The sequence below is a fragment of the Caretta caretta genome, chromosome 20 (assembly GCF_965140235.1).
Source record: "Caretta caretta isolate rCarCar2 chromosome 20, rCarCar1.hap1, whole genome shotgun sequence".
In the NCBI taxonomy this organism is placed as follows: Eukaryota; Metazoa; Chordata; order Testudines; family Cheloniidae; genus Caretta; species Caretta caretta.
This window is the reverse complement of record NC_134225.1, coordinates 1,363,631-1,429,493: the sequence shown is the minus strand read 5'-3', so window position 1 is coordinate 1,429,493 and position 65,863 is coordinate 1,363,631. Positions and strand designations below refer to the sequence as shown.

At 60.1% G+C, this 65,863-nt stretch overlaps 3 protein-coding genes across 8 annotated transcripts; 2 read left to right on the top strand and 1 right to left on the bottom strand.

Annotated features, from left to right (window-relative positions):
- The first annotated feature begins 5,796 nt into the window (after positions 1-5,796).
- On the top strand, positions 5,797-30,382 carry ADCY6 (adenylate cyclase 6). Of its 3 annotated transcripts, none has more exons than XM_048831521.2 (23): positions 5,797-5,934; positions 9,366-9,514; positions 9,942-10,797; positions 15,737-15,886; positions 16,912-17,033; positions 17,346-17,457; positions 17,827-17,954; positions 18,442-18,600; positions 19,811-19,952; positions 20,231-20,359; positions 21,702-21,727; positions 22,023-22,170; positions 22,451-22,548; positions 22,737-22,824; positions 23,945-24,061; positions 24,403-24,561; positions 25,252-25,427; positions 26,593-26,628; positions 27,075-27,204; positions 27,764-28,027; positions 28,379-28,583; positions 28,869-28,993; positions 29,950-30,382. In XM_048831521.2, exons 3-23 carry the CDS (start codon positions 9,943-9,945, stop codon positions 30,076-30,078), a joined length of 3,498 nt encoding a protein of 1,165 aa, XP_048687478.1. In that variant the 5' UTR covers positions 5,797-5,934; positions 9,366-9,514; position 9,942; the 3' UTR covers positions 30,079-30,382. The 3 variants fall into 3 exon arrangements, with proteins under 3 accessions (XP_048687478.1, XP_048687479.1, XP_048687477.1); XM_048831522.2 differs by lacking the exon at positions 5,797-5,934 and adding an exon at positions 7,098-7,367 and having other exon boundaries at positions 18,496-18,600; XM_048831520.2 differs by lacking the exon at positions 5,797-5,934 and adding an exon at positions 7,099-7,367.
- Positions 30,383-34,873: 4,491 nt separating this feature from the next.
- Positions 34,874-38,489, bottom strand: SPMIP11 (sperm microtubule inner protein 11). The gene is made up of 4 exons (XM_048831611.2): positions 38,315-38,489; positions 37,477-37,611; positions 36,810-36,954; positions 34,874-35,030 (listed from the first exon to the last, which is right to left on the bottom strand). Exons 1-4 carry the CDS (start codon positions 38,397-38,399, stop codon positions 34,982-34,984), a joined length of 414 nt encoding a protein of 137 aa, XP_048687568.1. The 5' UTR covers positions 38,400-38,489; the 3' UTR covers positions 34,874-34,981.
- Positions 38,490-42,803: 4,314 nt separating this feature from the next.
- Positions 42,804-59,814, top strand: CCNT1 (cyclin T1). 4 transcript variants are annotated; one of them, XM_048831538.2, is made up of 9 exons: positions 42,813-43,013; positions 43,425-43,506; positions 44,180-44,308; positions 45,225-45,285; positions 46,797-46,859; positions 47,349-47,394; positions 50,869-51,032; positions 51,386-51,456; positions 53,710-59,814. In XM_048831538.2, exons 1-9 carry the CDS (start codon positions 42,832-42,834, stop codon positions 55,102-55,104), a joined length of 2,193 nt encoding a protein of 730 aa, XP_048687495.2. In that variant the 5' UTR covers positions 42,813-42,831; the 3' UTR covers positions 55,105-59,814. The 4 variants fall into 4 exon arrangements, 3 of the variants coding, with proteins under 3 accessions (XP_048687495.2, XP_074977925.1, XP_074977926.1); XR_007354011.2 differs by lacking the exon at positions 50,869-51,032 and having other exon boundaries at positions 42,804-43,013; positions 53,710-53,849; XM_075121824.1 differs by lacking the exons at positions 42,813-43,013; positions 43,425-43,506; positions 45,225-45,285 and having other exon boundaries at positions 44,290-44,308.
- The last annotated feature ends 6,049 nt before the right edge of the window (positions 59,815-65,863 follow it).

The following is a 65,863-nucleotide window of genomic DNA, read 5'->3' as shown; positions in this document are numbered from 1 at the left end:
GGAGCAGGGAGCTTAGACCCCAGCCCTGGGGTTCCCTGCGTTCCTCCACCCAGCCCCACACTGAAACTAACCCCACCCAGCAGGCTCCCTCCTGCAGCCTCTGTTCACATTCCTGGGCAGAGGTGTCACCTCCCCCTTCCCCTCCTGGTGACAGGCTCTCAGGTCTCCCATCCCCAAGGCACATTCCCAGGTCAACACTCCCCCCTCCCTGCTGCGTCACATGTCACAAGCACCCCGTGAACGGAGGGGTGTGAGGACCATGCCTGTAGGGCCCACAGCTCTCTGTGCCCCAAGCTGCCTGCCTGGAGGTTGCCTCCGCCCGGGCTTTAGGAGGCTGCTGGCTGCAGTGCCAGGCTGCTGTGGGGCAGGTCCATCCCTCTGGTGCAGCGAGGGCCCTAGGGCAAGAGGTGCAGGGTGCCAGCTGCCCCACCCAGCATGGCAGGGCCCCCCTGCCCACTCTATGTCCCTGGAGTGTGGGGATCACCCCGGAGGGCCTCCTGGGACCTGAGCTGCAATAACGCCCCGTCCCCAGGGCTCTGAGTGCTCCTTGCCCCCTTCCTCTCCACCTGCTCCCCCAGCCCACTTCCCCCATCAGTGCCCCAGCCTCCTGCCCCGGTCAGCACCCACAAGGTCTCCATTACAGAATTCCCTCCTCTCGCCCCAGTCTCCACCCCTGCCCTGGGCTCTCCCCAGGAACCCCCTGGCCGGATTCCCACCTGCCTCTTGAGGAAGCTGGCAGTGGGGTCCGAGGTGGTGCTGCCTGCCAAGTGCTTGAAGTGGCTCTCGTGTTTCTGGGGGTCTGTGGGGAGACGGGATGACAGACCTGGGGGGGCCGCAGAGGTCTGGAGCCCAGCGGTCTCCCGGAGCAGGAGGCAGGCCCCGTGGGCTGGGACGGTGTCAGGCTGCTCCAGCTCTGGGGCCTTGGCCGGTTCCTGGGTTTTCCCTCCAGCAGGCAGGGCTGGAAACCCACTGGGAGCTGAAGGGGAGCTGAGATTCTCTGAGCACCTGGGGCTTGGGCCAGGCGGGAACAGGGCGCTGTGTGCTGGGGAACAGGCTGGCCCAGGCTAGCATGGGGAAGGAATGGTACATGGCTTGGAGGGAGGGGGGTACTCAGGGCCCTGGGGGGTGGGGCAGGCCTGGGGGGGTCACTCCCTGGTGGTGGAGGTGTCCCTGAGGCTGGGCTTGGCCATTGAGGGGCCCCCCCAAACGGCAGGGCAAGGAGCAGCAGCACTGGCCACCCTGCTGCCCCCCCAGCCTTGGCCCTGCGGCCCCTCTGCTGAGTGGGCAGGGGGCAGCCAGTGCTTCCAGCAGCCCCTGCCCCCTCGGCTCTGCCCACGGGGCATGCTGAGCACCAGCTGCCGACCTGATAGGGGGAGCGCCCGTGCGAGGCAGCTGGGCAGGACATGTCCCGTTCCCGACCCCACCCCAAGACAGCCAGGGCCCCCCAGCAGGGGAAGGCCCCATGTCCCATTCCCACAGCCCCCAAGACACTGGCAGGCTCCATCCCCGGTTCCCCCACCTCGGCCCTCCCTCTCCTGGGGCGGTGGGCAGCCGGTGGGTGCAGGTGGGTGCTCGCTCACCGTCACATGCCAGGCTGGGCCCAGCTAAGGACCGAGCAGTTGGCTGGGGCATGCCCTGGGGGGGAATGGAGACTCAGGGTGGGGAGTGGGACCCTCTGCGCGCCCCCCACCTTGGCCCACAGCCTGCAGCCCGGGCTGCAGAGTTAAATGCCCAAGCGGGGGGCAGGGGGCTCTGCTCACCTGAAAGGCTGGTGGGGAAGCGGCTGCTGCAAGCTCGCCCGGGCTTGACATCTCTGGTGGCACCGGGCAGCGGGGCGGCCAGGGGGCAGGGGAAGGGGAGGGCAGCGCTCCAGGGTCACCGACTCGGTCACTGGCTCTGCCTCCCTCTCAGCATCACATCCCGTCTGTCGCTGCCAGCTCCCCTTCTTCCCGCGCCCATCACCGTGGTGTCAGAGCTTTGCCCTCCCCCCAGCCAGCCCAGGGACCCCTGAGCGTCGCCCTGGCAGGCCGAGCGGGGGGACTCCTGGATGGAGGGACCCTGAGCTGGGCCCTGGCTGGCAGATGGTAGCTCCTGGCCTCTGCTGGGCTCCCAGAACCACATGGGCCCAGCCAGGAGAAGGTGCCTTTTTGCAGAGCATCTTCCAGCGGGGCCTGTTTCCAGTTAGGTGTGGGGCGAGAGCTGGGTGGGGAGTGGGCCAGGGGCCGGGGACCAGCCAAGGAGCTGGCCAGACTGAGCCTTTCCGGGGACACATCCATTTGTTCGTTCATTCTTCACCCCCTGCCTCCTGCCTGTGCAGAGAGCCCCTGCGTCCCTGCCCAGGCTGGTCTCCCGGCTGTGGCCAGGGCTGCGGGACACTGAGCCATCTGGGAGGTGAAGCTCCTGAAGGCAGAGCATGTACAGCAGTGCCGGAACAGGAGCCAGCTCCCATGTGTGTGGGGCAGGCATGGGGCAGGGGGGGCTGGGGCAGGGGGATGGGGTGGGAGGGTCTCTTTGGATGAGCAATTGAGCAAAGCAAAGGGTCACATGATGCCAGGGCATTGGTGGAGAAAAGCTGCCCGGAGGGACTGAGGACAGGAAGGGGGTGCGTGTGTGTCCACTGGCGTGTGCGGCATGTGTGTGCATGGCCATGTTGTGTGGTCGTGTGTCACACACACAGGAGTGTCCCTGTGTGAGTGTGCAAAGTAGGGCTTTGCTTTTGTGCAGACTTGGGCAGGCGTGTGTGCGGTGGGGAGCGTGTTCATGGGGGGGGGGTGTTTGCATGTGCACCGTGGGGCTTAGTCACCGGCACAGACCTGCAGAGCCCATGTGTTCTCTGTGACACCTGCCCCCGCTGGGCTCTGAGCAGCCCCTGCTCCCACGGGGAGCCCCTCAGGCCTGGCAGGGCCTTTCCCCACCTGCTGTTACCACCACCCTGAGACCGGATCCAGGGCTGGTCTCGGGGGGTCCGCTGCGCTGCAGCTGCCTGCAGGCCAAGACTGGGCTGGGTCGCTCCTGGCGCCCGGCGTCCAGCTTCTCCCAGGACCCTCCCTTGTGGCGGTCGCTGTTCTAGGAACGCCGTAGGGATGCTCAGCGCCCGCTGCCGGCTGTCGCCTTCTCGGGGCTCCCCATCATCCTAGGTGTCCTCGTGCTTGTACCTCAAAGGGGCACCCCTACCCCAGCCGGTCCCGGCCTTGCGCCCCGGTGGGGCTGGTAGCAGCTGGGAGACACCACCAGAGGGCGCAGGAAGCTTTGAAATCAGCGGTCAGACCCTGCTGCCGTGGGGCCCGTGCAATGCCGCCCCTCTGCCTGGCATGCACCCCCCCAAGCCGCCATGCCGCCAGGGCCCCCGGCACAGCCAGGCCATGGAGTGGGTCTGCCCAGCACTGCAGCTCGGGGCCGCTCCTTAGAGCCAAATGGGAGCAGAGCCCTCTGCCGCTGGTCCCAGCTGCCCTCCCAGGGTGGGGCCCAGCTCTGGGGAAGTCTGGGGTCTGGCCACCCCTCCAGGCTTGGAAACGCACAAGTCACGCGTGCACGTGGTCACACACAGTCATGCCTGTGTGCAAACACACACACACGCATGCACACCCCCGCCGTCCCCCCCTTGGAGGCGGAGAAGGACCCTGGGGCAGCAGTTCCAGCTGTTGGATTTGGGAGGGGCAGCTGCTGCCACAGGCTGCTGGTGTCCCAAAGCCCATGCACAGTGGAGTCAGGCGCGTGAGCCCCATTTCGCAGCTGGGGAAACTGAGGCACATAGAGGGTGTTAAGTGACTTGTCTCAGGTTGAACAGCAAGGCAGGGAATAGAACCCAGGCATCCGGGCTCCCGGTTGTCTGCTTTGATCACTAGACCCCACTTCCCTCCCTGAAGGAGCCTTGGAGGAGATGCTGAAGACCCTGTCTCCCGTCCAGCACCCGCTGGGTTCCCCCAGGGCCCCCTCTGGTGCTGGCCCCTCCCCCCATCACATCCTGGAACATTGTCTTTTTTTGCCTGTGAACTTTCACCCCCCATTCCACGGGTTGCCATGGCAACTTTGTTTACAGCATAATTTGGATCAATCAAATCGGAGGCAGAGCCGGTGACAGGCCTGTTGCTAGGCGATGGGAAGCCCAATGGAAGTTGGGTGCTGATAACCTCAGTGTTATTCTTGGTGCCCAGGGGGCTGGGCGTGGCGGGGGGGGCATATGGGGGTGGGCACCTGGGGAGGCTCAGACTGGGGCTGACCCACTGAGAAACACCCCGCTCTGAAGGGCCTGGATTCACAGCTGGCAGCAAGGCCCAGCTAGTCCATCCCTGGCCCCTCCCCCAGGGGGCGCTGCGGGGAGCAGGGCAGGAGTGCTGGTGGGGGGGAGGGGAGCTCCCGGCCTCTCTGTGCCTTAGTTTCCCTGTCTGTAACGGGAGGGCTTCCAGCTCGCGCTGTGTGATTCTGATCCAGATCTGGATCCGGCAGAGCGCAGGGCCGTTTGGCCGCCCTGAGCTGGGTGGATTTCAGAGCAACCCGGGCATAGTGCAGCTTTGCCTCTGAACCTTTCCCAACCGCGTCTAAAGTAAATAGGGCCAGATTCAGGAAATCTGGAGTCACCCAGTGACTGCAGCGGGCTCAGGGCGGGATTCTGAGCTCAGTTGCCCTGGAGTAAATCCGGAGTCACCTCCCTGACATGGATCCCAGTGCAGGGCCTGCCCTGGGGGTCGGGGCTGGATGCTGCAGGTGGCTGTAACTGGCTCATCAGGCTGAGGGATCTGATACGAGGGGAGGATTTGCCATTGGTCCTGGCTAGTGCTTTTGTGTTTTGTTTTGTTTTGTTTTGTTTTGTTGGTGACGTCTTCGCACTTTGCTCCTCTCTGGTGCTGGACCCAGCCGCTCCATATCACTCCTGTGTCCCTTCCTGGCTCCGGGCACCATGGCGTCTGGCAACCGAAACTGCAGGGACATAGTAACACCTGGATGGCAGGACTCCTGCATTCTTGCCTCAGCTCTGCTGCTGATTCACCGCATGACCTTGGGCAAGTCACGGCACCTTCCCCTGCCTCAGTTTACCCCTTGACAATGGGAATGGTTGTATCCACCTCCTTGTGCAGGGGGGAAGCTTAGTTAATAAGTGTTGGGTGCTTGGAGATGTGTTAGCTTATCACTACTCTGGAACCTGGCAATGAAAATATCATTGTAATAATTAATCCCAGAGAGCTTTACAAAGGTAAGGAGCTGAGCTGTGTGCAGGAATTGCCTCGCCTACTGCTGAAATGCAGCCTCTTCTAGGGTGGGCCACAGCAGCTGTTTAACCGCTCACAGCAACAGCTTCCGACAGGGAGTGGGAAAGAATTCCAGGTGCACCTGGAACAAAGGGCACTGTGTCTGCCCAGGACAGCGGGCCCAGTATGTCTCCTCTTGGAAAAGGTGCCACAGGATTGTTAATGGTGGCAATGCACACACAGAGATCCAGGTCTGGCAGGGTAGGGGGTCTAGTGGCTTAGAACATAGGCCATGGAGCCCGGACTCCTGGGTTCTATTCCCTGTTGTCTTGTGGGGAAGCCCGTTGGTTTTTCATTTTCCTGTTGGGGTCCTGAAAGGGTTAATGTCACCCACGTGGTTCCCCTGCCCTGATCCCATGCACCAGAATCTGATGCAATGGAAATTTAGGAAGGAAGGAAGGAAGGAAGGAAGGGAAAGAAATACATAAATAAATAAATAACGGCGTCCAAAGGGCCCAGCTCCGGGAATCGCTCCCGTAGCAGCCTGGCAGCTCGAAGAAGTGCATGTAAGAAGATTTTCACAGCCTTATCTGTGGAAATGCCAATCTGCACGGAGCAGGGAGTGCAGGGCGGGGGATAGCGAGGCACCGGGATGGGCTGAGCCCTAGAAATTGGTGCCAACCCCCAGAGCGACACGGCACGGCAAGGCGGAGACCTCCCGGCACCCAGGAGCTGCCGGAATTCGTCGGTAATTAATCATTAAGCCTGTCTCCCGCGAGGATCTGGGCTGGATTCAGGCTCTAGGGCCAGGCTGCTGCATGCAGGCCTCATTAATGCCGGGGCAGATCCGGAGCAGTGCAGGGGAGCAGAACCAGGCCGGTTTCCCTCTGACCTGCACGACTAGGACCGAGTTAATAAATAACAGCTCCACACTGGGGAGCCAGGACTGGGAGCAGGGCGCTGCCCCAGAACTAGGGCACCCTCCCCGAGGCGTTCCCCAAAGACTGGCTTCATGCCTGGGGAACAAGGTGGGCCCTTGCTCCATGGATATTACAGGGGTGCATTCACCTGGGGATGGGGGCTGTTATAGGGTTCCCCTGTTTGGGGCAGGGGGCCCATCAGTGGGTTAGATCCTGACACTGTATATTACAGGGGTCTTCTGGGTTGTGGGCATGGGGGTTATTGGGGTTCTCCCATTAATAGATATAACAGAGGTCTCTGGGTTGGGGGCATGGGGGTTATGTATCTAATGCAGCACCCTAAGGACCCCGCAGGGCAGTGGGTGCGTTGGGCTCCAGTACACACCAGGTGCTGGCCCCTGTACAAACTGGGAGAGCTGATCTTTCCCTTGGCATCTCAGCTCCGCAGGGTGTTTGTGGGCTCTGTGTGCGTGTACACGTGTTGCTGGCTTGGTGCGTGTGTGTATATATATGTGTGTGTTGCTGGCTCTGTGTGTTGCTGTGTGTACACGTGTGTGTGTTGCTGGCTGGCTGTGTGTTGCGGTGTGTACACGTGTGTGTGTTGCTGGCTGTGTGTGTGTACAAGTGTGTGTAGACGTGAGTGTGTTGCTGGCTGTGTGTGTTGCTGTGTGTGTTGCTGGCTGGTTGTGTGTTGCTGTGTGTACACGTGTGTGTGTTGCTGGCTGTGTGTGTGTACAAGTGTGTGTAGACGTGAGTGCTGTGGGCGTGTTGCTGGCTGGCTGTGTGTTGCGGTGTGAACCCGTGTTGGGTTGCTGGCTGTGTGTTGCTGTGTGTACACGTGTGTGTGTTGCTGTGTGTGTGTTGCTGGCTGGTTGTGTGTTGCTCTGTGCACACGCGTGTGTGTTGCAGCCTCCGTGTGTGTGTGTGCGCGCGCCTCCCCCCAGGGAAATATTCCGCGGCCCCCGCATCCCATCGCGGCGGGGGCGGGGGGAGGCAAAAGGGCCCCTGCGCCTTTAAGGCCGCCTGGCTGGCGAGCCCCGCGCGGAGCGCACCGAGCGCCGGGAGCGGGGCGAGCGGCTGGATCCGGGCTGCAGGGCGTTTACCCCGGACAGCGACGGGAGGGCCCGGCCGGCCCAGCCCAGCCCACAGCGCCATGGAGCGCGGCCCGGCCAGCGAGTAGCCGGGGCCGGGATCAGCCCGCGGGGCCGGGGCGCTGCCTGGCTCCCCGCGGCAGCGGCATCGGCCGGGCGCAGGACGCGCGGTGAGCGGCGGGGTTCGCGGGGCGCTGCAGCCTGGGGCGGGGGCTCCGGGCCGGGCTGGGCGAGGGGCTGCCCGGGGCGGGGGCCCGCAGGGCAGGGGCGCAGGCCGCGCTGTCTGGAGAGGGGGGCGCTGGCGGGGCCCTGGCCGCAGGAGCCGGGCGAGCCCGGCGCGGGGAGGGGGCCCGGCGCGGGGAGGGGCGGTGCAGCCCGGCGGGGACACCTGCAGAGCGGGGTGGGCAGGAGCGGCTCTCCCAGGGCCGCGGGGGCCAGGGGTGTCTGCGCCCCCGGGGAAGCTCGCAGGAGCCCCGCCGCCGGGCCCCGGGGTTAATCTCGGGGGGCAGACGGGGCCGCTCTCCCCAGGACTGGCCACGGGGCCTGCGGAGTGGAGCCCGGCTGGGCCAGCCCGTTTGCGTGTCGGGGTTGGGGTGACGGGGGGGGGGGGTCATAGCTGCCTGTGTAAAACAAATAGCGGGTCTGTCCCCATAATCTCCGGACACCCTAGCGCTCCCGCCCCCCCACCCCCCAGCAGCGCTGGTTTAAGTTTTGCCCTTCATCTCTGGGCCACGCTCCGGTGCCATCAGTGGTCCTGAGCCAAGCAGGTGCAGCTGGGGTCCCTACTTGGCCGGGTGACCCCTGGGGAGCCCGGTGGCCCTGCAGGCGCCTCAGACCCCCATGCTGCAAGGCCCTGCGCCAAGAAAGGTGGGGGCTGAGGCGTAGAACCGGGATCCTGACCTGCCTGGGAGGGGCCACCGGAGGACCCCGTGCCTGGGAGTCGGGGTTCTAACCCCGGTGTCCTGGCCAGGTTCCGCTTTCCTAAAATCCCCCTGTGGGTTGTCGCTCCCTTCCTGTCCTGAGGTGTTGTATGGCTGTTAATCAGCTGCCACCTCTCATCCCAGAGGTGGCTGCATCTTGGTGCTGGGTGAAGGACCTCTGCAAGATGCTCTGAGGTCTCTGGCCGGAAGGGGGTGTCGGGGGCTGGGAGCTGTTCCCTGGGGAGGGTTGTGCCTTGTCCCCGCAGGAACGGGGAGTGATGTCATGGCGCTGATGCTGGCTCCCGGGATGTAGATAAGGGCCTTGTAGGAGGAGACGGAATAACTCTCTGAAGAGGCTGGAGCTAAATGGGCGCGCGGGCTTGGCCGCCATTCAAGACAAATAGAGTTTGAAAGCAGAAGATTATTCGAGTTTTGCTGCATATTGAATTACCCAGGCTGGGCTGGGGGAGGGGCCTTGGGGCCGCAATAAAGGGCTCTGGTGGGTGGCCCTGTCACATGCAGGGCAAGTCCCTAACAGCCCTGGGGATCGTGAGCCCGAGAAGTCCAGGGCTGGGATACCAGGGGGCTGCGGGTCGGGACTGAGGGGCACCGGTGGAGCTGGGAGTGGGGAGCCCGGGGCTGGGGTGCATGGTCAGTTTAAAACACTGGGGCAGCTCTGACATGATCAGACTCGGAGCAGGATCCTCTGCGGGGCTGGAGCCAGGCTCGTGGCCTCCTGTGGTCGCCAGGTCCCCTCACGCCACCTGTTCTCTCCCCCAGGGTGGAGTGCTGGAGTGGGAGGCAACTCTTGCTCCGTTTGAAGGGTTCCAGGGAGTTACCCACAGGGACCCCTTGCCCCAAGCTGAGATGCAGCCGCCCCTGGGCTGGGGCACAGGGGCTGTTTAACAGCCACACAGGAGTTCAGAGTGGAGTGTGAACAGAGATCCTGCGTGTGACTGAGGCTGCTGCAGGGCTGTGTGTGTGTGTGTGTGTGTGTGTGTGTTGCATCCCCTTGACTGCCTTGGGACCCCCCGGTGCTGAGCTGTGGGGATCTCTGCGCTGTGTCCCAGCCCTGGGCTGGGTGTCTGGCCAGGAGCTGGACAGTGGGGGATAGGAGGCCTGGGCAATGGTGGGGCCGTGTCTGTCTGTCTCTGCTGGTGGCTCCAGGGGGTGAGGTTGGCACAGAGGGAGGGGCTGGGGTGGCCCCTTTGTCGGTGGCTGGGATACTGAGCTTACCTCTGCTTTCAGGTGCCTGTCCCAGCCTGCCCCGTGCCCAGCTGGACGTGAGGTGGAGCCAGGTTGCTGGGCTGGGGCACTGCCCTCCTGCCGACTTGTTGGGTTAAATGCCGGCTCGTCCCATGCCAGCTCGGTGCTCCTGGCACAGAGCAGCCACCCAGGTGAGTTTTCCTGGGAGATTAAATTTGGGGAATCCTGCCCCCAGACTGTGGGTTGGAATTTGGGAGTGGGGGGAAGCAGGGCATGTACAGACCCCCTCTGTGCCAGCCCAGGGTCTTCCTGTGGGTCTCACTGCACCCCCCACAGGCAGCTTGTCTTCCTTGTGGATCCTTGGGCTGGAGTCTCCTAGCAACACCCTCCCCCTGAAGCCTCCTGCTTGTTCCCCCCCCCAACCCCTGGGTGCCCACCTGCCATATGCTCAGTGCTGGCATCTCCTGTGCCCCCTCAGTACCGATGCCCCCCACCCCTGCCTCCTGACCCTTCATCATCCCTGGGCACCGGTACCCCCCGGGTGTCCCTTTGGCACTGATGTCCCCCCCATGCCCGTCCCCCCAGGCGCTAATGCCCCCCTCTCCTTGGCGCCCACAGCATGTCGTGGTTTAGCGGCATTCTGGTGCCCAAGGTGGACGAGCGGAAGACGGCATGGGGGGAGCGCAACGGGAAGGGGCAGCGTCCGCGCTCTTCGCTCTGCAGCCCGCGCTACATGAGCTGCCTGCAGGACCCCGAGCTGGAGCGGGGCGCCCACCCGCGGGCTGGCCTGGGCCTGACCTGCTCCTGGCAGGAGGACCACTACAGCAAGAAGGGCCTGGCGGGGGGCGCCGGCGACCTGGGGCTGAAGTCGGTGGACCTGGGCTTTGAGGACGGCGAGGCCAAGGGGCCGAAGGCGGCGGAGGCGGGGGCCAGGCCGGGGGAGCGGCTGTCGGCGGGCGAGTGCTGGCAGCGCCTCCTGCAGGTTTTCCGCTCCAAGCGCTTCCAGTCGGCCAAGCTGGAGCGTCTCTACCAGCGGTACTTCTTCCAGATGAACCAGAGCAGCCTGACGGTGCTGATGGGGGTGCTGGTGCTGGTGTGCGGCGTGATGCTGCTCTTCCACTGCGCCCCCGGCGCCCCCCGGGTGCCCTACGCCGCCGCGCTGGCCGTGGCCACCGCCCTCTTCCTGGCCCTCATGGTGCTGTGCAGCCGTAGCGCCTTCCCCCAGGACTCCATGTGGGTGGTGAGCTACCTGGTGCTGGCCGCGCTGGGCGGGGTGCAGGCCCTGGGCACCCTCATGGCCGCGCCCCGCAGCGCCTCCGAGGGCGTCTGGTGGAGCGTCTTCTTCATCTACATCACCTACACCCTGCTGCCCGTCCGCATGCGGGCCGCCGTGGGGGCGGGCGCCCTGCTCTCCGCCCTGCACCTGCTCATCACCTGGCACCTCAACGCCAGCGACCCCTTCCTCTGGAAGCAGGTATGGGGGCGGGGCCTGGCTTTGCGGGCTGCGGGGGTGTTGCTCTGCTGGGGAGATGGGGCTCGAGGAGGGAATATTTGGGCTTGGGGGGGCAACTGCCCCCCACGTGTGGGCTGAGGGTGTGCCCAGCAGTGGTGGCTCCCTCCCGGCAGTGGGTTTGTGTGTGTGGTGGGGGGAGCGTCCCGACACCCGTGGGCCTGAGCCAGTCCTGCTACCGGGTCACCTGGATGCAGGACAATGGGGAGCTGGGTGTGGAGGGGGATGTTTGTCTCGGGGGGAATGATTAACCCAGAAGGACCCTGCTTCCCACTTTCATCTCTGTGCCTGGGCTCTGGGGGGGGGGGGGGGGCGGCGGCGGCGGCGGGGCCCAGCGCTGGCTTCTCTCCCCAGTGGGGCTGGTGTGAGTCCAGCCCCACTCCCGTCTGACTGGGGGCCCAGTGCCCTTCCCCCCATCCCCCAACCCATCCCGGGCAGGCTTGCCAGAGATGCCAAGGAGTGAATGGGCCACAGGGGCTGCTCCCCCGTCTCCCCACAAGGCCCCTGTGGGGCTGGGCTGAGGCTTGTGGGGGTCAAGGGGAGCGGGTGGGGAGGGCGAGGGGAACCGTGGGAGTCAGGGCCTGGTGCTAGCAGCCAGCGGCAAATCCGAGGGGTGTGTGTGTGTGTGGGGGGGTGAGTTCTGCAGTGCCCCCACCCTTAGGGGTGGGCCCCTGCTGTCTTGGGGGGGATGCTGCTCCCACACTCCCATTAGGCAGGTGGTTTCCATGGCAATACACGTGGTGGGGGGGACAGCTTCTGATTAGAACCATATGTTTCTGCAGAGTGATGCAGCCCCCCCCACCAGGGGTGTGGGGGTGAGGGGAGGGACCGTGTGGGGGGGCAAGTAAATATGGGGCCTGGAGGGGGCCAGTGGCCAGAGCTGAGGACAAGCAGCCTCTGGGCCCTTGGACCCCCAGGGCCCTGTTCCATTGCCCCATTAGCACCCCCTTGGGAAGGATGGGACCCTCAGTGTGACCTGCATGCCCCCCCACCCCAGGGCTCCTGGAATGGGGTTGTCCCCCTCCCCCCATGCTCCACTTAGACCCCAGAGCTCAGGAGTGGGGGGCCCCTGTCTGTCCTCTGTGCGGGGGAACTGGGGTTCAGGGAGGGGTGGGCTGGGGGGCTGTATGTCTTCCCATGGCTGCCCTGTCCCCAACCATAGGAGAGTTTAATCAGTCTAATCACTGATGAACGTGCCCCTTCCCCTCGGTTGTTTTCCCCAGGGAAGTTTCTCCCCCCGGCAAACCTCCCCAGGGGTGCTGGGGACAGGGAATCTGTCTGGGGGTTCGGTGTGGTCACTGAGGTTGCCGTGCCCAGCTGAGTGGGTGGATTGTCCTCGCTCTGCTGCTCACATCATGTGGTGGGGAGTTTCACAGGCCGTAGCATTTGTGAAAATCTTTTACGTGTAAATTTTAATTCTATATTCTAGTTTAATTTCATGCAGGCAAACACTGCCTCCTGCCCCATTTCACCCCCTCCCCAATTTAAGCGCTAACTCCTGTCCCCCTTTGCCACCTCTGAGCACCGCCTCCTGCTGCCCCCTTCCCCTGGGGCGGGATGTGCATAGGACCATCCCTTGTCTCCTCTCCAGGGGTGGGGGGAGGGACACAAAGCCTTCTATTGTGGGCCGGGGGTTTTCTCGGGAGGGCTAGGGGTGCACACTGGACAAAGCCCTCTATTGTGGGGGCTGGGAGGAGACTGTCTGTGGGAGGATGGGAGTGGGGCATGAGGCCCCGAGGGCAGAGGGGACAGGATGGTGGGGTGAGGGTGAGTTTCAATCCCGAGGGGGGGGGGGTGACCCTGGCCCCACCCGGAGCCAAAGGCCTCCCCTGCCCCCCAGGAGGGACCACAGAGCCCAGAACACAACTAACGGGGGGACAATGCATGATCAACATGGGCGGGGGGGGGAGGAACAGCCCCAGCCAGTGCCCCCTGCTCCGCGAAGGAGGGTCAAGGGTGGTAGACGCTGCCTGGGGGAACTCTGCTCGAGTGTCCCCCTCTGGCCTGGTGGTGGCTGGCCGGGGGCAGGCTGACGAGGGTCCCGTGGCTGTGGATGGGGTGTGGATAGACGAGGAGACGTGGGGAGCCTGGGGTGCGCTCTGGGATGCCTGGCGGCAGGGTCTCCCTCTCGCTGAGTGCCTGGCCTATGGGAGAGATGCTGGCTGGGGGCCCTGGGGTGGGACACCAGGGAGGGGTGGGTGGGGTGGGGTGGAGCATGCCTGTGTGCACCTCTGAAGGTGGCTGGGAGCCAGGCAGCTCTTGGGGCAGGGTCCCCATCACAAGCTCTAGAGGGCTGGGCCAGAGGGGCACAGGACCCACCTGTGGTACGTGAGAGAGGCTGGGGAGGGGGCTGTGGACCCCTGTCCTGGACCCGCTGCGGGCATGGGACTCGAAGCCCCTTTTGTCTGGGCATTGGGGTGGGGGTTGCTTTCACCGGATGCCAGGGTCCTGTTGCACCATCCGCCCAGACAGTTCAACCTTTCTTCATTTTCGGATCCCTAAAGGATTTTGAATGGAGGTACGGACCCTTGGGAAATCGTAGTTACGGTCTGTGGCCCCTCAGTCTCCCCAGGAGGGGCAGGTGCCGCTGACCCCGCCGGCAGGGAAGTAGAGCTCGGAGCACAGGGGGGCCTGGGGACAGTCAGGGCGTTGTGGTGCCCTGGAGCTGCTCCCCCCCCCCCCCCCCGGCCAGGTCCTCTTGTTGGCTGTACTTAGAGGATCCCACGGCCTCCTGGACTCTGTGCGGTCGCAGAGGGGAGTGAAGGAGCCACTCTCACATCTTCTCCCTGGGGGCTTTCCCCGTCCCCCTTTCTACCAGTCTAGGTCTGAACCAGCCACTCCTACGATGCGGCCAGGGCTGGGGTGGGATGTAGGAGCTGCAGCTGGGGTGTGTGAGAGAGGAAGGAGGGCCCTGAATTGGCTGAGGGGCGGGGGTGGCTTTAACATGCCCCCTTTGTGCAGGGCACTGTGGTAAATAGGAACTCCCCTTGGAAGGAATTATGGGCAGTGGGTGGGTAAGGGGTCCTGGGGGCAGTGTGCCAGCAGGGTGAGCATGCGAGGGACACAGAGCACTGGGGAGGGGTAAGTGTGCACGGCTCTCGGAGGGGGTCACACTGCAAGGGGTGCAGCGTTGGGGAGGTCCGGGGGGATGGTTTTCCTCACCTGTCCCCCGCCTGTGGGGGGTGGCACCGCGGAGCCCCCAGGAACAACCAGTCTCTGAAAATGCACCTGACAGGGCCGGTCCTGTAGTGTGTTGCGGGGAGTTGGGGCAGGGTGCCCAGGGGAGCCAACATCCCAGGGCCACGGGTGTGGGGCGGGAGGTGCTTTCACTGGCTGGCTCTTGGGAGTCCCCCTGGGGGGGGGCAGTTATTTTCGTCTGCTCTGCAGGGAGCTGCGTTCCCAGGCCCTGTTGACCGGCTGCCCGGTAGCCCTGGGGGCTGGGCTCCCCCCTCGCTCTGGGAACCTGGCACACTTTCCACGCTGCAAAGTGAACCAGTGATTTGAGTGCCTGGTGGAGGGCAGGGCCGTGCCCTGTGCAGCCACCGCGGGGGGTAGTTTGAGTGCCTGGCAGCGGGTTCTGTGGATGCGTGTCGGGGTGGGGGGCCCCGCGGGATACAAATTCCAATGTAGCAGGCAATGCCTCAATCCTTTTACTCCAGTAAAAATCCCATTTGGGGCTGGGTCAGTGCCTCTCCACAACCCCCCCCTCCCGCTCCAGGATTGGGGCCCAAACCCCAGAGTCTAGAACGGTTCATGGGGAGGGGGGTGAAAGTTACATTTCCCGGCCCCCCCCCCCCCATTGTCCTGCATGGAGCCAATCAACGGGTTCGAAAGCAAAGTGCAGCTGGTAGGGACTCGGCACTGGGGGCGGGTGGGGGGGGGAGCTGGAGTCCTGCCTCTCTGAGTCGGGGCTGTCTGGGTGTGAGGTGGGGGGTGGTCTAGACCCATCAGGCCCTGGGCTGAGGGTGGCCCCTCCCCCCGGTCCGTGGCCGGGCTGGGGCTGGCTCACAAGTTGCTGTGTTCATCTGGACGGGATGCGATTGTGCTGACCCCGCACCGCCCGGCTATAAATAGACCTGGCTGGGGGCCCTGGGGGGGAGGGGTCTGGGAGAACCATGGCAAATGTGTAGCTCCTGCTAAATCCATCTCCTCTCCCCCGTCCCCACCCCCCGCAGCTTCCTCCCGCTTCCGAAGCAGCCAGCAAGCCCTCGCTGAGAGCTCCCTGCCCCCAATGCCCCGTCCCTGCTGGGAAGAGTGGGGGGCTCGGGCCAGGCGACAGGACGGGGGTATCTGCAGGGCAGAGAAGGGCGGGGGATGGGGGTCCTGTAAATCCCACCACTGTCCCCAGCCCCATGGGTCCTGGGGATGTGGCCGGCCAGCACCCAGCAGCCCCGTGGGGATTGTGGGGTACAGTCAGCCAACCCCCAGCTCTGCCTCCCACAGTGAGTGGAGCTCTGCTGGATTGGGCTGTGCCCCGCCTTGGAGCGGGAGCAGAGAGATGTGGCGAGTTGGAGGGGCGAGCGCCTGTCACAGGTGGTGGGAAAGGGCAGCAGAGACCGGGCTTCTAGTACAGGGCACTGCTGCGAGGAAGCTTGCAGCGAAGGGAAGGTGGGAGGCACTCGCCCTGGTGCTCAGAGTATGCGGTTGTAAGGGAGCCCCTGCCCCCCTCTCGCCTTGTTAAGGGGGGCTGAGCCCCACTGCTCCAGCCCCAGATCTCTGGCGGTCACCCCTGAACCTGCCCCCTCTCCCTGCCAGCCTGCAGCCCCCCCCCGAGGTGATGGGTGGGTTGGGGGCGCTGTGTCCTGTTGGGGGGGGGGGCATGTGTTTGCAGGGAGGTGGGGTGGGGAGGGGAGGGGGGGCTTTCTGGGCTGGGGGGTCGGGACTGACCCCCTCTCGACCCCAGCTCAGCGCCAACATCCTGATCTTCCTCTGCACCAACATCATCGGGATCTGCACCCACTACCCGGCCGAGGTGTCTCAGCGCCAGGCCTTCCAGGAGACCCGCGGCTACATCCAGGCCCGGCTGCACCTGCAGCGGGAGAACCGGCAGCAGGTGGGTGGAGCGGGGGGTCAGGGCAGCAGCCCCGCACTGTGCTGGGGGGGTCGTTGACCGGCGCCGATGGGGGTTCGGCTGGGAGTCGAGGCTTATAAATGGGTCACGAGGTCTGGGGTGCTCTCGCGGGGGTGCCGTACGGCAGGCACGGGCGGGCGTTGTCCCGCTCGGCGCGGCGCTGGGCCCAGTCGCTGCGGGGGGTCAGTGCGAGGCAGGCCGGAGGACAGCAGCAGGAACGAGCCGAGGGTTCGAACCCCCGGCCTGGGAGGAACGGTTCACGCTGGGCCCTGGGAGTCTGGGGCGAGGGAGAGCCGGGGGGACCTGCGAACTCTGCAGATCCGTTGGGCTGACGGGCATCGATTGTTCTCTGCGGCCACTGAAGGGGTCTGTGGTTTGGGGGTGGGGTGACAGTGACGGGGGTGTGATTTAGGAGGTTTGGGGGTGCCAGTGATGGATGTGGTTTCGGGGGGCACAGAGGGTCTAGTTTGGGAGTGTTAGTGATTGGGGTGTGGTTTGGGGGGCACAGAGGTGTGGTTTGGGGGGTGTCAGTGATGGGGCTGGTTTGGGGGTGCAGCCCCTGGTTTGGAGGGCACAGAGGTTTGGTTCGGGGGTCTTGGTGATAGGGCTGGTTTAGGGGCATGGAGGGGTCTGGTTTGGGGTTGACAGGGCTGGTTTGGGGGGCATGAAGGGATCAGGTTTGAGGGGCACAGAGGTCTGATTTGGGGGTGGGGTTTGGGGGGCATGGGGGGCGTGGGGTTTGGGGGTGTCGGTGTGGTTTGGGGGGCGTGGGGTTTGGGGGTGTCGGTGTGGTTTGGGGGGCGTGGGGTTTGGGGGTGTCGGTGTGGTTTGGGGGACGGTGGGGAGCGTGGGGTTTGGGGGGCACGGGGTGTCGGTGTGGTTTGGGGGTGGCGGGCGTGGGGTTTGGGGGGCACGGGGGGCGTGGGGTTTGGGGGTGGCGGGTGTGTGGTTTGGGGGACGGCGGGGGGTTTGGGGGTGGCGGTGACGGGGGTGTGCTTTGGGTGCAGGAGCGCCTCCTGCTGTCGGTGCTGCCCCAGCACGTTGCCATGGAGATGAAGGAGGACATCAACACCAAGAAGGAGGACATGATGTTCCACAAGATCTACATCCAGAAGCACGACAACGTCAGGTGTGGGGGGACCCCCCCAGGCACGGGGGGGGGGGCCATGTCGGGGGGGGGGCTCCTCGGCACCTACGAGAATTGCTCTGGGTAACGGGGGCCTGGCCTGGGCGTGGGGCAGGGTTGGGGGGACCTGTGGGGCGCTGGGGGTGGGAGTGTGGGGCAGGCAGAGCTCTGCCTTGGGGATGCTTGGCTGAGGCAGTGGGTATTGGGGGGCACAGGGAAGGGGAGGTGCAGGCGCTTGGGACCCAGCCAGCTGAGGCCCGGGGGAGCGTCTGACCCGCTGGGGCCCTGTCTCTGCTCACTCTCCCTCCCCTGCAGCATCCTGTTTGCAGACATCGAGGGCTTCACCAGCCTGGCCTCCCAGTGCACGGCCCAGGAGCTGGTCATGACGCTCAACGAGCTGTTTGCACGCTTTGACAAGCTGGCCTCGGTGAGCGCTGGCATGTCTGGCCCGGCCCGGCCGTGCCCAGGCGTCGTGGGGTGCTTCGTGTTCTGGGGGGCGGCAAGCCTGGTGGCCCAGGAGGGGGTGGGGCCCTGTCTGGGGGCGGGTGGGGTCAGCAGAGAGCAGGGCAGAGGGCTGGCTGGGCGCAAGGTGGGGGGCCGACTGGGCGTGGCTGGTCGGGGACAGGCAGGAGCAGGGCGGGGGGCTGACTGGGTGTGATCGGCTGGGGGCAGGGTTGGGGGGCAGGCAGGGGTAGGGCTGGCAGGGTGGTGGGCGGGGTCTGCCCGTGGGCTGGCATCACTGGGCAGACCCCATGAGGTCCCCTCCCTTCTGAGCCCCCCTCTGTCCCTCTCCCAGGAGAACCACTGTCTGCGGATCAAGATCCTCGGTGACTGCTACTACTGTGTGTCGGGGCTGCCGGAGGCCCGGGGGGACCACGCTCACTGCTGCGTGGAGATGGGGGTCGACATGATAGAAGCCATCTCGTGAGTTGGGGGGGAGCCTCGGGCCCATCCGGAACAGCCGAGCGGCGTGCCGCTCGCATCGTCACGCCGATGTGCTTGTGCACCGCACGAGCCCCCAGCCTCCCACGTGGTACGCACAGGCACCTGCGGTGCACGCTGGCTGTTGGTGCCGGGCACGCTTGCCGTACGTGCAACACGCACCATGCCCCCGCTCCCTCCGTTGCCGCACACGCGCGACACCCAAGCCGTCTGCCCCGGGTGCTCGCTCTCCGCTCACGCGAGCGCTCCCCCTTGTGCGGCCGGCCCCGCCCCGCCCCGCCCCGCTGCTCACCAGGGGGCTGATGACTCACGTCACCTGCCCCGGGCACGTCTGTCTCTCGCCGGCCTGGCACGGGCCTGACTGGCCGTCGTTCTCTCCGGCCGCGCCTGCTCCCTCGGGCTCCGGGGCCCCCCTCCGGCGCCGCAGGGGTTGGGCGGGGCAGGTCTGACGCTGCCTCTGCCCCCCCAGGCTGGTGCGCGAGGTGACGGGGGTGAACGTGAACATGCGGGTGGGCATTCACAGCGGGCGCGTGCACTGCGGGGTGCTGGGGCTACGCAAGTGGCAGTTCGACGTCTGGTCCAACGACGTGACTTTGGCCAACCACATGGAAGCCGGAGGCAAAGCCGGGTGAGTGGGGGATGGGGGCGGGTCAGGCTGGGGCAGCCCCTAGACGGGAGCCGCCCCCCCCCGCTCTCGGGGAACAGCCTGCTCAGCGGGGGGCACTCTCCCCGCAGTCAGTGGTGGCCCCTCTGTGGCGCCAGGGGGTGCTGTGCTGCAGGGGGCAGGCGGGGGGCTCAGTGTGGTGCCCGGGGCTCAGTGGGATGCTGGGGGCAGGCGGGGGGCTCAGTGGGGCGCCAGGGGGTGCTGTGCTGCAGGGGGCAGGCGGGGGGCTCTGGGGGGCGCCCGGGGCTCAGTGGGATGCTGGGGGCAGGCGGGGGGCTCTGGGGGGCGCCCGGGGCTCAGTGGGATGCTGGGGGCAGGCGGGGGGCTCTGGGGGGTGCCTGGGGCTCAGTGGGATGCTGGGGGCAGGCGGGGGGCTCTGGGGGGTGCCTGGGGCTCAGTGGGATGCTGGGGGCAGGCGGGGGGCTCTGGGGGGCGCCCGGGGCTCAGTGGGATGCTGGAGGCAGGCGGGGGGCTCTGGGGGGTGCCTGGGGCTCAGTGGGATGCGGGGGGCAGGCGGGGGGCTCAGTGGGGCGCCCGGGGCTCAGTGGGATGCTGGGGGCAGGCGGGGGACTCAGTGGGATGTGGGGGGCAGGCGGGGGGCTCTGGGGGGTGCCCGGGGCTCAGTGGGATGCGGGGGGCAGGCGGGGGGCTCTGGGGGGCGCCTGGGGCTCAGTGGGATGCGGGGGGCAGGCGGTGGGCTCTGGGGGGCGCCTGGGGCTCAGTGGGATGCGGGGGGCAGGCGGTGGGCTCTGGGGGGCGCCTGGGGCTCAGTGGGATGCGGGGGGCAGGCGGTGGGCTCTGGGGGGCGCCTGGGGCTCAGTGGGATGCGGGGGGCAGGCGGTGGGCTCTGGGGGGCGCCTGGGGCTCAGTGGGATGCGGGGGGCAGGCGGGGGGCTCTGGGGGGCGCCTGGGGCTCAGTGGGATGCGGGGGGCAGGCGGGGGGCTCTGGGGGGCGCCTGGGGCTCAGTGCGGCACTAGGAGGCTGCACTGCAGGGGTCTCGGTAGGGGGCACTCTCCTCGCAGGGTTTAGCAGCTGCTCTGTCCTGCCTCCGCGGGTGGGGTCTCTGTCCCAGGGACTCACACCAGGGGTGCGGCAGGTTAGATGGGGAACCTGGGGGGGGTGGGACAACACACGACTCTCGGGCTCAGTGTCCTGCCCCCCCCGCCGCCCCAGGCGCATCCACATTACATGGGCAACGCTGCAGTATCTGAATGGGGACTACGAGGTGGAGCCCGGCCATGGGGGCGAGCGTAATGCCTACCTCAAGGAACACAACATCGAGACCTTCCTCATCGTGGGCTGCAGCCAGAAGCGCGTGAGTCCAGGAGCTGGGCTCAGGGTGGGGGCGATGCATCCCCGGCTCCTGGGGCAACCAGCACAGGGGGCCGCCTCCCTGGGGTGTGAGCATTCGGGGCAAGCAGCTGGGGCTGGGGGGGTGGATACTTGGGGCAGGGCAGGAGGGGTGGGGCTGACTCTCTAGTGGGTGCTGGGTGGGTGGGCACTCAGGGCGGGTGCTTGGGGCGGGGAGGGTGCTGGGTGGGGGAGGTGCCCCGGCTGTGACCCCTCACCCTGCGCCCTCCTCTCCCCGAGCAGAAGGAGGAGAAGGCCATCCTGGCCAAGCTGCAGCGGGCGCGGGCCAACTCCACGGAGGGGCTGGTGCCGCGCTGGGTGCCCGACCGCAACTTCTCCCGCACCAAGGACTCCAAGGCCTTCCGGCAGATGGTGAGTGGGGCGGGGGGTGCTGGGGGTTCTTCCTCTGCTCAGGGGCGAAGGAAGGAAGGAAGAGAGTCTCTGTAGCTGGAGTCTGGGCCTGGCCTGTTGTGTGTGTGTGTGTGGGGGGGGGGGGGGGGGGGCACATGCTGGCCAAGGGGGGTTCTTGTTGCTCTGCATGTCGGGGGTTCCCCTCACCAAGGCGGGGAGCATGTGGGAGTGGGACGGTGGCAGGGACAGGGTGTGGGGCCCCCTCCAGGGCTCACTCAGTCCTGTCTGGAGGGGGGAGCTCCCCCCACTCCTATCAGCCAGTGTGCCCCCCCTCACTCCTGCGGTTTGAATCGGGTTTCCCCAGCTCTCTTCCTGCCCCCCCCGGGGGCTGAGCGGGGCCGGGGGGGCAGTTCATCCTCATGGCGCATGTGTGGCTGGTTGCTATGGAATGGCTTGTTCGCATGGTTGCTATGCTGCAGCTTGTTGTCATGACGCCGGGCGCCCGGGCACAGCTGGGCTCTGGTGTGGCCCCGGGCGCCAGGGCCCAGTCTGCGGCGGTTCCCCAGCCGGTTGCTCTGGTTCGGTGCGTCGGCGGGGTGCCGGTCGCTATGGCGCAGTCCATCATCGGTTGCCATGGCGTGGCTCACTGTCCGCCTGGAGCGGGTTGCCATGGCGCAGCTGGACGTGGTTGCACCGCTGGTTACCATGGCGCGGTTGCCTGGCTGGGCAGTGAGGCGGGGCAGGCCATCAGGCCACGTGAGCCCGTCCCCGGGCCAAGCCATGGGGCCAGTGTCCGGAGGTGGGTAAATGGGGCCTGGGAGCCACCCGGGGACACTCCTGCTGGTCCAGCCAGGCTGTGGAGGGGGGAGGGGCAGAGCCCCTAGATTCTTCCTGCCTCACGTACCCCCTCCCCCCCTCCTCACGGGGGCTGCCCAGCTCCCTATCCATGGCAGGCAGCCTGGCCTTGTGGCTGGAGACCCGGACTCCTGGGTCCTGTCCCTGGTGCTCTGCCCCTGCTCTGCTGCGTGACCTCAGGCAAGTCCTCAGTGCCTCGGTTTCCCCTCCCACCCCCTGCCTGTACACAGCACAATGCCGAGGGGGCGGGGCACTCTGCTGAGTGGCAGCGAGAGCTGGGGAGCAAGGGTGGGGATCAGTAAGAAGGATTGGGGTGGGGCTAGTGCCTGGGGGGCTGTAGCTGGGGCCTAGGCGGGGAATTTCCCAGCCCTGCCTGTCTGGGAGCAGGAGCTCCTCACTCCCTGCCAGTGTCGTGGGGGGCAGGGACCTTGGGGGCTGCTGTGCTGCCCCCAGGAGGGGAGGAGTGATGCCCTGAATCTCCCCTAACACCCTCTCTCCCTGTCTGCAGGGCATTGAGGACACCGGCAAAGACAAGTAAGTGGACACCCCCCCTGGAGGGGTCCCCTCACTGCAGGGCCCAGGAACCGCCGGCCCGGAGTCTGGGTTGGGGCAAGTGTGCCTGGTGCAGACGGCCCCGGGCTGGGGCACGGTCCTGGCTCCATGCCAGGGGGGAAGGTGCCCCAAAGGGGGGGGAGGTCACAGCCCTGCAAAGTGCAGCAAAAGAAGGGGTGGGCTCAGGGGAGGAGGGGAGTGGGCAGCGGGAGGGCTCCTGGCATGAAGGCGGGCAGGGAGGCCAAAATGATCACACACCTCTCCCGTGACCCTGCAGCCGCAGCGCACAGGAGGCCCTGAACCCCGAGGACGAGGTGGACGAGTTCCTGGGCCGGGCCATCGACGCCCGCAGCATCGACCAGCTGCGCAAGGATCATGTCAAGAAATTCCTGCTGACCTTCCAGACGCCGGAGCTGGAGAAGAAGGTACCGGGGCCCGCTGTCCCTCCTCGCATCCTGCCCCAGAGTGGGGGCCCTCAGTTGCCCCCCTCATCCTGCCCTTCGGCCCCCAGCCCCTGCCTTGCCCCTCCTGCTCCTCCCCCATCCTCTGCACTTGCTCCCCGTCTCTGCCCGCCTCACCTCACCCCCACCGAGGGCTCAGAGAGACACCCCCCGCCCGTGCCATAACAAACTGCCCTCCCACCACAGCATGGCTGGGTCCCCTCCCCCCCCCCCGCAGCAGTAACCCTGCCCCCTCTCCCCACAGTACTCCAAGAAGGTGGACGATCGCTTTGGGGGCTACGTGGCCTGCACGCTGCTCGTCTTCTGCTTCATCTGCTTCATCCAGATTGTGATGTTCCCACGGTAAGTCCAGCCCCCAGCCCGTGCCCTCCTGCAGCGCTGGCAGCCCCCCGCCCCGCCCAGTGTGGTCCCAGAGCAGGCCTGGCTGCAGCATCTCCCCCCTGCCCCTCTTGCACCTACTGGGCCCAGGCAGCCTGCGCCACGTCGGGCCAGAGGCTGGCGGGAGGCTCACAGCGCCCCTCTCTCCGCAGCTCCCCACTGATGCTCGGTGTCTACATCAGTATCTTCGTCATCCTGGCCAACATCCTCTTCATCTGTGCTGTCTATTCCTGCATCAGCGTGAGTATCAGCTGGGGGTGTGGGCATGTGGTCTGCTCCGTCAGCATGAGTATCGGCCGCGTGTGCGTGCACACACCCTCTGCTCCTGCCTCAGCATGTCTGCCCCCTGCGTGTGCACCCCCTGCTCAGTCAGCGTGCAGGCCAGCTCCCTGAACCCAGGGGAGCGTAACGAGCTCCCTGGGGTGCTGAGCCCTCCGGAGGCTGCCTGGGGGTGGTGGTGCGGGGGGAGGGGAGGACATGCTGTGGAGGGGGTGTCACGGCGTCCCCGGGCGATGCTCTGGAACTGCTCCCCATGAAGCCAGGCAGGACTCTGGGGAAGTTCCTCTCTGGCAGCAGCCTGTCTGCAGGACACACAGCTCACCCGGCTCCACCTTCCTGGGTCTGACCTTGGAGCATTCAGCCTCCTCTGCCCCTCCGTGCGCTTCCCACAGCGAGTCCGCTCAGGCAGTGTCCTGGGGCAGCCAGAGGGTCCTGCCCCCCAACTCCGCAGTCAGACGTGACTCTCAGCCAGCCAGTAAAACAGAAGGTTTATTAGTCGACAGGAACATGGTCTAACACAGAGCTTGTAGGAGCAGAGATCAGGACCCTTCAGCTGGGTCCATTTTGGGGGGCAGTGAGCCAGACAACCACGTCTGCCCTTCACTCCTCGTCCCCAGCCAGACCCAACCTGTCTCCCCCTCCAGCCCCCCCTCCTCTGGGCTTTGTCCCTTTCCGGGGCCAGGAGGTCACCGGATTCCTTTGTTCTCCAACCCTTTAGCTCTCACCTTGCAGGGGGGAAGGGCCCAGGCCATCAGTGGCCAGGAAACAGGGTGTTGGCCATTCTCTGTGTCCAGACCCCTGCACACACCTGCCCTCTAGGGCTCTGCAACGATCATACACCCTTACCCCACCCCCTAGAGACTTAAAAACTGCCTAGGGGAAACTGAGGCACCCCCACACTATTCAGAGGAAACATTAAGAACAGTCCCACTTCGTCACAGGGGGTGCATGCAGGCGGGCCGGGGCCCTGTCCTGTTGGGGGGCAGGGCATGTGGGGAGGTGGCTCCTCTCAGGCCAGATTGATTGGGGCTGTTGTGCGAGGCCGGAACCCCTTTCTCAGCTCTTTCTTCCCCCACCCCAGCTCTTCCCCACAGCCCTGCAGCGGGTTTCCCGGAAGATTGTCCACTCCCGCACCCACAGTACCTTCATTGCCGTCTTCACCATCCTCCTCGTCTTCATCTCGGCCTTCGTCAACATGGTACAGCCCTGCGGGGGACCTGCCGGGGGGGGGCGCAGGAGAGAGTGGGAGCTGTGGGGATGGGGGACCTCACTGGGGGGGATGCAGTGTAAGGTGGTGGTGTGGGGGGGGCGTAGTACAGAGTGGGAGCTGGGGGGACCCCGCAGGAGGGACGTGAACAGCTTCTAGTTGTTCGTGTCCTGGGGGGAGGAGATAAATGACCAAGCTGGGGCACCCTAGGCACCGTCCGAGATGACCGCCCCCAAGAGACCTGTCCCTTGGCTCTGGGGTGCTGCTTTCCAAGCCCCTGCCCCTGGAGGAGGGGTCACGGGGTCCCATCACCCCCTCTGGTCTCTCCGCAGTTTGCTTGCAGCCACGTGCCCCTGCGGGACTGCGCCGCCCGCACCCTCAATGTCACACCCGAGGCCGTGGGGCCCTGCCAGCTCCATGCCCTCAACTACTCGCTGGGTTCGGACGTGCCCCCTTGTGATGGGGACATCCCGGCCTGCAACTTCCCTGAGGTGAGAGCCCCCTGGGAGCAGGGGGCAGGGAGGGACGGGGGGCCATGCAGGGGTATGGCTATGGGGGTGCTGCGAGGGCACAGTTGGGGCGGGAAGTGATGCGGGGGGAGCTGCTGGGGCGGGGGGGGAGAGTGCCCCCTCCCCCTGACCTGGTGAGGATGGGTCCTTGGGGCGGGGTACAGAGGGGGCCCCCTCAGGCTGTGGATGGGGGTGAGGATGGGAGTCTGGGGTGGGGGTGTTGGGCCCTAGAGGAGTCTCCCTGGATGTGTGGACACTACAATGTAAGCCCAGGGTTGAACTCAGGACTCAAGCCTGACAACCCCCCTCCAGTTCCGTCTACACACACAAGTGGTGCTGACCCAGGGTGCCGCGGCGGGAGCTGTGGTTCCGGCCCTGTTGCTTTGCAGTGTAGACGTGGTCCCTCTGGCCTTGTGCTCTGGGCATCAGCCAAAAGGATCCAACTTTCAGTGTCCTCTGCACAGTCCCGTTTCCCCCTCGAGCTGGGGCGAGAGCGGCTACCTTTTGGGAGGGCGCTGGGGCGGCTGGGCTGTGGGCGGCTGGCCCGGCCCCGTCTCGTGGGGTAGACCCAGCGTTCACCATTCCCACCCTGGGTTAACGCACCCGGAGGGCCCTGGCCCTGGGCTCCTGCTGCAGCATGGCTGGACCCCTGACGCCTCCCTGCCTCCCCAGTACTTTAACTACAGCATCGTGCTGAGCCTGCTGGCCTGCTCCGTCTTCCTGCACATCAGCAGCATCGGGAAGCTGGGGCTCATGCTGGCCATCGAGGGCATCTACCTGGTGCTGGCCGAGGGGCCCGAGGCGCCGCTGTTCGACAACTACGACCTGCTGGTCGTGGCCAACGCCCTGTGAGTGTCCGTCGTCGTCCGTCCCCCCCCCTTCCGTCCCCCCCCGTCCCCCCCCTTCCGCCGTCGTCGTCCGTCCCCCGGGGCCCCCTGTGATATTTCTCTGTGCACCCAGGACTGAGAGTCACCTGCCTCCAGTGAGCGGGAGCCTTGCTTGTGCGTGTCTGGTGCCAGCTCCCCGAACCCCCCACCCTGTCGCCGCCCAGACTCTCCTCTGGGCTCTCCTGTACCAGCCAATGCCCCCCAGCCCCTTCTCCCCCAGACACAGGCAGAAGCCCGCGCCAGTCTGAACGAATCAGCACAGGTCAGCCCCTCGCTCCACACCCCAGCGCTGGGATCTGAGTACGGGGGTCTCGTCAGAGTCTGGAGATGGCAGCATTCATGAGTGAGGAGAATGGAGACCAGAGGGCTGCAGATCAAAGCCAAGCCTGCTTCCTGGCCACCGACTCCACCCAGCCAGCCCTCTGTGGCCCCCCCGTCCCTCGCGGCCTTCCAGCCAAGGCTGGCTGAGGGCCCGTTTCCAGAAATGCAGTCACGCTGCCGATAGTGTCCTGGGCCAGGATCGAGGAGCATCTCCCTCGCCTGCTCCCTCTGTCCCCCAAATTCACTGTCCCCACAGTCAGGATCACCTGCCCCACCCTTGACTTAGGGTGTCAGTGACTCTCCGTGGTGGGAACTGACGTGATTAACTCGCTCGCAGACCGAGCCAGGTGAGCAAACGTCTTTCCTCTGGCAGAAACCCTGTTTGTCGGCTCTGCCCAGGCCAGCCTTTAACTTGCTCTGCTCTGCTCCGCTGACGCCCGGCATGTCTGTCTCACGAGGGCAGCAGCGGCCGGCGTGACCCGGCCTTCGTTTCACACCTCACGTGATACTCTTTAGTGACTCAGAATGTAGGGCCCAGGGTCGGGATATTCCTGTAACCCTGGCCATTGGTGGGGTTTATGGGTCACAGCCCCCCAACCCCAAGAGGGCCTGGGCTCTGCTCCCTCAGATGCCCCCAAGGGCCCAGCCAGAATCCTGGGGGTACCTTGTCCCTGTCCCTCACTGGGCCCCACCCATCTGCCACTGGGGGTTCTGGACTGTGCCCCCCACCCCGGCAGGGCCGTGGTGGTCAGCTCGCTCTTCCCCCCCCCCCCAATCTGTAACTGCTGTCTCTTCTCTCTGCTAGTCCGGCCTTCAACGAGACCCAGTGGGGCCCAGGATGGTGAGTAGGGAGGCGGGCCCAGAGGGGAGCTGGCATAAGGGGCCCTGGGGATTGGGGTGGGGCCTGGGTCAGGCGAGGGACCTGTGGGGGCATTATGTGGGGATTGGGACGGGGGATATTACGGGGATTTGGGGCCTGGGGTAGGTAAGGGGGTATTACTGGGGGGCCGGGGCAGGCAAAGGGTCTGTGTGGTATTATGGGGGGGTTGGGTCTGTGGCAGTTGAGGATTCTGGGGTCCCCCAGGCCTTTGCTGCAGTGCCCTGTGGGGTACGGATGATGGTCAGCGGGTCCCTGGCTGGGGGCAGTGAGTGCTCTGGGGATTCCCCCCCCCTCCTCCCGGCCTCGTGTGCCCTGTGGTCTCTCTGCCCGCAGCTTGGGAGGGTGGTTGCTTTGGGGTCCCCGGTGCCTTGCTGCAGCCTGACACCCCCCCCGCCCCGTGCCCCCAGCCTGGCGGAGGGGAAGGTGGCGCTGAAGTACATGACCCCTGTGATCCTGGCCGTCTTCGCCCTGGCGCTCTATTTGCACGCTCAGCAGGTGGAGTCCACGGCCCGACTTGACTTCCTCTGGAAGCTGCAGGTAAGGAAGGGCTGGGGTCCTGGGGGGTGGGGGGAGAGGTGTCTGCTTTCCCCCATGGAAGAAGGAGCTGGGGACAGGGCGTCCCTGGGGTGGGGATCTGCCCCCCACCACAAAGAGGGGTGTCCCTGGGGCGAGAGGGGCAGCATGTCCTGAAGGCTGGCACATGCCCTCGTGTTGCACGCTCGCAGGATCCTGCTCTTCTCACCCCTCGCACAAGGCTGGCCAGCCCCTTCCCCTGCTGACGCCCTTGCACGTCCTGCTCCGTGCTTGTCGGAGAACGAGAGCTGTGTGTGTGCTGGGAATGCTGGCTGCTCCCAAATCTCCCTCGGGGCAGAGCTGGGGGGCTCAGTTTGGTGCTCCACGCGCTGGAGCATTGCTGGGGAGGCCTCCGGATCGTTTCCGGTGCTGCCCCCCTCAAGGGGCAGAGCTTGGGGGGTCCCAAGGCAGGGCTGGGGGGCAGGTTGGGGGAGGAACCAGTGCCCAGGGAGGGGGGGCAGGGTGGCGCCCCCACCGGCGGGGCCAGTCTGGCAGCAGGCCCTGACGCCGGCGCCCCCCACAGGCCACGGGCGAGAAGGAGGAGATGGAGGAGCTCCAGGCCTACAACCGGCGCCTTTTGCACAACATCCTGCCCAAGGACGTGGCCGCACACTTCCTGGCACGAGAGCGCTGCAACGATGAGGTCTACTACCAGTCGTGCGAGTGCGTGGCCGTCATGTTCGCCTCCATCAGCAACTTCTCCGAGTTCTACGTGGAGCTGGAGGCCAACAACGAGGGGGTGGAGTGCCTGCGGCTGCTCAACGAGATCATCGCCGACTTTGACGAGGTGCTGGGCGGGGGGCAGCCCCCAGGGACCATGGGGGGGGGGCCGGGGGCAGCAGCAATGTGGGCTGTGGGGGGTGGCGACAATGGGGCCTCCGAGGACCCAACTCTGCCCTTGGGGGGCCACGGCTCAGGCCCAGCCCTCGGGGCGGGGTGGGTGGGGCCACAGCCCGGGAGCGGCTCATGGGGCGAGGGTCATGGCGGCAGCAGCAGGGCCCCAGTTCTGAGGGGGGACACGACCCTCCCTGGCACCCCTGGGGCAAGGGAGCACAGTGCAGGGTCCCCGAGGAGGGTCGTGCATGGAGGGGGGGGGACGCCCAGCCCCCCCTGTAGCTGCTGCCCCCTCCCCTGTCAGATCATCAGCGAGACGCAGTACCGGCAGCTGGAGAAGATCAAGACGATCGGCAGCACCTACATGGCGGCCTCGGGGCTGAACGACAGCACATACGACCGGGAGGGCCGGACGCACATCACCGCGCTGGCCGACTACGCCATGCGCCTCATGGAGCAGATGACGTACATCAACGAGCACTCCTTCAACAACTTCCAGATGAAGATCGGTGAGCGGGGGCAGGGCCTCTGCCAGGGTGGGGGCGCGCGTGAGCCACCCCTCTCCCCAGCTCGTCACTGGCTGCTCCTGGGTGCTTCCCCGTGGACGCGCAAGAGAGTAGGCATGTCCATGCGTGTGCAAGGACACGCTATCGTGTGTGCAAACGATCATGTGAACACGCTCCCTGCCCTCCTGAGCCCACCGCCCGCGCAGGCTCCTGGGACGTGGGGGCTGAGCCAGATGGGCTGGGGGGAGCCCGGGGCCATGAGCTCTGACCCTCCCTCTCTCCCTGCAGGGCTGAACATCGGGCCGGTGGTAGCGGGTGTCATCGGGGCCCGGAAGCCCCAGTACGACATCTGGGGGAACACTGTGAACGTCTCCAGCCGCATGGACAGCACGGGGGTCCCTGACCGCATCCAGGTGAGAGCTGAGCCGGTCCTGGAGCCCGGCTGCCATCCCGCCCTGGACCATAGCGTCCGGGTCGTTCCCGGCCAGCTGTGTGAGTGCAGCAGGGCTGGTGGGGAGGCAGGGTCCGGGAACGTTTTCGGGGAAGGGGGGAATTTTCCAGCCTGCCGGGGTGGGGGTGGGGCATCACTCGGTACCTGCAGAGGGAGAAGCCAGCCAGAGGGGGATAGTACTGACTCCCGACCCCCCCACCCCGACCCCCTCCAAACACTAGTGGGGGAAGGGGCAGGACTGAGCCGCTGCAGATGTGCTGGTGCATTCTGGGTGTCCCTGATGCGATGGGAGGCCTGCGCTGTGGGATCCTTGGCCCCGTTTTCCAAGGGAGGCCGGGCCTGGCCCAGGTTCTAGAGCCAGAACCCAGGTGTCCAGCATACAAGCGGGAGCCAGGACTCACCAGCGGGGCAGTGAAGGACCCCCCCCCCCCCACCTGAGGCACTAGGGTGCTGAGCACAACCCACAGGGGTCCCCCATCCCCATGGAGTCCCCTCCGCCCCCCCCCGCGATTGGCCTCAGGCCGTTACCGCCTGAGTGGAGTTGGAGTCCAGGGATCCCCCAGGTCCCACTCGGCCCCCACAGCCCAGCTCGTGGCCTCGGGCGGGGGAGAGCGGTGACCTTTCAGGAGCTGGAGACTGAGGTCAACTTGCCCGCTCGGAGCGTGGCCCCGCCTGGGGGAGCGGAGGCGGCTAGCTGCCCCACAGGGCTAGGAGCCAAAGGGCCCAGGGTCACTAGCAAAGGCAAACCCTTAGCATGGCAGGTGGGTCTGAGCCTCCCCCTGGGACCGCGGGGGAGCTGATACGCTGGTGTGTGATGTCTCTCTGCCCAGGGTAGCCGAGGGCACCGTTCTGCCCGGGCCCCCTATGGGGTCCTGGTCTCATTGTCTGCTCTCTCTTCTTCTCCTCTTCCTCCCGCAGGTGACAACTGACCTGTACCAGGTGCTGGCGGCCAAGGGCTACCAACTGGAGTGCCGGGGGCTGGTCAAGGTCAAGGGCAAAGGGGAGATGACCACCTACTTTCTGAACGCCGGCCCGCCCCGCAGTTAGCGCCAGCCGCGGCCTTTGGCGAGAAGGACCCAGCGTGCCAGAGGGGCTGGACAGGGCTGACGCAGGTCAGGCCTGGGCCAGGCTGAGCCGAGCTATTGGGAACCAACCCAGCCTGGATGCCCCCCTGGCCTTGGGTCCATTTCATTTGTGGGGTCTTGTAAATGGCTCCAAATTTCAACACCAAACCGAAGAGGGAAAGGGCTGCCGCCCTGAGCCAGCTGGGGAGGTCTGCACCACCAGGCCTGTGTGGCAGGGCGGGGCGTTGGAGGGCCCCCCCCCCGGGGGCATTGAAGAAATATTTTTACAGCAGACTTTTTATTTATTTATTGAGCTCCAGAGCCAGCATGTTGGGGGGGCTGCCCAGGGCGCTCCATGCTGGGGCTGGCCCCGGGCCCCTCTCTTCCTTTCCAGTGACTGACAATGATCCTGGGGAAGACAAACCTGCCCCCGCCCACAGTCGACCAAAGAAGAGGGCTGTGGGGGGGTGCCTGTTGGCTGGGCAGGGGACCCTGCTGTTGTCTGAGCACTTGCCTGCCTGTGCCGGGAGATGCCTTGGGGGCTGCTTGCCGTGTTTGGGGTGGAGGGGATCATCCCCTGCCGGTGGTGCTGGGGGCAGACTGGGTTGAGGGGGAGGGTTTTTAATAGATTTATATTTGAAGACTCTCTCCCCTTCACCCCCACCCGCTCGCTGTGACTTTCACCAGTTCCGAGACCCGTGCCGGGGGAAAAGCCAGGGGGGGTGGCACTGGACGGTTCTTATTTGCCAAAATTGTCTCCTGTTGCTGGGGGGGAGGCAAATGTCTCCTGGGGAGAAGGGGCTAAATGTGTGTGTGTGTGGGGGGGTTGAGTAGCTCTCAAGGGGTGGGGGCCTGTAGGTGCATGGTGGGGGGGTGGGCAGGGATTGACTCCCAGAGGTTGGTGACACCAAAGAGGACGTGTCTCTGGGTCCATGGGGCTGCGGCGGGGCTGGGGGCAGGAGCTGAGCCCCCTCCCTTGGGCATCCCCTCCCTGCTGTGCTGGGGAGGCTGGCGTGGGGGTATATGCCTGTGGGTTCCTCTGGCTGCCTGCTCCTGCCTGTCTGGGGTCAGCGCTTTCATCTGGCTTGGGACCCGGGCCTCCTTCAGTGTCTCCTGCCAGGTCTCAAAGTTGGGAGGTCTCTTCTCCAGCTGGGACCCCTCCCCACCAAAGCATTGGTACCCCCTCAGCCTCCTCCGCGGGCCAAGCTGCCCATGTGCCAAATTCCCAAGTGCCACGCAGCCCGTCCTGGCTCCGGTTCTGTTCCCCTGCCGCTCCTCCCTGCCCCTCCCTCGGGCTTGGCCCTGTGCTCCCTAACCTCCCTACATTGCTCCCCTCCCCCCATGGGCTCCTAGGCAGTAGGACCTGTTATTTAAAGAGACTGCAGCTGGCTGGTGAGCCAGATCCCCCCACCCTGAGCATGGGGGGCAGCTGCAGCTGGGAAATTTCCCCCTTAGCCTTATCTGAACAAACACTTCCCCCAGATCCCTAGGGTCACTGGTTTCTGCCACACTTGGCCTATGCCCCCAGGGAAGGTCAGTTTACAGCCTGGTCCCCAGGGGACAGGAATTCCCCAGGTGAGGTGCTGCCCCCTACCCTGTGGCTCCAGATGCAGGTGGGAGAGGGGGGGTGTCTCCCCCCTAGATAAAACTTGAAAATAAAACGTGGAGGCTCAGAATTTGCCTGGCCATGGCACTCCTGGGTCCCTGACTCCACGGAGCTGAGCCGGTGGGTGCCTGCTGACCCGGCTGGGGGGCTTCCTGCATAATGACTTCAGTCCCCTTCCCCCCACCCAAGAGCCTTACTGAGCAGCTCCAGAGCGGTGGGCTGAGTGCCTGGCGCTCGCAGGTATGGGGCAGGAGGGTGGGTCCAGGCCCCAGGCTGGGGGGGTTATTAAATAACTGGGCATTTTCAGCCCCCTTCCGCCCCCTCATGCATCTTTCTCCATGGAAAGGCCGGGGCCTCTGGGAGTTTTAATCAGCTCGTTCCTGAGGCAGCAAAACCCCTGCTTGGGCCCAAGGCCGAACGTGCCCCAGTGTGGGGCTGGGCTCAGCTGCAGCCTGGGGGCAAGGGATTGGTAACTACGGGGTGGGGGGCGAGGTCAGGGCAATGCTTCCCCTGCCACTGCTCTGCCCCTTCCCTCCCCAACAACGCTGCTCCCGTGGGGGCAGGAAAAGTCACCCAGGGACAGCTGATCAGTCCTGCCCACCACAAAGGGGGGGGCATAAGGCTTTCACAGACTCACAGGTCATGCCCCCTCTTGCAGTCTGTGGGGGGGGAACCCCCTTCATGCACCCCTGGGCCCCTTTCCGCTGGCTCTGGGTGGGTCTGTCCCGGAGGCTCTGACTCAAGGTTGTCATGCTGCCAGCATGCCCTTTGACCCGGGTGCAGCCAGGTCTCCCCCGAGTTGGAAGGCCCCTCTCCTCTGGCGTTGGGCCTGCCCAGGCCAAGCCAGGAGTAGTGGGATCTCTCCATGCCGGGGTGGGAACCGCCTGGCTCCCTCGGGGCTGGAACTGTTTTAAATGCAAAAAAGAAGTGATTTCTGGGTTTGATTTTTTTTTAGCAGTTTTGGGGTGTTTTTATTTCTGTGACTGTGTCTGGGGAGTTTTAATCTGACGTCGGAGCCAGGCGAGCTTGGTCCGGGCCCAAAGCCGTGGGGTCTCTGCTCCTCCCTGGGCTGCCCCTGCCGGAGGGGTGGGGGGGGGGCGTGGCAGCTTTGGACTGAAGCCCCCGCTGTGGGAGGCGCCGTTGCTGTGTCAGGGGAGGGGGGACGTGGCACTTATTTGGCAATGCAGATTAAAGGTACTTTTTTCTTGTGTGTACATATAAATTATATATAAAACTCACTTTCTATAACAACTGCTGTGTCCTGGCCGTGTCCCGTCCCCAGGGGCTGCTGTGTCTGTGGGCAGTGGGCAAGCACAGAGCCCGGGGAGGCGGGGGCCATGGAGCCTTTGAATTTGTGCACTTTGACAGGGTTACTTTGAGGGCCTGGTGGGCGCTTGGCTGGGGTGGCTCCGTGTGGTGGTGAAATGGGACGATTCCACAGAGCCTGGCCTGGCTGGGCCGGAAGGGGCCCCCATGGCAGGGTTGGAGCATAGGGCATTGGGATGGGTTCTCACTACTGGGGGTGCACTGCTGGCTCTGAGCCGGGTTTCCAGGGGCGTTGAGCACATGGGGGGAGCTGGGAGTGCTTAGCACCCTCAGGAACGGCTGTGAGCACGGCTCTCTGTGTCTGAGAGCTCTTGCCACAGGGCGCAGGGACAGTAGTGGGGGGTGAGGGGACTCGGAGCTGGGTGGGGGGTTCTCAATCTGCTATGTTGCCCTGCCAGAACCTTGCTGGACGGGGTCTCCCCTTCCCCCCCCCCCCACTGGCACCCCTTGGCTCCTGCTGCTGCTGGGTGCAAAGGCGACAGGCAGCCGCACCCTGCCTCGCCCGAACAGCCAGCACGGTAGGATCAGACGCCAGGGCACTGCTAGGCTGGGGCTGCGGGGGGAGCCCGGCTGGCAGGGAAGTGGCTGTGCTCGGCCCCGGGGCCTGTAGCTTTACCAGCTCTTTGGGGAGAGGCGGGCTGGTTTATTCGGTGTGTTGAGGATGCTGGTGACAAGCAGAGATGAGCACTGAGGGGATCAGGCCTCGTCCCCCCTTGGCCTCGTGCTGTCAGTGACCCCTGGGAAGAGCGGGCGCCCCAGGTTAGTAGCTGCAGGAGGGGCCGGGCCGAGCCAGGTGCGAAGGGAAGCACACGGCCGTGCTGGGGGGGAGATCAGCCCGCACTCACACAGCTCCGCCTGTCACCTGCCCGGCCCTTTGTCTCCTGGTTTCAGGGGGGAGGACGGGTGGGCAGAGGGCTGCTGAGGCCAGCATGACTGGTGCTGGCAGAGCACCGAAGGGGCATGGGGGCTGTGCTGCTCGCTGAAAGGGCTGGGCACAGCTCACCTGCTCTTGGACTTGGCTGCTGCCCATCCCTCCAGCACGCTCCCCCACCCTTACGGCCCACTCTTGTGCACACCCGTGTGCTGGGGGAGTTGCCCCTGTGCAAGGGAGCCTGGCGAGGCCTTGGGGATGGGGTGGAGAGGGCCCCCTGGAACACCTCTGCCTATCTAGCCCATACATGTTCTCACCCTGGTACATGGGCTCCTGCTACTTGGGCACCAGCGGCTGTGCCCACCACCGGTCCTGTGTGGACCGTTCTCTTCCGTTCTCCGCCGGGGACGCAGGGGATTGTGCCTGCAGGCGGGGCAGGGGCTGGTTTTGGAAAGGTTGTGTTTGTACGTCCATACTGCTCTGTGTTTATGGTAGAGAACGCGCCTGGCACAGAGGCTGGGGAGGTTCCCAGGGCGTTCATCCCAGTCTAGTACCAGCCAAGAGCGTGCTCTGGCTCCCACGCAGCCATGGCAGGCCCTGTGCTGGGAAGCTCCCTCGTGCCCGAGAAGCGGAGCTCTCACCCACAGCTGGCGCACAGGGTGGGGGGACACAGTGCACCGACATTACCCAAGCTGGGGGTAGCACTAGGAATGGAACCCAGGAGTCCTGTCCCCACAGGCCTTGCGTGTGCCAAACAGGGCAAACCGCAGGAGCGCTGGGAAGAACATGGTCTGGCCCTGGCACCTGGGGCTGGGTTCTGTAGCAGGCCTCAGTCTCCTTGCCCCCTCTGTGCCATAAGAATTAACCCACCAGCCCTACTCCCTCCCCCGCCGTAGTCCTTCTACCCCTTGCCCAGGCAGAAAGGGAGGCCCCAGCGCCTAGCTCCTCCCCATGAAATCACCGTCCTGGGCCCAATCAGCTCGATTGCTTTATTGCCCCGGTGCCCGCCGGGCCCAAGCACCCGGGGCTGCTCCATGTCCATGGAAGGCCAGATGTGCCCGGCAGTGGGGCCCACTGGGGCGCTCAGAACAGGCTGAAATGGGGGTTGCTCAGGCCCATGCTGTCCACGAACCTAGGGCAGGGAAAGGAGCCGTCAGATGCCCGCCCCGGCCCAGGTAGCTCCCGTGCATGAGGAGGCAGCGCTGGGCTGCTCGGGCTGCGACAGGAGGGGTGCACCCCGGGGCCGTGGGCACTGCAGGAGCCCCCAGGGCAGGGAGGGGGGTTCCCTCTCTGTGGGGCCTGCCCAGTGCCGTGCTGCAGCACCTGCTTTGAGGACCCTGCGGTCAGGCGGGGCTGCGGCATCAGGCGGGGCTCTGCATTTGTGGCCAGGACCCGGGGAGAAACCCTCCCCCCATCGGAGCTCTGTCCTGGCGCCCAGAACCTGCGAAGGAGGGAGGGGAAGGGAGAGGGAGCAGTAGGGGCTCAGGGTGGGGGGCCGCCCTGTCTGGCTGGCAGCCGCTGATTCAGGGCCTCCTTTGTTGGGGGGCTGAGCTTGGGCCCCATTTCCAGAGCACCCTCTAGAGCCCCGTGTATCCAGCCCCCCGGGGAACTGCTGTTGGGAATGTGGCTGCAAGGGACTCGGGGGGACCCAGCACCCGGCCTTGCCCCCCACCCGCCAGTTGATTTGGGTCCCTTTGTACGGCGCGTGGGAGCGGCGAGGGAGCTCCTGGCTGCGGGGGGCCTGTGGGGGGCAGCACCTGGAGCCGCCCCGTGCCAGCCTTGAACTTTGGCCGCTTCGGCGCAGGGTCCTTGTCTCTGGGACACCGGGCCGGGAGCGGAGCCGATGGTGCCCTGCTGCCCCCCAGTGGCTGCTGGCTGGGCCAGGCTCGTGCCTGGCAGGACAAAACGGGCAGGGACCCGTGCCAGGACCAGCCGCCATGGGCACGGCTCGCATGTGCTGGGTGCGGGTTACGACCCAGCGTGCCCTTGGAGCCAGGGCTCTGGTAAGTTGGGTGCTGCGCTCAAGGCTCCACCACCCTGCCCAGGCCTTGGCCCCAGCGCCAAGTGGTGCGAGAGGCCCCTGTGGTGACTCCCGCCCGCTTTGCACGGGGGCGATGGGCTGTGCAAGGAGCAGTGCCGAGGAGACTCGAACCTGCTTGCTGCTCCGCTGGGTCCAGGGTTGCTTTTCGGGCATCTGCAAAGCGTGGGGGGGTCTGAGGCGGCAGGTGATGTCTCCGAACCAGGGGTGACGGAGACCAAAGCAGCTTGTGGGTGCTGGGGGAGGGGCAGGATTTCAGGGGCCTCTTGCTGGCTGTGGAGTTTTCAGTTGCCTGCGTCTGGAGTTGTTCGGGGCTTTGTTTGTTTAGGTTGGGCTCTCGGAGGGTGCCCTGCTCCCCAGCCTGACCCCTGCGAAGCTGGGGCCTGAGGATCCAGAAGTGACTCAAACCTGAGTCTTCAACTGAGTGACATGTGACAAATGCCCCATCGACCCCCTGCCTCGGCCTGGCGGAGCTGCGGGGACCCTCCTACGCTCGCCCCACAGGGTGATCAGGCCCCTGGCGGAGCTGGAGTCCGGCGCTGGCTGGGTCCCTGCTCTGGCCTGCGATGGCTGCTCTCCTACCTTCGTAACTGGCTGGCTCCCCTCACCTGCTGTGTCCGACTGGCCCGAGGCGAGGCTGCTCTCACTCATTGCCCTGCCACAGGTGAACTCTGCTCCTGCCAGGTGCTGAGCGCCCTCTGATCCTGGGGCTATTACCATCTGGGGGAGGGGCCTCACTAAGCGAACTGGGGGTGGGTGCTGTGCCACGAGCCTGGGTCAGACACTGGGATGGCAGGGCGAGGGGCTACCCCCTCCCCCTGCACCTCCCCTTCCCCATGTCCGTCCCCTCTGCCGCCGGCACTACGATCTCACCTGGTCATGGGGCTCCTTATCCGGGGGTGCCGTGGCACCGTCATCCAGGGGGTGACCTCCTCTGCGCGGACCGTGGGATCCCTGGGCAGCCACCAGCCGCTGTCCTCTGCACAGGTCACTGGGACCCTGAAGATTTGGTTGGGGGCTATAATCAGACAGACGGGAGGGTCCAGGCTGTTAGGGAGGGCAACCAGCGTCCTGGGGTCGCTGTTGCTTGCTAGGGGAGGGGGCAGCTGGGGCACCCTGCCCTGAGCACAGCCGAACACCACTCCTTCCCAGCAGTAGCTGGGGATGAAAACCCCCTTGCCCGGCATCTCTCACAGCTCCACCTGTCCCTGTTATTTTATTATTTGTCCCCGGATTTATTTGGTGTCCAGGTCCCGTGGATCCCCCTCTTAGGCTGGGGGGGATCCATGGGACCCGCCCACTTCCCGGACCCCAATAGGATCTCTCACAGCTCCAAGTGCTTTGCAAAGGCCAACGAACCGAACCGCGTCTCCTGCCAGCATGGGGGGTGGGGGTTAGTTTCGTTCTCCCCACATGTAACATGGGGAAGGGACTTGCCCAAGGTCACTCAGGGAGGCTGTGGCAGAGGCCAGCCTACAACCCAGGCGTCCAGACTCCATGTTCCCTCTTTTGTCATGCCTAGACCCCACTGTTCACTTACATCTCTGGAGCTGATTCTTCTTCACAGCCTCTTGATAGCGCTTGTAGCTCCCCTGGTGCACTGTGCCGTCAAAATGCCCCGGGCCGATCGGCGGGAGCTTTGCGTGAAACAATCCCCCTTTGAGCGGCTTTGGCTCTGAGTGGAAGGACAAGAAGGAAACTTAAAACCAAGCCCAGAAGATGGCACCAGAGCCTAGTGGGGGGGGGCTTTGAGGTAGACACCTGTCCTCCAAGAACTGGACTCAGACCCGTTAACCTCGTTTCACACCCGGGCTGTTAGCTGGCCATCAGCAGTGGATGAGATTCAGTCACTGCTGCCCTGAGGGGGTTTGAACCCAGCCCTTCTGCAGGCTCAAAGAGCCAGCGAGGACAGTGATTCCTGCAGGGAGACCTGTCCAGCCCTCATCTGGCAAGATAGTGCTTGGAACATGAGGCCAGAGGCAACTTAAAGGGGCTGGAAGAGACTCTCCGGCCCGCACCCATGAGCCTGGGATGCAGAGGGACTGGGAGATGGAGGGACGGCTGGAATGCTGTCGAGTGATGTGGTTTAGGGGGGTTGTATTGTAGGTTAATCCAAATACCACCCCATGGGGTGACTGGAGAAAGGTTTTTAGTAACTGACACATGCCAGAAGCAGAACACTGTACCCCTCCCGCTCCACTGGGACACCCCTCCTGGGGACCAGGGGTCAGAGGTTTTCAAACATCGCCCAAGGAAAAGCCTCACGTTTGTTGCCCCCACAAAGAGCCACAGTCTACTCTCCAAGGCGCTTGGCCCAGCAACGAGCCGTGTCTGTTTCGAATGCACCCATCACTGTAACATCTGGGCTCTCGTCTTACCTGTTGCGTCAGGCTTTTCTAACTCTAGCCTTCTCTCCCAAAAGGGCTCCTGGTACCCCAGGAATGTCAGCCCGAAGAAAGCCATGTCTGAAACCGCCCACTTCCTCCCTGTTCAGTCACCAAAGGCACTTTGCGGCTGCAGCCCTCCAGCCGCTGGCAGGCTCTGCCTTCAAGCAACAGTTGATTCTGTTGCCATAGAGATGCCCCGGCAGCCGGCTGGCGACTCTCCCCCCGCCCACGTGGAATGTGGGTTTGTGAGGCTGTAATGGGAGAGGGTCATGATGTGACGAAGCGGGACTGTTCTTAATGTTTCCTCTGAATACTGTAGGGGTGCCTCGGTTTCCCCTAGGCATTTCCTAAGTCTCTAGGTGGTGGGATAAGGCAGGGGTGTAATTGTTGCAGAGCACAGGGCCAGGGTACATAAATGGCGACACTCTGTCTCCTGGCAACTGATGGCCTGGGCCCTTCCCCCCTGCAAGGTGAGAGCTAAAGGGTTGGAGAACAAAGGGATCTGGTGACCTCCTGGCCTGGGAAAGGGACAAAGCCCAGAGGAGGAGGGGCTGGAGAGAGTTTCAGTTTGGGGCTGGCTGGGGACGAGGAGTGAAGGGCAGACGTGGTTGTCTGGCTCACTGCCCCCCAAAATGGACCCGGCTGACAGGTCCCGTTCTCTGCACCTACAAGCTCTGTGTTAGACCATGTTCCTGTCGTCTAATAAACCTTCTGTGTTACTGGCTGGCTGAGAGTCCCGTCTGACTGCGGAGTTGGGGGGCAGGACCCTCTGGCTTCCCCAGGACCCCACCTGGGCAGACTCGCTGGGGGAAGTGCACGGAGGGGCAGAGGATGCTGAATGCTCCGAGGAAGGTGGAAGCTGCATGAGCTGTGTGTCCTGCAGACAGGCTGCTCACAGAAAGGAGACTTCCCCAGAGTCCTGCCTGGCTTTGTAGGGAGCAGTTCCAGAGCATCCCCCGGGGACTCCGTGACCCGTGACAACAGCCTGCTGGCTGGGTTGGTTTTGTATTGTTTTGGGGTATTAATTCTGGGGTAACTGAGACCAAACTCCAGGAAGGGGTTAAACGGGGGAGGGCTGGCCCCTCCAAAACCCTCTCCAGCTCAGGGAGTTTTGCTCACATGGTGTTTGTCTAATGGGGAAGTCCTGGCAACATGATTATACCTGTGCTCCAGCCGCTTAGCTCAGGGGCGGAAAATAGGATTCGGAGCCACCTCTAGCCCATTGCTTTTAATCCAATGCGGATTGAGAAGGACTAGGAGTCATTCCAATCTGACGGCTGCCTGGTGGCTCCAAGGGAAAAAACCTGGTGCCCATCCAGTTCTATGAAAAAGCTGTGTCATTAGGAGCCATGAAACAGTTCTCAGGGACCTTGCAGCGGCCTTAGTTTTATAGGCATAGGGTCACTTTGTCCTTCAGCCTGCTGAGGATAGATTATCTCTGGGATGGGCCAGTCAGCAACACTGATCTTTAGAAATAAGAGTCTGGAGTCCTTGGTCACAGATTAATTCCCTCTCTCTCTGGTGCTGCCCGCCCACTCCAGGGGCGTCTGTATTTTGGTTTCAGAGTAGCAGCCGTGTTAGTCTGTATTCGCAAAAAGAACAGGAGGACTTGTGGCACCTTAGAGGCTAACCAATTTATTTGAGCATAAGCTTTCGTGAGCTACAGCTCACTTCATCGGATGCATGCAGTGGAAAATACAGTGGGGAGATTTATATACACAGAGAACAGGAAACAATGGGTGTTACCATACACACTGTAAGAAGAAAAGGAGTACTTGTGGCACCTTAGAGACTAACCAATTTATTTGAGCATGAGCTCATGCTCAAATAAATTGGTTAGTCTCTAAGGTGCCACAAGTACTCCTTTTCTTTTTGCGAATACAGACTAACACGGCTGTTACTCTGAAAACTGTAAGAAGAGTGATCACTTAAGATGAGCTTACACCAGCAGGAGGAGTGGAGGAAACCTTTTGTAGTGATAATCAAGGTGGGCCATTTCCAGCAGTTGACAAGAGCGTCTGAGGAACAGTTGGGGGGTGGGGGGGAATAAACATGGGGAAATAGTTTTACTTTGTGTAATGACCCATCCACTCCCAGTCTCTATTCAAGCCTAAGTTAATGGTATCCAGTTTGCAAATTAATTCCAATTCAGCAGTCTCTCGTTGGAGTCTGTTTTTGAAGTCTTTTTGTTGTAATATTGCGACTTTTAGGTCTGTAATCGAATGACCAGAGAGATTGAAGTGTTTTCTGACTGGTTTATGAATGTTATAATTCTTGACATCTGATTTGTGTCCTTTTATTCTTTTACGTATTTTGGTGTTGCAGGGTGTGCGTGCGTGTGGGCCAAAGCGTCTGGTATCCTGCTATCTGTGGCATTTCTCAGGCACTTGGAGATGTTTGGTGTCTAGATTATAAGAACTTCAGGGTGCAGATTGTCTCTTTTATATGTTCATACAGTGCACAGCACAATGGGGGCCCTGTCCCCCACTAAGGTTTTGGGGCACAACCATCATACCAACATTTAATAGTAGAAGGGAATGCTAGAGGAATCTTATGATACAAGGAAGAATCCAACTTTCCCAGCAGTCTTCCTTGTCCCCTGTTATTTTGTGCTGGCCCTCTGTTGTAAACTAACATGGGTAACATAGGAATTGCATAGCTCAGCATGTTGTGGTCCATCTAATCCAGCATCCTGTCTCCAACAGGGGCAGGTTTCAGGGGCAGAAGGGCAAGAAACCTTGAAGTGAGGAGTTGTAGAATAACCCTCCCCTAAGGAAAGTGCCGTCCTCCCCCTGTCACGGAGTGGAGGGTTCATCCCCATAAGCAGGGGCATTTCTGTCTCTTCTAAAATAGACAGAAACTCTCGTGGCTGTGCATATTCCCATTGGCCATATAAATGGCTGCTCCTTTTAAGTCACCCTGCTAAGCTTTTGTCCTCAGTTAAAGCTCATGCTCAAATAAATTGGTTAGTCTCTAAGGTGCCACAAGTACTCCTTTTCATTCTGTGGCAGTGAGTACTACTACTTGTGCTTTGTAGAAAGCGATGTCTCATCAGATTTAAATGTCCTTGGTTGTCACCCTTCCCCTGTAATAGGAGATGGCACACCTGAGTTCCTTCTCCAATGTGTACTTTAAAACTTTCCGTCATGTCTCTTCTCTCTTCACTTAGTCCCAGACCTTTCAACCCCTTTCTGTATGAGTTTTCTCCAGGTCTGTAATCATCCGCATTGCCTCTCTCTGAATCCCCTACATTGCCTCCTGTCAGAAAAAGATATAGGAGAAACACCACATCCCAGGCAAGGGCCCCCCAGGTGGAGGGTGCTATGTTATTTTCTGCCCCATTCCTTAGGACCCCTTTTATCTTGTTTGCTTCTCTGAACACTGCTGTGCATTGAGGAGAGGGGCAGCTCACCCATGAGGGTTTACTGTGGACGGAGAGCCAGCCACTGGTATATGAGTAAGGGGTGGAAGCTGGGTTCTGGGCTGGTGGGAATCAGACAGGCTGGGCTAAAGCCAGCTGTGATTGTCCATGGGGTGGCCTGGGGTCACAGGGGCTGGGGTCACAGGTAGGGTCATGGGGGGCTGGGGTCACAGGTGGGTTATAGGGGTTCTGGGGGTGGGGTCACAAGTGGGGTTACAGGGTTGTGGGGGGTGGGGGTCACAGGTAGGGTTATCGGGGTCATGGGGCTGGGGTCACAGGTGAGGTTATAGGGGTCATTGGTGGGGTCACAGGTCATGAGACTCACAGGTGGGGTTATCGGGGTCATGGGTCATGGGGGTGGGGTCACAGGTGAGGTTATGGGGTCATTGGTGGGGTCACAGGTCATGAGGGTCACGGGGGAGTTACAGGGGTCATGGGACTGGGGTCATGGGGCTGGGGTCACAGGTGAGGTTATAGGGGTCATTGGTGGGGTCACAGGTCATGAGACTCACAGGTGGGGTTATCGGGGTCATGGGTCATGGGGTGGGGTCACAGGTGAGGTTATGGGGTCATTGGTGGGGTCACAGGTCATGAGGGTCATGGGGGAGTTACAGGGGTCATGGGACTGGGGTCACGGGGCTGGGGTCACAGGTGAGGTTATAGGGGTCATTGGTGGGGTCACAGGTCATGAGGGTCACGGGGCCCGGGGTCAGGCTGGCCGGAAGGGTCAGAGTCCACCCAGCCTCCTCTCCCCACCCAGCTACGTGCTTCCCTCAGCTCCAGGCTCCCGCGCATGCCCAGTTCTGCTCCCTCGGCGCCCCAAGACCGTACGCATGCGCAGTGCGGGCCGAAGCATGGGCCTAGCAGCCGCCTGCGCCCAAGCCGGCCTCGGCTCGTCCTCCTGAAGGGGGGGGCACGTGCCGGCCGCATGCGCAGTGCGGCCCCCCTCGGGCCTCCAGCGCTGGCTCGGAGCGCCGCGGGGCCCCGGCCGCGCTCAGGGGCGCATGCGCCCGCGCGCCCGCGACGTCGGCGCGTGCGTGCGTGCGCGCCCGGCGCGGCGCGGCGTGCGCGCGCCCCGCGGATCGCCATGGAGGCCTCGGCGAGCGCAGGGGCCGGCGGCGGCGGCGGCGCGGGGCGGCGCTGGTACTTCAGCCGGGAGCAGCTGGAGCGCAGCCCGTCCCGGCGCGCCGGGCTCGACCCGGACAAGGAGCTCTCCTACCGGCAGCAGGCGGCCAACCTGCTCCAGGACATGGGCCAGCGCCTCAACGTGTATCCGCGCCGGGCGGGCTAGGCCGCGAAGCCTGGGGCTCGCGTAGCGCGGCCGGCCGGCGGGCGGGCGGGCGCCGGGGCGGGCACTGCGGGGGGCGAGGCGCTTCCCGGTCCCACGCGGGGTTCCCTGCGGCCGTTCCCAGGGGTCCCTTGATGCCCGGCACATATGGGCCCCTCCCCGGTCGCTATAATCCAGCCCCCCTCCCCCACTCCCGGTGCCCAGGCGGCGGCAGCTCGCACGGGTGAGGCCACGTGCGTGGAAACCTACCCCGCGGAGCCGCCGGGCACGGGGGGCGGCTGCGAGCCCTGCCCCGGGGCGGGCCGCGGGGCTGCCGGCTCAGGGCCTTCAGCAAGGCGAAGCGGGGGCAGGCGCCCCTTCCAGGCGGCTTTTCCCTAACCTTACGCCTTCAGCTCTCAGCTGACCATCAACACCGCCATCGTGTACATGCACCGGTTCTACATGGTTCAGTCCTTCACCCAGTTTCATCGCAACGTACGTATCGCTCGGACTCTCGCCTTCCCCGGCCCGGAAACCCTGATGCGATGTTCGTTATCCGCATTTCCCCGCCAGCGTCTCGGGGGAGCTGTGGCCAGGGCACAAGAGTGGGAGTCGAGAGATCTGGGTTCTCTTTCTCCCTGCCGTGCGGCCTTGAGTGCATCACTTCTTTGTGCCTTCCTTTACTTAGCTGTAAAATAGAAGTAACCCTGATCTACCAGGGAGGGGAGGTTGTGAGCTTCAGCTGATCTCTTTGGGCAAAAGCTGTAATGTAATTGACAGTAGTTATACTTTTGTCACAGCGAATGTTCTTTGGACCTTTAAAAGATCTTTCTTGTTATGTGAATGTTCTCTCTAGTCAGCCTTAGAAATTGACTTTTTGTAGCTTTAATCCTGAACGTTTAGGGACTTTTAAAAAAAAAAGGGGGGGGGGGCGGGAGGGCATAACATTTTCCTACTACAGACCTCTTAATGGGATACCAGAAGAGCATTTCCTCAAATCTGCATCTCCACCTTATCTCTGTATCTGAGGCCTGGAGGAAATCAGTAAATACAATGGTTTCGGAGCTCTAAGATTGCGCAGACCCCCACCTGGACGCTAACACTGTAGGCTTGTGACTATTTGAACCAGGAGACCATTTTTGTTTTTTGTTTTTCTCTCTCCATGAAGTCTGTGGCACCAGCAGCCCTGTTCTTGGCAGCCAAGGTGGAGGAACAGCCTCGTAAGCTGGAGCATGTAATCAAGGTAGCGCATGCATGCCTGCATCCTCAGGACACCCCTCCAGACACTAGAAGTGAGGTAAGTGGCCAGACACCAGCAGAATGATTTCCATGCTCGAGAGGGAGGGATGAGAACATCCTCAAAGGGTACTGCATCCTGAAATGTAGAATTCTGGTAATATAAGTAACTTGTGGGGCTAAAGCATCTCATTAACTCCAGTATATAACCATCTGTTCTGTAAATGAGTGGTTACATTGCAGAATGTAGCTTTCAAATCAACCACTATTGTACAGCACAATTTTCAGGCTTCGTCAAAGCAGATGACTTGTCTCTTCTGCTCTGTGATCTCTCCTGTTTCCCTCCGCTATGCCGGTGTGAACGAAAGAATCGGATGTGCCATGTAATTGTGTCTGTATTAGAGGCTTCTGAGTAGGGAGTGGACATATCTGTCAGAGTTAAATAGCACTTGTAGCAAAGCAGAAAATGGTGTGTGCAGTTCAAGCCTCTCTCCACCCACCTAATGGTGGGATTGTTAAAAATGTTTCCATTTTCCCCATCTCTCATGACAGCCCTTCATAACTGGAACTGAGTGGCCAACCCTGCTGAAAGGGGGAAGCTTTATCCAGGAGCCAAAGCTTGTAGGAAAAAATTTGATTAAAAGGTTAAATTTTAACCCACACTGTTCACGTTGACATGTCCCTTTGTGTTTAAAACTCTCTTATGGAGAGAGAGAGACTAAAGCATATAGCTCCAGCAGCAGCAGCAACCCATGTCAAATGAACACTAGCAGGGGAATGTATCCATCCAGCACTCTGCTTTCTCTCTTCTGGGAGGGAGTCTGTGCCAGTTTCCTCTAGTACTGAGTGGGATAAAGATTCCCCCTTGATTTTTATTTTTTATTTTTTTTGGCCTCCCTGAGAGAGAGAGTTAGAAATGTGCAGGCTTTATACAGCGTGCCTCATCGTGAGTAACCTGCCTGTCCTCTCAACCCCAGGCTTACCTGCAGCAAGCTCAAGACCTGGTCATTCTAGAGAGCATTATACTGCAGACCCTGGGTAAGTTTTTCAAAGCGGACGGGCTTCCACTCGAATCCCAGACCCAGGAGGGTTCCGCAGAGCGGAGAGTCTAACCCCCCAGTCTTCTCCACAGCTGGAGGGCAGATGCACAGCTGGCCAATGGGAGAGCAAGAGTCCAGGCAACCACCTTTTTTCACACCACCACTTTCTTCTCATACATGTGTTTTCAGGGTTCACTTACTTTATTTTGAGTTGATAACAGCTTAAACATGCAGAGTTTGACTCGTTTCTATCCCCAGCAGGTTTTGTTCTGCTTGGATGCCAGTTGCTCTGGGTACAAGTGTTATAAATTGTAACAGTGTGGTACTCTGTCTCCTATCCCAGCCACTGGATTAATCCGCTCTGGGGTAGCGAAGGGAGCCTAGAATGAATGTTCATGTTTTGATCAGGTTGCTTCTAGCATTAGTTTTCTTTGGAGGTTTTTTTTTAATGTAGCCCTTTACGTCTAGGATTTGGCATTTCCTATGGCTCTACTAGACACCTGAGTGGTAGAGGCTTCTGTTGATTAAGAAAAAGCCAAGCGAATCTTCTATTTTTTTGTTTTGTTTTATTTTTAAAAAACAATCTTTCCTGATTCATTCAGGAAACGACTAAGTCAGGAGACAACTAAGGGGGCATACGATAGAGGTCTATAAAATCATGGCTGGTGTGGAGAAAGTAAATAGGGAAGTGTTATTTATTCCTTCTCATAACACAAGAACTAGGGGTCACCAAATGAAATTAACAGGCAGCAGATTTAAAACAAACAAAAGGAAGTATTTTTTCACACAACGCACAGTCAGCCTGTGGAACTCCTTTACAGAGGATGTTGTGAAGGCCAAGACTTCACAGATGTTAAGTGGCTTGCCCAGTTACACAGCAGGGTAGCTCTGGAGTCAGCATTTGACATGTAGAATTCCTGGCTCCTTGTCCTGTGCTCAGTCCTCCCAGTTGCCTCTTCTAGAATCCCAGTTCTGCCATGACTATGCTGGTGAGAGAAGTAAATGGACAGAAGCGGATGCTCAGCACGTGGGCTGTCATTTTTAAAAACAACTTACAAAACTAAATGGAAAACTGAAGCAAGGATTTCACTTCATCTGACATTCATGCTACAGGCTCCCTCAAATAGAAGACACCTGCTTCCTTATGGTGCTTTGGGTGGCACAAATTCCTTTGAGCAGATGCTAGTTTTCTTTCTTTCTTCCTTCCTTCCAGCTGCTGCAAGAGGCTTTGTCCTACTTAAAATCCGTAATAGGTGTTTTGCTTCCAGTGAAGTCTCTGCAGCAGTAAGCAATTTAGCTGCTTGGAAACCAGTGACCTTCAGGATTTGTGACTGGACAGCTTGATCCTTCTGTTTTATTCCTGCTTGCCTCTGAGCAGAAAGTGTGAGCTTTTAGTGCAGAGGGGAAGCTGAGTTGCCTCCCCAGGAGCAGGAGGCATGTGCGATATTTAAAACCATGAGGATGCTGTGTTTGTTACCTAATGGTCACATGTCTCTGCCATTCTTTCAGGGTTTGAGATCACTATTGATCACCCCCATACACACGTGGTGAAGTGCACGCAGCTAGTGCGAGGTAAGAGACCTAAAGTGTGCTGTTGAACGCTTGCCACCTTCCATCACAGAGGTGGCTGTATTACCGAGCTAGGTGACATGGTTCCTCTAGAGAGCTCAGAGTTGAAATCACGTGGGATGTTTTGGTTGAAAGGGCTGTATAAGCAGGAGGTGGTAGCATTCATTAACAGTGAATTACCCAGACACTACACAGAGTGTGTGTGTCATTCAATCTAACATTGAAGTAAAGATGCTGCAGTGGCAAATGGGTGCGGGAACGGGTATAATTTTGAGTTGCTGTAAAGCACAACACAGTGGTTTTGTTAAATGCAGGTTTTGTGTTGCTATGGGGCAGAACTGAAACAAATCAGACCAGCAGGATCTTTCATATCCAGTTCTGTGCTTGCTGCGGCCACTCCCTGTAGAAGCCTGTACTTCTAACAGGCTAGTACTGTGGAAGTCTCTGCCAAAGTGTTCAAGCTAACTCTTGTTTTTTCCTTTCCCTTTCCAGCCAGCAAGGATTTGGCACAAACTTCCTACTTCATGGCGACCAACAGGTTGTTACTTTTGAATTGATTCCTATGTTTTTAGCAGAGGGTTTTATCGGGGGGTGGGGGGAAATGCCATTTGGACATTCTGGAGTATTATCTAGTGAGTTTGGGGCGTGTGGGGGGGTATTGCTTAGTGCTGTACAACAGAAGAAAGGGTCCCTGTCCCATGGAGCAATCTACAGCGGATGAGGGGACAGCTCCTGGATAGTGCACACTTCTGTTTGGGTAGTTAGAAGAAGAAATGGATTTTAAAGAGTATTTGAAGGAAGTGCTCATTCGCATTACTGAAGTGCCTGGGAGCCCTGTCATGGACTAGGAATTCATGGCGCTAGGCACTGTCCAAACAGAACCAAATGATGCCTCCTGCCCCAGAGAGCCTTGCAATTGACAAGACAGCAGGTGGATGCAGATAGATGGGGGAATGCGAGGAAGCAGTGAGAGATTTGGCAGAGTGCTATGCAGTGGTCTAATGCTAGACATTTATTCCTGAAGAGAGGGACTTAGAAAAGAAGTAAGGCAGTTTGGCTTCTTTCTCTTAAAAGATCTTGAGGTGACTTCAGATTTTCAAATAAGGATTGAAAAATTAACTCCAAGTACCAATAAGAGGCCCAAACTGGAAGCTCGTAAAAAATGGAAATTCTTGCAGCCATTACTTCATACAAACGCATGGAATCAGGTTCAGTGAAAGGTTGTTTAACTTCAACCATGTGTATTGGAGACACCTAGGTTTCATTCTGGAGGGGATGTTGAGATGTTGGAGAAAAGCAGGGCAATATCGTGGAAAACGTAAAAGGCAGAGACATGCCCTTGGGTATGCAGGTGTCTGCATCAGAAAGGACTGGTTCAGCAGGTGAACTTGGGCTTAGGCTTGGTATACTTAAGTCTTGCCCGCATAGCTCTGTTGGTTAGGAGTGTGGGGGGCGGGAACCATACCTCTAAGTGACATAGTTTTGCTGGCATAGCTTATTTGGGGAACTGTATAAGCTGCATCTCCATTAGGGTGACTTGTGGTCTGGCTATGCCAATAGTCTGTTTCTAGTGGAGATAAGGCCGCAGTTGGAAAAGCTGCTTCCATTCCCTGCTGTGCCACTGATTGATTGTGTGACGCACACACACCTTGGGCAAGTCCCCCTCTGTCCTGCCATTCTATTAAATGGAAGTAATTCTCTTCCACCTCTGCTCCAAGGATCTCTGCTGAACTGGTTTTTAATCCTGATCTGGGAACTTTTTTAAATGACACATTTCAGACATGAACTTACTGAACAATAAACACAAAGGAGATGCTACAGTATGGTAGTTCTAGTGATTTGAGGATATGTACTATCAACCATAAATCATTCTGTAAAATGGTAACTCTTAAGGGCAGGTTCACTGGCACACCAGAACAGTGCAAAGCAGCTAGAACCCACTGGCTAATTAAACTGATTACAGTGGCTTTGCATCACCAGAGCAGCACATAGCAACCCTAATATACTGGCAGATCTGGCTCTTAATTGGCAATTGACTTAATTCAGATTTCAGAGGGTAGTCGTGTTAGTCTGTATCAGCAAAAACAATGAGGATTCCTTGTGGCACCTTAGAGACTAACAAATTTATTTGGGCGTAAGCTTTCGTGGGCTAAAATCCACTTCATCGGATGCATGGAGTGAAAATACAGGAGCAGGTATAAATACATGAAAGGATGGGGGGTTCCTTTACCAAGTTAGAGGTCAGTCTAACGAGGTAAATCAATTAACAGCAGGATACCAAGGGAGGAAAATTCTCTTTTGAAGTGGTAAGAGAGTGGCCTATTACAGGCATTTGACAAGAAGGTGTGAGTAACAGTAGGGAGAAATTAGTATTGGGGAAATTAAGTTTAGGTTTTGTAATGACCCAACCACTCCCAGTCTCTGTTCAGGCCTAATCTGATGGTATCCAGTTTGCAAATTAATTCCAGTTCTGCAGCTTCACGTTGGAGTTTGGTTTTGAAGTTTTTTTTTGTTGAAGAATTGCCACTTCTAGGTCTGTTTGTTGAGTGACCAGAGGTTTAGAGGCTTGTGTTTAGTGAGCCCAGTTTCTGTGAAGGGAGTGGGGCGTGGGTCCCCTGTCCATGAGGCCCAGTGTCGGTGCTTTCCAAGTTTCCTAGACACTGTTTTCTTGATGCCCAAAGCAACAGTGACAGCTGGGCCAAGTAATAGACCAGGGGAAACTCTTGACAGGAGACCAGGCTCCCTTGTAGATCTTTGAGGCATCAACCAGTGGATTTAGACCATGGCACTTGGCTGTGGAAGTAGAGGCATGACTGGTGGAGTTATCTGTCACAATGACCTCATTTAAGTTACCTGGACCTGCTTGGGGCTGATACAACAATCATAACCGTGAATTGCAGTGACGGTTAACGACATCGCTTACTTTACAACTGAAATTTGTACAAAAGTAGGCCATGCTCTAGATTTATTTTTAAGTAAAACAAAGGTTTGGAGAGTCCATTCTGAGAAGATCATTCAGAATGAAGACGACCAACATATACTAAATCTCCTACAGGACTCGGCTTTTAATATATTTTAACAACCATTAGATTAATCTAGGGAATTCTCAGGAAACTAATCTTGTATTTTGAGTGGGTGCTGTAAAGTTGGGGCAAATACAATGTATTTTTCATACAAAGCACAGGTTGAACCCCTGTGAAATGGAGATCAACCTTAACTGTGAAGATGTAAGTGGCACCTCCAAATTGTTCTATGAAGTGGATTTGAGGCTTTGTTTGCCATGTCGGGGGGGATGTGTGCAGAGGGGTTGAGGCCCAGTCCTGTGCTGCAGTGTCTCTGAGTTGGCAGTTGTTAATCCCCCAGCTCCATTGACATTCAGAAGCTGTGTGGTTTGAGGAAGCCAAGGTTTGAGAGAGGGACGCAGGAGTGGAAGTCTGTGGGCTTTATTGTTTGAACTGTTGGTTGTTGGGTCTCTCATGATGGTGCGTGTGTCATTACCGATCACGTTAACTTCACAGGAGTTTTGCTTGGGTTGGGAATCGGCATTTTCCAGCCATGTGAATTTGCTTCAGCAGAAGAAATGGAGCTGTCTGAATCTCTCCTCAGGTTGAGCAGAGCCCACTTCCAAGCCAAGAACCCAGCTGCCCACTGCTTCTCTCGGGTTCTGATGTTGGGCCTCAGGGGACTTGGGCTGAAGTCCAGCATAACTTAACTTTGTTTCACCTGCAATAGGCAATGGGCCCTAGAGCCCAGAGTTGGGAGGAGCTTGTGGAGAAGCCTGGAAATGAATTGGTTTGAGCAGCACAGGGAAGTAACAAGTGACTTGGCAGTGCATAGAGACGCCTTGACAACAAGGGATGTCTTGGGGGAGGAATTGTCCTTTTCCCTTCAGGAACGTTCCCACCATGCCCACCTCTTCCGCAGTGTCTGTTCAGCGGGGGATTGTGTGTGCTGAGGTTCAGGCCTGGGAGTTCATGGCTTTCTGTTTCTCTCTCCCTGCTGGTGACGTCAGCCTGCACCTGACCACCTTCAGCCTGCAGTACACCCCTCCCGTTGTGGCCTGCGTCTGTATCCACCTGGCTTGTAAGTGGTCCAACTGGGAGATCCCAGTCTCCACGGACGGGAAGCACTGGTGGGAATACGTTGATGGCACTGTAACTCTGGAGCTCTTAGACGGTAAGTTTTGGAGCAAGGTCCCCCCCAAAAAGGCTCTCTTATTATCTTGGCATCTATTCCTGGGTCTGCCATTCAGACACAGCCACTGACCAATTCATGGACTTCAAGGTTTTCTGATCTTGCCAGGGTTTTCAGTGTGGCAGCTTCTTTGGTGCAATAGAGACAGTAGAAGTCATGGAGTGGGATGAGCTTAACTAGTCAGTGCTACTACTTCACTGTATTTCCCTTCCTGAAATAGCTCCATCTCATCATGAATAGCTCCAACCATCAGTGAGCAGCGGGCTGCTGGCTTGTGGCTGCTCTGCGTCCTCCCTCTGACCCTCTTGTCTGTGTTTTGTGTGTCCCCTTTGCAGAGCTGACTCATGAATTCCTGCAGATTCTTGAGAAAACTCCCAACCGGCTCAAACGCATCCGCAACTGGCGGGTAAGAATTTCCTCTCTTGGGCTGCTGTCCACTGCTCTGGCACTGAGTCTCCTGTCTGGCCTCTGGGCTGGGCTGTCTGTAGTACTGACAGTGCTCAGGGGAAGGAGGGGCACTTCAATATTAAGGTTTAACAGACCGTACATTTCTGTTTTCATTCGTCTTGAATAAACTCATTGATGAGCTCGCTGTTTTCCTAGCCAGGGCTTGACAAACCCACTCCTTCAGGAGGTGTGTAACACCTCCCCGTCCATGGGCGAGAGGGGAGGGCTGGGTGCCACTTTCTGTGGCCTCTCAGCTTTGCTTTAAACCTGTATGTTTGAAGTCATGAGGGCTACACGAACATAAGAATGGCCATACTGGGTCAGACCAAAGGTCCGTTTAGCCCAGTATCCTGTCTTCCGATGCCAAGGGGCCCCAGAGGGAATGAACAGAACAGGGAATCATCAAGTGACCCATCCCCGTCTCCCATTCCCAGCTTCTGGCAAACAGAGGCTAGAGACACCATCCCTGCCCAACCTATCCTGCATGAATTTATCTAGTTCTTTTTTGAACCCTGTTATGGTCTTGGCCTTCACAACATCCTCTGGCAAGGAGTTCCACAGGTTGAATGTGCATTGTGTGAAGAAATACTTCCTTTTATTTGTTTTAAATCTGCTGCCTATTAATTTCATTTGGTGACCCCCTAGTTCTTCTGTTATAAGTAGTAGTAAATAACACTTACTTCCTTATTTACTTTCTCCACACCCGTCATGATTTTATAAACCTCTATCATATCCCCCCTTAGTCATCTTTTCCCAGCTGAAAAGCAGCAGTCTTATTAATCTCTCCTCATATGACAGCCCTATTCATACCTGTAATCATTTTTGTTGCCCTCTTCTGAACCTTTTCCAATTCCAGTATATCTTTTTTGAGATGGGTCGACCACATCTGCACGCAGTATTCAAGATGTGGGTGTTCCGTGGATTTATATAGGGACAATATTATAATTTCTGTCTTATTTTCTATCCCTTTCTTAATGATTCCCAACATTCTATTAGATGTTTTTTGACTGCTGCTGCACATTGAGTGGATGTTTTCAGAGAACTATCCACAATGACTCAAAGATCTTTCTTGAGTGGTAACAGTTAATTTAGATCCCATCATTTTATATGTATAGTTGAGATTGTTTTCCAATGTGCATTACTTTGAATTTATCAACTGATCGATTTTTCTGATTGAATTTCATCTGCCATTTTGTTGCCCAGTCACCCAGCTTTGTGAGATCCTTTTGTAGCTCTTCGCAATCTGCCTGGGACTTAACTATTTTGAGTAGTTTTGTCATCTGCAAATTTTGTCATCTCACTGTCTACTCCTTTTTTCGGATTGTTTACGAATATGTTTAAATAGGACTGGGCCCAGTACAGATCCTTGGGGGACACCACTATTTACCTCTCTCCATTCTGAAAACTGACCATTTATTCCTACCCTTTGTATCCTGTCTTTTAACCGGTTACCGATCCCTGAGAGAACCTTCCTTCCTTATCCCATGACTGCTTACTTTACTTAATAATCTTCGGTGAGGGACTTTGTCAAAGGCTTTCTGAAAATCTAAGTACACTGTATCCACTGGATCCCCTTTGTCAACATGCTTGTTGACCCCCTCAAAGAATTCTAGGAGATTGGTGAGGCATGATTTCCCTTGACAAAAACCATGTTGACTCTTCAACAAATTATGTTAATTTATATGTCTGACAATTTTGTTCTTTTCTATAGTTTCAACCAGTTTGCCCGGCGCTGAGGTCAGGCTCACCGGTTTTTGTCATTGCCAGGGTCCCCTCTGGAGCCCTTTTTAAGAATTGGCATCAACCACCTTAAATTTGCCCTGCCTTTAAACAATAGAGGTGTGAACTGTCCAAAGCCCTAACCCGCAGCCAAGTGCTAGTTGCCTAGGGCCTCTCACCCCAGGGCATGCTGCTCTCTGCTGCTGTCTGTATTTGTAAACATGTGGTCTCTTCTGGGGCAAAAATGTGTTTTGCAAAAAGAATTCTCCCCTAGGCTGGTGCTGAAGCAGGTGAGAGATGTACAACTTGTTGCAGGACCATTTAGTGTGATAGCCCCAATACGAGGGAAGCTGCGTGATCATGAGCACCTTAGTTTTGCTACTTACTCTGCACAGTGGCAGTTCTCCCTTTTTCTCCCTGAGTGGGTAACAAGGCCTGTGTCAGTGACAAAGCCACTGAGGTACAAATGCCCTTTCTTGCTGCTTTATTTCAGGCCTCCCAAGCAGCCAAGAAATCCAAAGCAGACGACCAAGGAGAAGATGAGTGCCTCTCAGAGCAAACTATTCTCAGCATGATCTCCAGGAACAATTCTGACATGAACATTGCAGGCTTAATGAGTATGTCAACTTCCTCGACTGCAGGAGCCGGGCCTCCCCTCCCAGATGGAGAGGACTCTCCCACTGATCTGAGCAGTATGGATATGTTTCAGTCAGAGCACTGGATGTCCCACCATCCTCCACACAAGCTAGAGGCTGGCCAGGTTCACAGGACTAACGAAAGCTCAGCAGCCACTGAGCAGGATGGCGCTGCTTACCAGAAGCAGAGCAGCAAGAGCGCGCCCTCAGCAAAGGTGTCGCTGAAAGAGTACCGCGCCAAGCATGCTGAAGAGCTGGCCGCACAGAAGCGGCAGCTGGAGAACATGGAGGCCAATGTGCGGTCTCAGTATGCCTATGCTGCACAGAATCTCCTGGTCCAGCAGCAGAGGGAGAGGGAAGTCCAGCAGGAGAACAACCCCTCCCCAGTCCTGAAGATTCCCACTGGCAGCTCCGAAAGCGCAGAGCGCCCTCCTCTGGAGAAGAGCGACAAGGCCTCCGCCCTGAAGCTGAGGATCCCTGTGGCAGGGGGAGGAGGGGACAGACAACTCTCCTCGAAACCAGAGGAGATCAAAATGCGCATCAAGGTGCCGACTGCCTCGGATCGGCACAGCTCCTCAGACGAGAGCAGCGGGAAGAGCCGGGAGCACAAGGAGAAACACAAGGCCCACTTGTCCAACCACCACCATCACAATCATCACTCGCACAAACACTTGCACGTGCAGCCTGCAGCTGGGGCCAGCGGTGCCGGGGGCAAGCGACCAGGAGACTCTAAACACAGCAGCCAGCAGGGCAGCCTGGCCCATAAAAGCTTCAGCTTGTCTGGGTCCTCTCGGAAAAGGCCTCTCCTGGAAGAGGCGTCTGCTGCTGCACATGAGCACCAGCCAAAAATCAGTAAGAGCTCCAAAGCTGCTGGCATGCAGTTTTCTTTTGCCCACCTCCCCGGGGCTACCCAGCTTCCTGGGCACAGCTTGGATACAGCTGGCGTCCCCTTCCCCCAGGCCGGCAAAGCCAGGGGGACCCATGGGAAATCGGACAAAGGCCCCACCGGTGCTAATGGGCACAACACAAACCAGGCCATTGACTACCAGGATACAGTCAACATGCTGCACTCGCTGCTGAGCGCCCAGGGTATGCAGCCCACCCAGCCCCCAGCTTTCGACTTTGCCCACTCGTATGGCGAGTACTTGAATCCAAGGGCCGCTGGGAGCTCCAGAGCTGCCAACACGGACAAGCCCCGACCACCCCCACTGCCCTCAGAACCCCCTCCCCCCCTCCCTCCTCTGCCCAAGTAAAGTCCTTTTTACTACTGAGTTTGTATAGACATGCCTGGAATCTGGGCCACCCCCTTCAGGGGAGGAGCAGGGTGGTCTGACCCCACTGCCTCACAAAACTATTTTATTATTATTATTATTATTTTATTATTTTTATTGGTCTTAGAGTGCGGAGTCCTCCAAGCTGTGAAAGGATAAGAAATGTCCTTCCTTCTCCTCACTCTCCCCATCAGAATCCCACTGGGCTGCAGGGGCCTGCCCCCTCTGGGAACAGAGGCCCCTCTGGGCGTTGCAGTGGGGGCGGGGATGTGGGGGTACCTAAAACGTGTCGCAGAATCTCTTAAAGACATTTTTAAAATAATTTAAACAGTAAGTTATATCTGTTCTTAGTATTTTGTTCACTTTAATTTTGTGAAGCTGGCAGGTGGTGTAAAGTGCCCTAGCGCTGCTGCAGGGGCTGGGGGAGGGAGCTTGTGTGAAGGGCTTGCATGGCTTGTCCTCGGCTCGTTTGAGCACTGAGTGGTGTAGAGAAGGTGGTCAGGAGCTGACCTGTAAGAAGAGGGCCATGAATGGAAGCAGCATGGTCTGGTGGTGATGGAGCCAGGCAATTCCAGCTTGGGGCATTACCTGGGCTGAGTCACTTCAGTTTCCTCCTTTGTGAAATAAGGTTGGTGCTGACCACCTCCTCCCCCTTGCAAAGGGCTTTACCCACCAGTTGGTATTGGCTCTGTCCCTCCTTCCTCTGGAGGGGAGGATCCCTGTGCACCTCAGTATCACTGGGAGGCAAGGGCAGTTCCCTACCAGATCGTGCTGGTTCCATTGAAAAGTCCCCACTGCTGTGACTGACTCAGTCTGCCATGTGCCAGTAGTGAGGGGGGTTACAGGGTCAGAGTGATGGGAGTCTGGCTGGCTGGTGCACAAAGGGGCCGCTGAAATGCGGATGGGTCTGCCGCCTAGAGCAGCAGCAAGGTGCCATCCGGGATCTCGCTCCAGTCTCCTGTGGGGGGGGAAGCATGATAGCGGAGGTGAGATTGGGGATGGGGGAAGGTGCTGTGCCCAGGAGGGTGGTGAAACAGAATTGTGATTGGGGGTGCTTCAAAGTGTATTTCAGTCACATTATGGAATGAGATTCTTCATATTTGTTACAAAGAAAAAAATACTGCAAAAAAGTGAATTGTTTTGAAATAGTCCTTTGTAGGGGGCTGAGGTTGAATGTGAAAGGACCAGTCAGGCCAGTGTGTGACTTGAGTTTTCACTGCAAAAGGGGCTGGGACCCCCACTTGGGCTGACATTCCTGTGGGGATTGGGAATCTCTGTATTTCCCCGAGCCAGCTGGGGCCAGAGTTGCTGCCTGTGTATTTCTGCCCGCTCAGTTGCCCATAAAGACAAGCGGTCACGTGCTTGGAGCTGGCTTGAGTTCTGGGGGCTGTAATTGGGAGCCCCCCACAGGTGGCAGTGGCTGGAAAGAGATCTAGTCATTTCTGCCTAATGCAGAATCCTCCTTGCATTTGCCCAAGTCTCTTGGAATCTGACCATTTAACCCCTCACCCGCTGGCTAACACTAGTTCTGTTGCAGAGTATGTGCGCCAAAGATGCAGCATCTCCTAGGATCTGAGGCAGCTGCTGGGGACAGGTCACAGTCCGGGTTTTTAACGGCATGCTCTCAAAATCCACAAGTCCTCTGTAAAGCTTGGGCTGGATTCTGCACTTACTCTGGTGTCAGTCTGGGGGAAATTGCTGAAGTCAATCCAGACTGACACAAGTTTTACCCAGAGGAGAGTCTGACCCAGTGCATCTGGCTGATGTAACGCAAAAGCACCAAGATACAGATGAGCTGAGGGGGGGACTTTAGGATCAACCTACTTGTGTCTCCAGTTAGCATTATTAGAGCAGTTGACTTTCTGCTGTCTAGAAAAGTCCATCCTGCATCTGTGTGGCCTGGACCGGAGGGCACCACTAGGGGTAGCTCGCTGAGGGACCCCTGTGGCTGCTTTGCTGCTGCTCTCTCCCAGAATGTGGACCCAAAGCTTCTAGGGAAGCAGGGGAGCCCTAGCTAGTTTTGGGCAAGCATTTTTGTTTCATTTACTCATCTCCCCAAGAAGCTGGAGGTTTTCTCTTGTGGCACAGGTTATAATTTTCCAGATTTCCAGTAAACTGTCTTCACATGCTTTTGGGAAACTCAATGTCCCCTGCATTGAACTCTGCCTGTCTTTTTAACTTTCTGTTTAACCTGGAACTGCATTGTCCCAGGCCAGGAAGACTCTCTCAGTGCAGGGCTGTCATCTGGTTTTGCGTGCAAAACTTTTATTCCCTTTTTACATATGTAACGCTGAGACTCCCAGCAGGGATTTGGTCTTTGCTTAACCTGCAGCTTTTGTGGCACACTAGCTGTCTCTTTAACCAAGCCATTAATGAGGCTTTCTTTTAATCACGGACATAGGCACTTTCTAGCTCTGCCCTTTCGCTTTTAGGGATTTTTAGCTTACTGATTCAGATGCAGCCTCCTCTGCAGGGGTTGGATGGAGCAGACCCTTCATAGGGTTCAACAGACTGGGGTTTCTCTGGGGGGTGTCTTGTCAGTTTCTGGAAAATGTTTGGTTTTTTTTTAAATGGCTACATTTCTTAGAACTTCCAGCTGCAAAGCTAACCCTGGGGTTGATGCACTGCCCTTAGCCCGCTGCCATAAACAAGTACAGCTGATGACCAGGCTTCTGGAATTCCGTTCCCATTTGGACCCCTCAATGGAAAGGCCAGTCTTTCAAGAGTGCTCAGTGCCCACCAGCGCCCACAGAGATCACCCAGGAAGCTAGAATCCTGGTTTGGTGGATTGTGTAAAACTTCAAGCTGTCTTAAAAAAATGGAGGGGGGAAAACCCAACTGTTTAAATTATCTCCTTCACAACAGGTGTGAGCTTGCGAATCTTGCATAGTTTGTGGTATGTATGGGGCACAGGCCTTGTGGGTATTTTTCCCGTGTGGTGGATCCTATTTTAAAGGATGGGGCTTGGGTTAAGATTGTGGGGGACAAATTCTGGGGGAAGAAAAATCTTTGTTCTCTAGGTTTCTTTCCCTGTGTGATTTTAAAAAAAAATTTTTTTTCATAAGAGAAAGTATAAAAAGGTAAATGATTTATCAGGGGTTTCCTTTTTAAGATATAATAAGAGTTTGGCTTGAATCATGGGGGAACTTTCTTCTGGTATCCCTGTCCAAAATGCATCTCACATCCCATATGGAAAAAGAGCACAATGCACTGAGTAGAGAAATCACTCGTGTTGCAGGCACTCTTAAATGCATGAATTCAGTGTCTGCTTTACCATCTAAAATTGCCTCTAGGTTTTATCCAGAATGCTTGGTGTGCTCATGTAATAGAGCAGAGAATCTGACTTCCCATATGCTATGGGCCCAGCTTGGGTGTGATGGGAAGAGTGGGCATTAGTGGATCAGGAAATGGAAGTAGATGACCCTGACTGAAACTCATTTGGCATTCTGTGCTTTGGTATGAGCTGACTTTCCTCCTGGCAGTGGAAAGAATGGCATGGGTGTAAGTCACTGGATGTTGGAGGTGGGGTGGAGGTTGCTCCACCTTAAGTACTTGATGGTTGCTTTTCCTGCATTGCCTCTCCTCTGGGTAAGTAATCTGGCTTCTGCCATATCTGTGCAAAGGAGGCTACTCTGCCACTGTCACCGGATGTGCAATGTACAGTGCTGCTGAAATTAGCAGACACTTTCCATGGATGTTCCAATCTTTTCTTCCACATTCAATTTGTCCCCATATTTCTTGAGAAGGTGGGGAGTAAAATATAGGGTCTGTGAAACCTCTGCAGTGAGGGAAGGAAGCTCTGCCCGAACTTTCCACAGCACCGATAACCTCCTGCAGTCATGACTCTGCTCTCTTTCACATAGACACTAAGCAAACATGGATTGTGAAGATAGCAGCCCTGCACCCTGGTCGCAGTCCAACATGCTTTTCCTCTCTGAGGAGGTGTATGGTCTAAAATTCTTCATTCCTTTGTTTGGGGAAGTGATGGGAGGGAAGGATGACTGCAGGGGGGAGAGAGAAAGGGCAATTTAATCCTATTCTGAAGTGTTACAAATATTTAAACTTTGGACATTATTTTTTAAAAAGAGAGACAAGTTTGCTACAATTCCATTGTAAACTCATTTCCCTTCCAGACATGGCTATGCTGGCTGTCTGGGAGGGGCACAACTGGCTTGAGCCTTCACTGCCACCCCGCTATTGGGATGCGAAAGGAACGCTTGACAGCATTCAAAGTACTGGTGCTTCACAACACCTTTGACTACTGGCGGTCTGTACAGAGTGAGGGCTGGGGGGTGATAAACTGCACCATTCCTAAGCTTTCTCCTTTCTGTGATTATATGAAACTCTGATTGGATTCAATTTTTTTTTTAAACCCACATTAAGCCAAAGAGCCCAATCAATGCGTTTTCTGATCTCTCAATCTCTCACTCAGGGTCTGCCTTGTGGTTGCAAACTGACCAATTTGGGTTTTTCCCTTCCCTTCCACTGCTGCTGTTGCCTGTCTCCTGATACCTACTGCATTGTTTCTCTCCCCCCGCCCCCCCATACAAAATGTGAAGAGCTTCCTGTGCACAAACCAGCAGGAAGCTGGATAACTAATGGGGCTACAGGTGTTGGCGATCTTGCTGTCAAGTATGTTTCTCTCTGTATTTATCCACATCAATAAAAGTTAAAGGCAAAGGAGTCAATGAATTCAGCTGCTGCTTGGTTTTTTTAACTGATAATTACAAAGGGAAAATAGGCTCAGCCTGAGGTTAAGGTGCAGACTTTAGAAGGGGGAGACCTAGGTTTTATTCCTGAGTCTACCCCAGACTTTGTTGCTATTCCTCCGTTTCCCATACTGAAAGTGGGGAGTGGAGTGTCAGCCTCCCACCTTGAAGGCTGAGGTAGTGAGGGGTTGGCCATGCTGGCTGGCTGGGGAAGTGTCATGTGTTAAGACTCCTGGAGAAAAAGATGGTGAGTAAACTACTACAAGAGGCAAAACCCTACCCGATCTCATCTGTTCTGTGTATAGAAAAAGAGGAAGTCCCCAACTGCCGCTAATGGCACTAGTGTGCTCCTCGCCTCTTGCTGTGCATAATTCACTGTTCAGAGCTTTCATTGCCATGAAGGCTGGATATCTAGCCAAGAAAAGGAACTCCAGTGTGCCAAGCTTGACAGTGAATTTATAGTCTAGGAGGAATGGCTCAACCCTAGCTTGTGCGGTGGACAGCTGGAATTTGCTTCCCTCCCAGTGACTCTGAATCATAGACTGTCAGGGTTGGAAGGGACCCCAGGAGGTCATCTAGTCCAACCCCCTGCTCAAAGCTGGACCAATCCCCAACTAAATCATCCCATCCAGGGCTTTGTGAAGCCTGACCTGAAAAACCTCAAATGAAGGAGATTCCACCACCTCCCTAGGTGACCCATTCCAGTGCTTCACCACCCTCCTTGTGACAAAGTTTTTCCTAATATCTAACCTAAACCTCCCCATTGCAACTTGAGATCATTACTCCTTGTTCTGTCCTCTGATAATGGTCCAAGACAGGGTATTTTGTCTAGCTAGGCATGCTATTCATAGCCGCATGATACGAAGTAAAGATGGTTGCTCTGAAACCTGCCTAGCTTGGCTGTGAAGTCGCTGCTTTCCTGATAGCATCTTAGTACCTCTGTGAAAGGATGTGCTGGTCTTAATCCACAAAGCTAACCTGTCCTGGTTCTGAAATTTTCCCCCCTGCCCCCCTTTTGTGAGGGCTAGCTGGGTCCATGGTACTGGTTCTTTGGCCTTGGGTGTCCAGGTTCTTCAGTGCCAAGTGGAGGCTAGTAACCTCCTTTTTAACGGGGGATGGAAGAGACCCTGGAGCCCAGGAGGAGCCAGCTGGAGATTCGCCACTTGTTTCTGCACTTGATCCTGCTGTCTGAGGCCATGCTGTACAGACGCGCACCCTGGCCTCAGGAGAGGGCCTGGTGCACTCTGGCTGCAGGCATGGGCAGCCTCTGCCTAGTGAGAAGGGGTGGCTGTGACTCAACCCTAGCGCCCTGAAAAAGGGAAGGGGCTTGGCAGACAGACTTACCCTTTGTGCCTGGAAGGGTCCCTACAGGGAAGGAGTCAAAAGCCCTGTCTCTGCACCAGCTGATTGTCCTCCCACCTCTGGAGGCTGGGGAGAAGGGGAACTGAGGCCCAGAGACGCTGACCTGCCCCCAGCGGGGCTGTGGGCCTCCTCTTCTCTTCCTCTCCCTGGCATGCCCTCCTGGAGGGCTCTGGTACAGCCCCGGCCTTGGGGCTGGCCTGCTTCACCACCAACCCACCTCTTCTGGGCGTTTTTAGGGACTGGCAGTGACGTAGGATTGTTCTGCTTAAAAATGCACCCTCCTCTCCCCTGCCAGCCCAGCTCCCTGTCCTCCCTCCCCACCCCATAGCCATACTCCCCCGACCAGCCCCACCCCATACATACCCTCCTCCCCCCCGCCAGCCCAGCCCCCGTCCTCCCATAGCCATATCCTCCCCCTCCCCTCACCCCATAGCCATACTCCCCCGACCAGCCCCACCCCATACATACCCTCCTCTCCCCTGCCAGCCCAGCTCCCTGTCCTCCCTCCCCACCCCATAGCCATACCCCCCGACCAGCCCCACCCCATACATACCCTCCTCCCCCCCGCCAGCCCAGCCCCCTGTCCTCCCATAGCCATACCCTCCCCCTGTCCCCCTCCCCTCACCCCATAGCCATACTCCCCCGACCAGCCCCACCCCATACATACCCTCCTCTCCCCTGCCAGCCCAGCTCCCTGTCCTCCCTCCCCACCCCATAGCCATACCCCCCGACCAGCCCCACCCCATACATACCCTCCTCCCCCCCGCCAGCCCAGCCCCCGTCCTCCCATAGCCATATCCTCCCCCTCCCCTCACCCCATAGCCATACTCCCCCGACCAGCCCCACCCCATACATACCCTCCTCTCCCCTGCCAGCCCAGCTCCCTGTCCTCCCTCCCCACCCCATAGCCATACCCCCCGACCAGCCCCACCCCATACATACCCTCCTCCCCCCCGCCAGCCCAGCCCCCTGTCCTCCCTCCCCACCCCATAGCCATACCCCCCGACCAGCCCCACCCCATACATACCCTCCTCCCCCCCGCCAGCCCAGCCCCCTGTCCTCCCATAGCCATACCCTCCCCCTGTCCCCCTCCCCTCACCCCATAGCCATACTCCCCCGACCAGCCCCACCCCATACATACCCTCCTCCCCCCCGCCAGCCCAGCCCCCTGTCCTCCCTCCCCACCCCATAGCCATACCCCCCGACCAGCCCCACCCCATACATACCCTCCTCCCCCCCGCCAGCCCAGCCCCCTGTCCTCCCTCCCCACCCCATAGCCATACCCCCCGACCAGCCCCACCCCATACATACCCTCCTCCCCCCCGCCAGCCCAGCCCCCTGTCCTCCCTCCCCACCCCATAGCCATACCCCCCGACCAGCCCCACCCCATACATACCCTCCTCCCCCCCGCCAGCCCAGCCCCCTGTCCTCCCATAGCCATATCCTCCCCCTCCCCTCACCCCATAGCCATACTCCCCCGACCAGCCCCACCCCATACATACCCTCCTCCCCCCCGCCAGCCCAGCTCCCTGTCCTCCCTCCCCACCCCATAGCCATACCCCCCGACCAGCCCCACCCCATACATACCCTCCTCCCCCCCGCCAGCCCAGCCCCCTGTCCTCCCATAGCCATACCCTCCCCCTGTCCCCCTCCCCTCACCCCATAGCCATACCCCCCGACCAGCCCCACCCCATACATACCCTCCTCTCCCCCCGCCAGCCCAGCTCCCTGTCCTCCCTCCCCACCCCATAGCCATACCCCCCGACCAGCCCCACCCCATACATACCCTCCTCCCCCCCGCCAGCCCAGCCCCCTGTCCTCCCATAGCCATATCCTCCCCCTCCCCTCACCCCATAGCCATACTCCCCCGACCAGCCCCACCCCATACATACCCTCCTCTCCCCTGCCAGCCCAGCTCCCTGTCCTCCCTCCCCACCCCATAGCCATACCCCCCGACCAGCCCCACCCCATACATACCCTCCTCTCCCCTGCCAGCCCAGCTCCCTGTCCTCCCTCCCCACCCCATAGCCATACCCCCCGACCAGCCCCACCCCATACATACCCTCCTCTCCCCTGCCAGCCCAGCTCCCTGTCCTCCCTCCCCATAGCCATACCCCCCGACCAGCCCCACCCCATACATACCCTCCTCCCCCCCGCCAGCCCAGCTCCCTGTCCTCCCTCCCCACCCCATAGCCATACCCCCCGACCAGCCCCACCCCATACATACCCTCCTCCCCCCCGCCAGCCCAGCTCCCTGTCCTCCCTCCCCTCCCCATAGCCATACCCCCCGACCAGCCCCACCCCATACATACCCTCCTCTCCCCTGCCAGCCCAGCTCCCTGTCCTCCCTCCCCATAGCCATACCCCCCGACCAGCCCCACCCCATACATACCCTCCTCTCCCCTGCCAGCCCAGCCCCCTGTCCTCCCATAGCCATACCCTCCCCCTGTCCCCCTCCCCTCACCCCATAGCCATACTCCCCCGACCAGCCCCACCCCATACATACCCTCCTCCCCCCCGCCAGCCCAGCCCCCTGTCCTCCCTCCCCACCCCATAGCCATACCCCCCGACCAGCCCCACCCCATACATACCCTCCTCCCCCCCGCCAGCCCAGCCCCCTGTCCTCCCATAGCCATATCCTCCCCCTCCCCTCACCCCATAGCCATACTCCCCCGACCAGCCCCACCCCATACATACCCTCCTCCCCCCCGCCAGCCCAGCCCCCTGTCCTCCCTCCCCACCCCATAGCCATACCCCCCGACCAGCCCCACCCCATACATACCCTCCTCCCCCCCGCCAGCCCAGCCCCCTGTCCTCCCATAGCCATACCCTCCCCCTGTCCCCCTCCCCTCACCCCATAGCCATACCCCCCGACCAGCCCCACCCCATACATACCCTCCTCTCCCCTGCCAGCCCAGCTCCCTGTCCTCCCTCCCCACCCCATAGCCATACCCCCCGACCAGCCCCACCCCATACATACCCTCCTCCCCCCCGCCAGCCCAGCCCCCTGTCCTCCCATAGCCATACCCTCCCCCTGTCCCCCTCCCCTCACCCCATAGCCATACCCCCCGACCAGCCCCACCCCATACATACCCTCCCCCCCCCCCGCCAGCCCAGCCCCCTGTCCTCCCATAGCCATACCCTCCCCCTGTCCCCCTCCCCTCACCCCATAGCCATACCCCCCGACCAGCCCCACCCCATACATACCCTCCTCTCCCCTGCCAGCCCAGCTCCCTGTCCTCCCTCCCCACCCCATAGCCATACCCCCCGACCAGCCCCACCCCATACATACCCTCCTCCCCCCCGCCAGCCCAGCCCCCTGTCCTCCCATAGCCATACCCTCCCCCTGTCCCCCTCCCCTCACCCCATAGCCATACTCCCCCGACCAGCCCCACCCCATACATACCCTCCTCCCCCCCGCCAGCCCAGCTCCCTGTCCTCCCTCCCCACCCCATAGCCATACCCCCCGACCAGCCCCACCCCATACATACCCTCCTCCCCCCCGCCAGCCCAGCCCCCTGTCCTCCCATAGCCATATCCTCCCCCTCCCCTCACCCCATAGCCATACTCCCCCGACCAGCCCCACCCCATACATACCCTCCTCTCCCCTGCCAGCCCAGCTCCCTGTCCTCCCTCCCCACCCCATAGCCATACTCCCCCGACCAGCCCCACCCCATACATACCCTCCTCCCCCCCGCCAGCCCAGCCCCCTGTCCTCCCATAGCCATATCCTCCCCCTCCCCTCACCCCATAGCCATACTCCCCCGACCAGCCCCACCCCATACATACCCTCCTCTCCCCTGCCAGCCCAGCTCCCTGTCCTCCCTCCCCACCCCATAGCCATACCCCCCGACCAGCCCCACCCCATACATACCCTCCTCTCCCCTGCCAGCCCAGCTCCCTGTCCTCCCTCCCCACCCCATAGCCATACCCCCCGACCAGCCCCACCCCATACATACCCTCCTTCCCCCCGCCAGCCCAGCCCCCTGTCCTCCCATAGCCATATCCTCCCCCTCCCCTCACCCCATAGCCATACTCCCCCGACCAGCCCCACCCCATACATACCCTCCTCTCCCCTGCCAGCCCAGCTCCCTGTCCTCCCTCCCCACCCCATAGCCATACCCCCCGACCAGCCCCACCCCATACATACCCTCCTCCCCCCGCCAGCCCAGCCCCCTGTCCTCCCATAGCCATACCCTCCCCCTGTCCCCCTCCCCTCACCCCATAGCCATACTCCCCCGACCAGCCCCACCCCATACATACCCTCCTCCCCCCCGCCAGCCCAGCCCCCTGTCCTCCCATAGCCATATCCTCCCCGTCCCCCTCCCCTCACCCCATAGCCATACTCCCCCGACCAGCCCCACCCCATACATACCCTCCTTCCCCCCGCCAGCCCAGCCCCCTGTCCTCCCATAGCCATATCCTCCCCCTCCCCTCACCCCATAGCCATACTCCCCCGACCAGCCCCACCCCATACATACCCTCCTCTCCCCTGCCAGCCCAGCTCCCTGTCCTCCCTCCCCACCCCATAGCCATACCCCCCGACCAGCCCCACCCCATACATACCCTCCTTCCCCCCGCCAGCCCAGCCCCCTGTCCTCCCATAGCCATACCCTCCCCCTGTCCCCCTCCCCTCACCCCATAGCCATACCCCCCCGACCAGCCCCACC

Coding starts and splice junctions, on each gene's coding strand:
- SPMIP11 (XM_048831611.2), bottom strand. CDS start 38,399: ATGGCTTTCTTCGGGCTGACATTCCTGGGGTACCAGGAGCCCTTTTGG. Junction 37,612..38,314: donor AGAAAAGCCTGACGCAACAG/GTAAGACGAGAG, acceptor CCTTCCACTCAG/AGCCAAAGCCGCTCAAAGGG. Junction 35,031..36,809: donor ATAAGGAGCCCCATGACCAG/GTGAGATCGTAG, acceptor TCCCTGCCCTAG/GTTCGTGGACAGCATGGGCC.
- ADCY6 (XM_048831521.2), top strand. CDS start 9,943: ATGTCGTGGTTTAGCGGCATTCTGGTGCCCAAGGTGGACGAGCGGAAG. Junction 21,728..22,022: donor GAGGACACCGGCAAAGACAA/GTAAGTGGACAC, acceptor GTGACCCTGCAG/CCGCAGCGCACAGGAGGCCC. Junction 28,584..28,868: donor CAACTTCCAGATGAAGATCG/GTGAGCGGGGGC, acceptor CTCTCCCTGCAG/GGCTGAACATCGGGCCGGTG.
- CCNT1 (XM_048831538.2), top strand. CDS start 42,832: ATGGAGGCCTCGGCGAGCGCAGGGGCCGGCGGCGGCGGCGGCGCGGGG. Junction 51,033..51,385: donor AACTCTGGAGCTCTTAGACG/GTAAGTTTTGGA, acceptor TCCCCTTTGCAG/AGCTGACTCATGAATTCCTG. Junction 51,457..53,709: donor AACGCATCCGCAACTGGCGG/GTAAGAATTTCC, acceptor GCTTTATTTCAG/GCCTCCCAAGCAGCCAAGAA.